This window comes from Cupressus sempervirens, chromosome 11 (genome assembly GCF_028749045.1).
Source record: "Cupressus sempervirens isolate cs-2001-9-10 chromosome 11, ASM2874904v1, whole genome shotgun sequence".
In the NCBI taxonomy this organism is placed as follows: domain Eukaryota; kingdom Viridiplantae; phylum Streptophyta; class Pinopsida; order Cupressales; family Cupressaceae; genus Cupressus; species Cupressus sempervirens.
The window spans coordinates 854,007,077-854,079,165 of record NC_143128.1 but is presented as its reverse complement, the minus strand read 5'-3'; the positions used below and the strand labels follow the sequence as shown (position 1 = coordinate 854,079,165).

The following is a 72,089-nucleotide window of genomic DNA, read 5'->3' as shown; positions in this document are numbered from 1 at the left end:
GGCAATGGCTTCAATTGGTGATTTTCACCTCCCACTTCATGTAGGATTTACCAACTTGTTTCAAATCTCAAATCTACACAATAACTGAGTTCCAAGAAATGGATTTCACTTCTCAATCCAAGCATCAATACTTTGTTTTTTAGAGGTCTACTTTTCTTGTAGCCCTATTTAAACACTTCATTTCATTTTTTTCACAAACTCTCCATTTAACCTACCCAAGAAATGGGTGTTCCAAGTACCCTTTTAGGAGTTAAAATGAATCCCCTAATTAGGTCATGTTAATGAAGATACTAATAAAAGGTTTGATCCTATGAAACTAATTATTGGACTAGATATGGAAAAAAATTACATTAGATCCTCTAAATCAGTCATGCTTAAAAGATATTTTTGTTTCTAGTTTTGTTTTCCTTAAAAATAGGGATGAAAATCCACTAGGGTTCGCTAAAAAAATTCAAAAATATCATGAGCACAAAAATAGGTTTTAGAATCCGTTAGAGGAACCTCCAAATTCCCAAACTCCAAGAAGTTGCAAGTTTTGGCCAGTGAGTAATGGATATATCTCAAATTTTCTAATAAAGCCTTAGTCATAGGGTAGTTTCAAATCACATTCTAGATGGTTTAACTTTTAGCACATGTATTGGCATATCAAGACCTCAAACTTGTTGTAAATTAGAGATAACTCAATCCTTTGTACATGCATGATGGTTCCAAGTGTTGTATAGTCCATACACATCCATACCAAGACTAGAAAGTAAAATATATATGTCGGTCCCAACTGGTGTTGAGAGGAGGATGAATCATTACTATTGTCTTCACAAAATCTATCGATTATCATGCCAAGCTTAGAAACACTCTTTGTTACCACCTCCTTAATTATTAAGGAAATAATAAATGCTAAACAATAGAACCATACAATATCCCACATGGAAGCATACATTAATGAAACATATATTTTTATGTGGAAACCCCCAATGTGAGGGTGAAAAATATTGTGGGAGTAATATATCCGCTAGTCTTTACTTACAAGGAAAAGGGTGCCTTGTTAAAGCCTTACATTTGTTCCTTCTAAGAATGCATCCTATTAGGAATGCCAATAACCTATTAGGATTACACCAACCTGTTAAGGCTACCTTGTTATAGGACTTATATCTATTTATGAGAGACACCTTGTTAGAGGATTTCAAAAAATTATTATCGGCCTCCCCTGTTAAATGTTCACAATAGATGATATGATAATAAATAAAACTAAAGTATTTATTTAAATGCATGACACACATTGCTTTGGATAGATCCTCTACTATTTTATTAGATCAAGATGTTTTGATCTTCCATTTTTGTTCTACCTTGGGTGATTGGTTCAAGGCACCTCCCTAATTTTTATTTTTGGTATGATTAGGAGGTAGTTAGGTGTTTGAGTGTGTTAAATAATCTCCAAGAGTCCTTGGAGTGTAACTAATCCAAATGTAAGAGCCAAGTTGCTCATTAGGTCTTAGTTGCTCGTTAGGAACTTAAGGTATTTTATTATATAATTAGGTCCTATTTATCCTATCTAGGGTCCTATAATAGTCCTATGTGGATTCATTTGGCCAAAAAACCTTATGAGCAAAAAGTTGCTCCAAAGTTACAAAATTGCTAAAAAGTTGCTTGAGCAACTTTTGCAATTTTTGTGAGAAATTGCATTTAGTAGTTTTTGAGATTGTAACTACCCATTATTTGGTATATGATAATGTTAGATCATATTTTGAATGGTTGGAAGAATTACCATTAGTTTTGCATGTCTGGAAGTACTGTATGAACATTTCTGTAGAGTTTTCCGTTGTTTTATGTTGTAGTACGATAGAGTATAGATTGGTATAGGAGATCAAGTTTATATTTTTCTTGGATTAGCTTATCTTGGTTCTTTTTCATATTCACATATGTCTTGGAGTTTTAGTATTTTCAAATTATAGATTTTTCTTTCTGACTAGCCTAAGGAACATTTGGCAGAATGTTGTTTGTGGAAAAATGGTTCTAACCTAGTCACCCATAATGGAAAATGCATGAAACCAGGTGAGGTGGTAGGTTGGAATGTTTATATACTATTTTTTCTTTTTTCTACATTTTATTGGTTAGTTTCCAAGCCTAGAAGTGATTCCCTAGGTTGACTACTAGGAGTATGTGGGCCTAGACAATTTTACAAAAGATGTTGCATAGACACCCATAATCATACAGGGCCTAAAAAATGGATTTTTTTGGAGTCCTAGGATGCTAGTTTTAATATTCAAGTGGAATGGAGGCTTGATGTGAGGTTTGAAGAGTTGGGGAGAATTTTGATTGCTGACTAGACTAGAGGCCTAAAACCAAGGCTATAAACTAGGACATAAAAGAAAATAGGGTTACAAATGTCTTGGAGCTCTAGAAATTGTTGTAAATATAGATGGAGTAACTGAGAGGGTTTTAAATTAGTTACCACAAAAATAAATCTACAAATCCCTTAGATGTCTTATAAATTAGTTATTGATATCACTTGGTAGCCACAAAAAAAATGTTTTCACTCGGTAGATGTACTATAAATTGACTTATTATTGATCTTTAAGCATTTACAAAGATTTAACATGCATTCATAAAAGAAATAACATGAACACAAGAGACACCAATTTTAATGTGGAAACCCAATATGGGTAAAACCTCAAAGTAACTAGCTACCAATTTTTACTCTTCTAAAGTGAGCCCTATTGGGAGCCAACCTTGTTAAAGGTTACAAAATACACTATGAGGTGTGACCTTGTTAAAGGATTTAATCACCCTGCTAGGAGTGGCCTTGCTAGAGGAATTTAGAACAATTCAATAGAACTATCCACCTTGTTAGAGGATTTACAAAATGGTTGTTAAACCAACTCCATTAAGAGATTTGGAAATCACTACTACAATTGTGAGAAAGTAACAATGAGTTGAGCTGAATGAGATGCAATTGAATTGTTGATACAGATCTCTATTCTGCTTCACTAGATCCTCACTGATCAAATAAATCTTTGCTAATCCTCAAGGATATCTGATCCTTCTTCAAAAATTTCTCACACTTTCCTCTTCACAATCAACACACTTGCATACTCGCTCATTCATTTTCCATACATTAGAATTCACAACTTGACCTTTTATTTATACCTTACAAATTGTCAAGTCAGTTCATTTACAAGTTATAATTACCAATAATCATTACGTCAATTGGCTACAAATATTACATGAAATAATTAAACTTTATTTCCCAAAACAATTAAATCCTTTATTGGCTGACCCTGCTTAGTAGACACTGCTCCATAAATTATTTCTAGTGTTAACCAACTAAAGCTCGGTGAACACTATGAACTTTGCAAAATCCTTTGGAGACTGAGTGAACTTGGTAAACACTAACTTTCCTTCATGAACTTTGTGAGCTTGGTAGAAACAAACTTCTACTATAGAAACCTTCAATGCTCGAGTGAGCTCGATAGAAACTATTTCCACAGAGTATTTTTTAGGAACACTCTGTAGACTCTAAAATTTGCTTTGGTGACCAAATGAGCTCGGTATACTCTGTTTGATGATTGATATTACATTTGTGTAACATCAAAGACAACACACAATTGAACAAATGTATCCAACAATCTCCCTCTTTGGCATTGATGGCAACACAACATGTCATACTAGATGAAATTTGAAAATAAGTCTTTTCTGATAGAACATTTCTCCCTCTTAGATTTTATGCCATAGTCTTCTCAAATATAGTAATCTCCCTCTGTGAAGGAATACATAGCTTCTCTTTCTAACAGAAAACTCTCCACAAACAAATTCAAATTCTAGAAAGATATGACAATATAGTCTCTCCCTCTTTGACAACACATGGCAAAGACAACACATACCAGATGATTAATAATGTACCTTAAGTACTGATTCATATGCTATGTTCCATGACTATTTTGCATTACTTGATAGATATTCAACTTAGTTTCTACTGATGCATCACTAAAACTTGATTTTAGTGAACTTCAGATAGGGGAATGACCCCTAACTTACCTCTTAGATACAAGAATGCATCCTTATGTAATGGCTTGGTGAATATGTTAGGAAGTTTTTCCTTTGTATGGACATATTCAAATTTGATCTCCTTCTCCTGCACCAATTCTCTGACAAAGTGATACTTTATTGCAATGTGCTTGGTTTTTTAATGCATCAATAAATTTTTAGATATGTTGATAGCACTTGTATTGTCACAAAACATAACAACTAGTTCCTTGATCTCAACCTTCATGCCTTCTAATAATTGTTTAAACCAAACAATGCTAGAACAATTCACTGTTGTTACAACATACTCTGCTTCTGTTGTAGATTAGGATGTACAATTTTTCTTTTTAATTGTCCAAGAAACCAACCTTTTTCCAAGAAAGAATGCTCCTCCACTTGTGTTTTTTTTTCATCAATGTTTCCTACCCAATCAACATTAGTCAACACTTTCAAGTCCAAATTACTTCCAAATTTATACCACAATCCATAATCTTCAATGCCTTTCAAATATCTCAAGACCCTCTTGATTGTCATCATGTGATTTTCTCTTGGTTTTGCTAAAAATCTTGCTACAATACCAAATAAAAGAGCAATATTTTGCCTTGTATGAACTACATACTGCAACTTTCCAATCATTGATCTATACAAGGTTTGATCTACCTTTTCTGATTCATCATCCTTGGTAAGCTTTAGTCCAATACACATGGGAGTCCCAACTAGTTTATAGTATTCCATGCCAAACTTTTTGAGTATCTCCTTGATGTATTTAGATTGAGTGATGTAGATACCATTCTTGATTTTCTAAATTTGAAGACTAACAAAGAATTTGATCTCACCAAACATTGACATTTCAAATTCCTTGTTCATTTTCTCTGAAAATTATTTGCATAGATCATCATTTCCTATAAACAAAGTATCATCCACAAATATTTTTTCCAAAAAAATCTTATTATCTAGTCCTTCCTTGATATACAAGCTACTATTATCATTAGTTCTCTAAAAATCAATCTGAATAAGATTGTTATGCAATCTTTCATACCATGCTCTAGGGGCTTGTTTCAGACCATACAATGCTTTGTGCAATTTTTAGACCATGTCCTTCTTGTCTAGATCAATGAAACTTTTAAGCAGCTCAATGTAGACTTCTTCATCAAGAATACCATTGAGAAATGTTGATTTGATATCCATCTGATATACCTTAAATCCTTTGCATGCAACATATGCAAGTGAGGTCTTGACACCTTCTAGTCTTGCAATAGGAGAAAAAGTCTCTCCATAGTCTATTCCTTCTTCTTGAGAGTAGCCTTTACATACCAATCTAGCTTTGTTTCTTGATACCTCACCATCTTCATTTAACTTATTTCTAAATACCCACCTTGTTCCAATCACATTTTTATCTTTGGGCCTAGGTACAAGAGTCCATGTTTTGCTCTTCTCTATTTGCTCTATCTCTTCATTCATAGCCTCAATCTAACTTTCATTTTCTAATGCATCTTTGACATTTCTAGATTCAAAATTAGGAAACAAATAAGTACCTTTTATCTTACTTCTTGTCATAGTACCTTCAGATTTCTCTCCAATAATCTAATTTGGTACATGATGTCTCCTGACATATTTGGCTAATACAAGTTCCTTACCTTTTGACTGAGCTCCATTATCTTCATTTTGAGTTTTAATTTCTGGCTCTGGCTGATTTGACTACTGCTTGGGTCCTTCAAACTCAGTAGGCATTGGCTTGGTAGCATTTGAATGTGACTCAGGTTCCTTCAACTTGGTTTGATTTTCTTGCAACTCAGTGACTAAAGACTTGGGAGTAGAAGTTTCCTAATTGACAGATGTATTTGGTGCTGTATCAAGTTCAACGAAAACAAATCTCCTATAATCTTTTGGTTCTTTTTTTCTTTCTTCTTTAGTCCTCTCTACAAACTCATCAACTTTCACATGTGCACTTTCTATGACTTTGTGAGTAGACAAATTCAAACATCTATATGCCTTACTCTTTCAAGAATATCCCAAAAATATGCCTTCATCACCCTTCACATCATATTTACCTTTTCTAGATTCTTTCAATATATAACATTTTTTTCCAAATACTTTTAGGTAACTTACATTGGGTTTATAGCCATACCATAACTCATAGGGGGTTTTGAATGAGTCCTTCTTCAACTATACTCGATTCAAGGTATGAACTGCAGTGTTGATAGCTTCCTTCCAGTATTTGATAGCAATGTTATTTTCAATCATTAGAGTTCTTGCACAATCCATGATGGATATGTTTCTTCTTTCAAGAATTCCATTCTACTTGGGAGTTCCAAGAGTTGATACCTATCTTTTGATTCCTCTTTCAATACAAAAGTTATTGAATTCATGGGAGATGAATTCACCACCTCTGTTTGATCTCAAGCATTTTAGTCTTTTTCGTATTTCATTTTCTACTCTAGCCAAATACCATTTGAACTTCTCAAATGCTTTTAATTTCTCTCTCAGATACATGACAGTCATAATTCTAAAGTAGTCATCAACAAAAAGAATGAAGAACTTTTCTCCAGTATAGCTCTCAATTTCAATAGGTCCACATAAATTAGTATGCACAATTTCCAAAAAAAAAATTAGACTAATAGTTTTTACTTTTAAAGCTAGTCTTTCCCATCTTACCAATCTAACAATTCTTGCATAGACCAACATTAGGTTTCTTTATACTAGGAATCCCTCTTACTTTCCTGAATTTTTTTTTTTTTACCAGTTGATCAAAGTTCACATGGCATAAACTTCTATGCCATAACCAACTTTCTTCAACTTGAGCAATAAAACATTAACATTCACCAAGTTCAATATAGAACAAGTTACCTTTTGTTTGTATGCCTGATCCAATCAACTTTCCTTTGTCATCCATTAGTCTTGTTTTTCCATGCATGAATTCCATTTTGAATCTAATATTGACCAGTTGTGCCACACTCAAAAAATTATGTTTCAGTCCTTCAACCTAATAGGCATTATCACATACAAACTCTTTGGTTAGTGAGATTCTTCCTTTTCTTTTAATACAACAAGGTTCATTATTACCAAACCTCACACTACCACCATCATAGTCTTCAAAATATTCAAACTTTGTTTTATCACCAGTCATATGATGAGAGCAACCACTGTTTATAATCCATGTGTCATCTTTGCTTACATGAGAGATAAGTGCCATCTTATCTTCCTCATCATTATCAGATTCATCTTTCTTAGCAATGTAAACAATTCCATCTTTACTATTGTCAAAATCCTTAGAATCCTTCACCATGAAACATGTTTTCTTACCTTTGTCCTTGAATTATTTGAAATTTTTCTTGCCATTGCACTTGTGACCTTTCTTCTCATCCTTTTTCTGCTTGTTTGGGCACCTAACAGCAATATGACCAATTTCCTCAGATGAAAAACAAATCAAAGGAACCTTACCTTTGTATTTTCTTTTGTCTCTAGAATATTTCCTTGCTAGTAGAGCTTTAACCACCTCAAGATCATTGTCAAAACTTTGTTCTGATTCTTCTTTACTTTCTAACTAAGAATCCTTTATCTTCTTTCCCTTTTCTTTGAGTGAAAGCTTGGCTTCAAATGTTAATTCAATGTTCTTGGAAGCTGGAACATAGTTGTCATAGTTATCTAGCTCAAATACGGTCAATCTTCCTACTATGGCCTCTAAATTTATCTTATGATTTGCTTCACATCTTATTTCTTGAATTGTAGAAACTCTAATTACATAAATGAGAAGTAATATTCTAATAACTTTACTTACAACTATTTCCTCTTTGATATCTCCTCTAGAAGCTTTGATTGCACTGATGCTTGCTTTGACTCTTTCAACATACTTGGCAATGTTCTCATCCTATCTCATCCTCATCTGATCAAACTATCCTCTTAGACTTTATGCTTTGCCTCTTCTCAAATTATCATCACCTCCATAGATATCTTTTACCTTGTTCCACATAGAAAAGGTAGTTTTGTAGTCCTTGATATCATCAAATTCTTTGTAGCTTAGGACTGATGCAATGTCTATCATCATGGTGTTATGAGTCTTCTTCTCAGCAATGTCATTGGCAGATAGTGTACAAGAAGGATTTACATATTCTTTATCAAGAAATTTCAATCCTATATTTCCAATAGAAGCCAAATGGAGTCTCATGAGACCTTGCCATGGTAAAATGTTATCCCTGTTAAGCCTTGGAATTTCCCTCTTGTAAGACATCCTAATCTTTAGCTTAAATCCTTGAAATCCTTCCTGCAAACACCAAAAGCTCTGATACCAATTTTTGGAAATATAGATGGACTAACTGAGAGGGGGAGTGAATCAATTACCACAAAAACAAATCCACAGATCCCTTAGATCTCTTATAAATTAGTTATTACTATCACTCCGTAGCCACACAAAAAAAATGTTGTAACTTGGTAGATGTACTATAAGTTGACTTATTTTTTATCTTTAAACATTCACAAAGATTTAACATGCATGCATAAAAGAAATAACATGAATACAAGAGACACCAGTTTTAACATGGAAACTCAAAATGAGAAAAACCACCAAGTAACTAGCTACCAATTTTCACTCTTTTGAAGTGAGCCCTATTAGGAGCCAACCCTGTCAAAGGTTACAAAATACACTGTGAGGTGTGACCTTGTTAAAGGATTTAATTACCCTGCTAGGAGTGGCCTTGCTAGAGGACTTTAGAATAATTCAATAGAACTATCCACCTTGTTAGAGGATTTATAAAATTGCTATTAAACCAACTCTATTAAGAAATTTGGAAATCACTACTACAATTTTGAGAAAGTAACAATGAGTTGACCTGAATGAGATGCAACTAAATTGCTGATACAGATCTCTATTTTGCTTCATTAGATTCTCACTGATTGAATAAATATTTGTTGCACTCCTCAAATATATATGATCGTTCTTTAAAATTCACTTACACTTTCCTCTTCACAATCAACACACTTTCATGCTTGCTCATTCATTTTCCATACATTAGAATTCACAACTTGACCTTTTATTTATACCTTACAAATTGTCAAGTCGGCTCATTTACAAGTTATAATTACCAATTATCATTACATCAGTCTGCTACAAATATTACATGAAATAATTAAACTTTATTTCCCAAAATAATGAAATCCTTCATTGGCTGACCCTACTCGGTAGACACTGCTCCAGAAATGATTTCCAGTGTTAACCAATTAAAGCTTTGTGAACACTGCGCACTCTACAAAATCCTTTGGAGACTGAGTGAACTTAGTAAATACTAACGTTCCTTTGTGAACCTTGTGAGTTTGATAGAAACTAACTTCTACCATAGAAACCTTCGATTCCTAAGTGAGCTCGATAGAAACTATTTCCACAGAGTATTTTTTAGGAACACTCGGTAGACTTTGGAATTTTTTTTCTGACCAACTGATCTTGGTAGTCTCTTTCTGATAACTAATATGACATTTGTGTAACATCAAAGACAATACACAATTGAATAATTGTATCCAATAGAAATTTGGAATCTTGGTGTGCTAGGAGATAGCTTATATATTCCTAAGTTTTTTCTAGGGAATTTTTAGAAGAATTTGGATAATGGGAGAAAAATAGGGCTATTAGACATAGTAGTCTTTAGGTCTAATTAGGCCTATATGAAGAAACATAGTTTTCTTTGAGTTTGGATATGACTAAAAGTTTGGAATGAGGTCAGGAAGGATATGGAGGGTATCTAGATCATTAGTAGACTCCGAGGTAGTGGAAGTACAAGATCCTAAGAGAGGTTTAGAGTTCTAGGGAAGAGAAGGAAAGGTGGGACTAGTGCCTAGAAGGGGAATTTATTTTATAATCAAACCAACTATACCTAGGAGGAAATTTGGGGAGGATTATTGCAAGATTGTATTGTTGGAAAGATAAGAAACAAGAATTATTGGATGATTCTAGGTTAAAGCCTTAATTAGGAGTGTGTGTTTGGATAGGACCCTAATCCCTCTGCATCAATGATCCTTTCTCTGTACTCCACCCTTCTTCCTCTCTTGTTCTCAACACTTTCCTACTAACCACTCTCTATTCACAACTATCCCTTTTGATAGATTATCTAGTTCACACAATTTCTATGATAACTAATTTCTTGGCACTTCCTCTAGATGATATATTTATCCCTTTCTTGTTTAGCTAATGTAGCTATTCATACACTAAATATGTGTTTAGTAATATTTTAGATTATCTATTTTGATTATAGATGAAAACCCTAAAGTTATCCCACTCAAACAATAATTTGAATTTTGAACTACATAGTGAGAATAGTCATAGGTCACTCATGACTACCTATCTATAGATGTCTATACTTATAGGCCATCTTGTCCATCTATAAGTCTACAATTAGACCTAGAAATTTACTTGTTTTAGCTACATTCTACCACTTTTCTTTGCTATACATCATTGTCATATTCAGAGCTCCTCTCATATTGTCACATCAATGTTGATTTGGATATGATCATTCTTCTTTCACTCTTTTCCTTCACTGTTATATCTACAAAAATAAGAATTTGACATCAATAACAACAATTTATTTCTCAACTTAATACATTAATAATCTTTCAATTGTCAAGAAACTCATACTAGAGCTCTTCATTGATTATATTATTGGTTATTGTTTGACCAACAGTTGAGGTTCTTATTTAAAGTTTGACATCATATAATGAGTTGAACTCAAACTTAAGACTTTCCATTTGTTATTAGAATACTCTAAAATCAATGCTATTGATCCCAATCCTCACATCAAAAATTGAAGCAGATATGTTTTTTTTATGACTAACAAGGAAAACATTCTTTCACCTTCCCTAAGAAGGTCTCATCATTCTCTACTCTTATAGGGCTTTTTTTTCTATTAGTCTCTTTCTTTTCATCTCTTTTAGTGAATATAAGGAAGTTAGTTTTTGAGAATAGAAGAAGTAAGTAATGAGGAACAAATGGATCAAGAAAGGTATTGAAAATGGGGAGGTTAACTAAGGATGCTATATAGAAGAAAGTAACATTGATGAAAGTAGTTTTTGTTGGTAATTTGTCTAAGGATAATAATTAGGGTTAACATTTATGGCAATATATTACTATATTTGAGATGAAAAAATTTAGAATGAAGTTTGGAGCAAGTGTAATTAGAATATTATCTAAGTATAAAATTAGTTTAAAATTAGTAGATAGACAATTTTGGTCCATGAGCTTCAACTATAGAATATGTGGTCAAAGCCACTAAATATTATGTTAAGTTTTGCACAAGTTTTGGAAGGATTTTTAGAGACATGCATAACATCGCAAAATAGGACAACTGGAAGAGTATTGAGTTCTTGGTTAAGGAATTATTTTGATTTGACAAAATAATTACTTAAAAAGGTAGGGATAGTATCCTAGATGTTAACCCTTAGGTGTAGAAATTTAATTTGAAGATTGGATAACATTCAAGGTAGCACAAGGTTGACATATCAAAGTTTTGGGTATAAAAGAAGATCTTTTTCTTAAGTGAAGAAATGATTTATATTGTAATAATGTAATTGCTATAGAAAAACTTTGTACGTACTATATAAATTTAAAAAGGATGATATCAGTAGATTAGAATAATTCTATTAATATTTTGTGAAGTGGAACTACATGAAAAATCAAATATTGAAGATATCAACACTATAAAGGTTTTATATCTGTTCTATAACTTCTAAAGTTATGTATGCATGTTGGGTAGTGGTCCTAGCTTATATTTGGCTTTGTAAAAATAATTCCTAACAAGATTGAGGCTTCTAACAAGGATATATAAATTATACAGATGTAATAGAATCCTAATAGCATTAATGTATTTCACAAGATACTTTTGATTAGTGGATCATTTTGTGGGTATAATCCCCACTAGGGTTTTCCCTTGGCTAAGGTTTACCTAGTTAACAACATATGGTGTTATAATTTTCTTTATATTTTGCATGGTCTTAATTTTTAGTTATATGCAAGTTTAAGATTTTTGAATGATATACATAGTTGGGTAGAAAGTTATTTAAAACATATAACTGATTCACCCCCCACCCCCCACTCTCAGTTATATTGGTAGACTTTAATTTTTAATGGTTTCTTTGTTGTCCCCAAATAGAAGTGATATTTCATACAATGTCTCTAGTTTTTCTTGTAGTGTAATTATTATGCTCATCTACTTTGGATCCTAGGTTTGAGTAGAAGAGATTGGATGCATTGTTGATGAGATATCTTATTTTAAATTAAATTTTTGTGACACTCAACCTAGCTACCTAGGGGGTGCACAAAATGAATTTATATTTTTAGGAAGATTGGACAATCTTCCTTCCTACTTTTGTACCTTGAGAGCTCTTTTGGATACATGTTACTCTAAAGATCTATCCAATGAGTCATGCATAAGGATGGTTACACTATTTGATGCTAAAGAGGTATTGGATAAAATCTCAAGTTTTGCATTATTAATAATTAAATTGTAAATTTTTTGAAATGTTGAGATTTTTTTTTTGGTCCATAATGGTATTATAATCTAGTGTTCCTTCGATGTTGTTTGATGGATTGATCTTGTGCATTGTAGTTCAAATTTTAAGTAGAACCTTGGAAATATTAACTTAAAGGTGAAGATTAATTATTTAAGGTGAAATAGGTTGTCATATTAATTTGTTTGATAAAAAATTTACACTTGGAAATTTTTGGTTAGATTATTTATCTTTCATATAAATCTAGGAAAAAGGTCGAGCTTCATTTTTCACTTTATAAGTCAATCCTCCCTTGCTTGATCTTCATTGTCCACATAGAATTCATTCTAGCATTAATATTTTAAATACAATACTAGTTAAGAGAAATAAGACATCTATAATCTAGAAGATGATGCCTTTTCTTTTGGATTTAATTGATGTATAAAAAATCACACAATCAAATCTAGAACAAAAAGCATCAACATGCTTGTTATTGACTATTGTATCATAATCACATAACTATAGAAAAATATCTTAGTTATTGGATACATTGAGTTTTGGATGTGGCCCACCATCCCTCACTAGATTCATGACATGCTTGTTAAGTTCCTCTATCAAATCTAGAAGTGCCTTAGATAAATCTCAGTGCCCTTCTATTTAATAGAAGCATATTTTCTAGAAGAGGTATGCATATTGTGGACTTGATTAAGGTCACTGTGTAAATTTAATCATTATGAATCCTGATTTTATCTATTTACTAGGTCAATATCTTGGTTTCAAAAAATGAAGGAGGTGACCCTAGTTCAATAAAAAAAATCAATAGTAGTATTGGTTAGGTTATTTTTCTTCCACTATCACACACACACACACACACACATACAAATGGTTTTTTTAAGGAAGAAATTCAAGAACAATTGAAACCTCAATCAATAAGCATGGATGACATGAAAAAGTGAGAAACATAAGTTATAAGATATCTTTTCATGTCTCTTAGAGATGTCTATAGGTTTTTTAAGTATTAGACTACGACAAATGTCAAAATTATGACTCCTATAGGTAAGGGTAATTCCCTCAACAAGAAATAAATTTAATATAGCTAAAATACCAAAAGAAATCTAATCAAAATAGCTAAGAACTCCTCTATTCAAAACCCACCAAGGAGTTCTAACCACCAATAATTTTATGAATATCTTTATCATATACAAACTTCACCTATATATAAGAGTTGATCAGAGAAGGTATATGCATGGGTGGAAAGCACACAAAATTTGTCAAAACATTTTTGGGAGATGACACAACCATAAATGTACTAGTGATAGATCCAAATTTTACAAAATCAGCACTAGTACACTTAAGGTTGGGTCAAGCTCCCAGCATTGCTTCAAAATATCTATGAGTTCATCACCTGTGCATATACCTTCTCTAAGAAACTCTTATATGTAGAGGTAAAGTTTTTATATGTTGAGGATATTCAAAATATTATTATTGGTTCATACTCCTTGGTGGTTTTTGACTAAGGGTGTTCATAGTTGTTTTGATTAGTAGTCTTCTAGTATATTACTTGTTTTTTTTTGCTATCTTGTTGGGGAAATTCCCTTGCCTATAAGAGTTCTAATTCTAATATTTGCAATGGTCTATAACTAAAACACCTATCCACCTCTAACATAAATGAAAATGTATGTTGGAAATTGTGGTTTTTCAGCTTTGCATACATTGTCCATGCATATGGATTATGGTTTTATTTCCCCTAGCTTGCTTCTTCAAAAATACCATCCAAAGGTCATCATAATTCTAACACCTTGAGAAGAATTTTGAACACTACTTCTAATGAGGGTGCCATACTTGTGATGACACTATTATCGGGGGTGAATGTTGTGCTATCAAATGTTGATGGGTAGTTGCTAGTGCATCCAATGTCGATTCCATACTTGCAATGGATTCTTCATCTGAAATTATCATCATTTTTCTGATGCCCATCCATAGGCACATGTTCAATAAATATTTTATTTTCCTTATTTTATTTTGATAGAGTTGACATTGGTATTTCAACATCTATGCATTTCTAATCACTAGTTTAGAGAGTCAAAAGTCTGACAATTGAGATTCTCATTGAGAAGTTCAATGATCCTTTAGAGATTGTAACATTAGTCGATATTCTGATAGTCAACCATCAATCAATGTGATAGACAACCATCAAAAATTGGTTCCAAATGTAGTAGTGCTCATGTGTCCTATAAGTCTAGCGGTTGTATCAAGCATTAACAAGTTGATATTTTGGTGAAACAACTCTATCTTTTAATAATTACATCTTGAAAATCCATCCATAAAGGATAATAATGCATGACCCCCTTGTAGAATCCATAATCATATCAATGTTAGGAAGGGGGAAACCATTCTTTTAAGAAGCCTTATTTAAGTGTTAAAGAACCATGTACACCCTTATCTTATTTTGACCCTTTGCGTTAGCCCTAATATTAGAAATCTAAGGGGAATAATCTATAAGACATATAAAACTAAGATCAAAGAGTTTCTCTATTTCAAACTTGATAAGAAGAGCAATAGTAGGATTCATTTAATGAATCCTTTGTTTGGTTGGCTTAGTGTTAGGCAAAAGAACAATGTTATGGGTGACAATCTTGGGATCAATGCTTGCATATTTCAATACACCCAAGAAAAGATATTTAAGAATTCAAGAAGATCGGTGAGCTGTTTAAGTTCATTCTCATCTAGACATTTTCTAGTCTTGATAATGTTTTTGAGGTCACTAGAATCAACTTGAACATCTACTATATTAGTAACTAAAAGATTTATTTTCTTAGTGTCTTTGATAGGTGGAAGAGGATCAAGATAATTATCAAATTTCCTCTCTTCCCCATAATATCCATTAGCATTCAAGAAAAATGGTTTTGTCTTATTATGATGAAAATGAGGCAAATCCTCATGTTCCCCTAAGAATTTTTCTATAGAACCATCAAAAGAAAATATGTCCAAAGATGACTTTTGATCAAATGAAATCCTATATCATAGGTATGTTCACAACCATATTTTTTTAAAGGAACATGTATTCCTATTGGTAATATGGCTAAGTAAAATGAGTTGGCATATTATTGGTGTTGTCATTTATGGCAACATATATCTTATGTAAAGAAGGCACTATGTCCTGATGAAAATTCCACAGCTACACATGGAAAATTGTCTAAGTATCATAAAATTATCTAGTAGAACATGGAAATTTTGATATGTATGGATGACACAATGATTATTGGTGCATGCATAGGTAATGACATAAACTATAGTATGTCTGGATGACATATATAAGTACATATTTCCCAATTTTTAGTTCATCCCATTTTTTCTTTAGGTTGAAGTCAAGTCAACATTTCATTTTCTTAAGTCTGAGTCTAGAGTACTCCTAGGAGATCTCTCTTCTCATCATCCCTTTTGAGATAACCTAGTGTAGGGAATCATGCAAGAAATGCTTAGGTAAAAAGGCTAGGTGAATAGGTGTTGGAGGGTTTGTTTACATGTTCCTCTAATGAGAATAAGGTCTGAATACTTTATTGATCCATCATTCCCTATTCTTAATCATGTTGAAGAAAAACATTCACATTGTGTTATAGTTCCATAGGAGATATCACAGATGATTGAGCTTAGAATTGTAGAGAAACCAATTTGCATCAGTAGTTATGTGGATGAGTAGAAAAGTCAAATTTAAAAAAAAAATGAAAACCATTGGTCAATTGAAAAGTCAATTTCTCTTAGAGATGGATCTTTGACTGTAACATGAAGATTAGATCAAAGGTCATTGCAACATCGTAGGTGGAAAAATAATTGAATATCTTCAAGTTGTGAAGTGATGAAGGTGTATAAATCACATCATTGCCCCATGTTAATATTGAACCTCAAATATGGTTGCAAAGCTGCGAGAGACAACATCAATTAAGTCAAACAATTATCACATATTTGCAGGTAGTTAAAGTTAACCATGAGTTAAGCTAGCAAAGCAGCAAAAACTAGAGATCACATTGTTGCATGTGGTTAAAGATAACTTGAGGTCAAGGTTGTGAAATAGTGAAATCTCCTTGTCACAGCTTCATAGGGTAAAGATCTATGAAGTCTTAGACCATAATGAAGATGCAAGATAGTCTATTCATGGGAGATCACATGATCATGGCTTAATTCTGGATTGAAGGTTTCTAAGTTGTGATGGTGCATAGAGCATAAAATGATAGTCAAAACTAATGATCACAACCTCACAAGTGTTTAGGTTGACTTTCAAATTTGAGTTGCAAAGACACAAATGGTAATCTAGGTGATTAAGTATGTAGTGATCATAACATCACATAAAGCAATATAGTTAAGAGATTTTAAGTGTTGAAGCTACAAATAGTAACCCAGATCATAAACACATCTTGAAAATTAGATCAACACCTCTTGCTTTTCCTCTTTTCAAAGTTGCATGAAGAATAACTAATGCAAGAATATGAGCATTCAACACATGGAAATGGAAGGACCCATGAAAGAATTCATTCATACTTTACTATAGTTAATAGGATGGAGACATGTTAAGTTGCATAGAGGCAATAAGGAATTTAGTCATTGAAAGAGTTAAGTGATTGAAAGAAGTGGCATCTAGTTTTTTGATAAAATGATAACCCTAGTAGTTAGGACCTAAGTTTTTGCATCATCATAGGCAGTTAAAAGATTATTCAATTTGTAATTGATGGTTGTGAAGTCATGACATGGTTAATTGTTTGAGCCATCACTATTTTATGGTTAGAAGGAATGTTAAATCTTGAACTATAGCAAAGATGTGACATGGAAAGAGGAGATATCTGTCAGCCATCAGATTTTAAAGGATCAATAAATCTCACTTTCCCACCTTTCGAAGATGGATGAAGAGAAACCAATGCAAGAATATGAGCATTCAACATGTGGAAATTGAGTGACCTACAAAGGAAGTCATCACTACTTCACTGTGGTTAATAGGATGGAGACATGTTAAGTTACGAAGAGGTGATAAGGAATTCAGTCATTGAATAAGTTAAGTGATTGAAAGAAGAGGCATCTAGTTTTTAAATAAAGCAATAACCCTAGCAGTTAGGACCTAATTTTTTGCATCATTGCGGGCAGTTAAAAGATGAGTCAATCTTTATTTTTTGGTTGCAAAGCCATGACACAATTAATTGTTTGAGCCATCATTGTTTTGTAGTTAGAAGGAATGTTAAATCTTGAAGTTCAGCAAAGATGTGACATGGAAAGAGGAGATATCTTTCAACCATTAGATTTTAAATGATCAATGACTCTCACTTTCCTAGCTTTTGAATATGCATGAAGTATAACAAACGCGAGAAAGTGAGCATTAGACACATACACACAAAGGGGCTCATAGAAGAAGTCATAAAAAAAAATAAGATCATGATCGTCAATTCAAGATTGAAAAAAAAAATGTAAACTTACTATAACCATTGAAATACAAATTATATGGATTGGGTGAAAACAATAGAATATGAAAGAAATGAAGATTTTCAAAGGATTTCTAAAGCCACATGAAGAAAAATGGTTGCCAGGTATTCTTAGAAGTTCCATAGGATTAAGATCATCATGAGTAAAGATATCTTGTATCCATACCATGTCACATATTAGATATTTTCATGTTTTATTCATAATTTCTTTCTATCATGTGATGGTTACACTACCAAAACTGAGGAATAAAAAAAAACTATAAATGTAATTTCTGATGATAAAAAAAAGGTTAGAAAACTTGATATTGAATTGGCTCTATAATTCGGCTTACCCTATTTTCTATTAAGGTTTTGTTGTTCCAACTTAGTTTAAAGTAGTTTCTACATAAAGAGTTGAAAGACAATTGTGTGTGATTTTGTTAATGTCCCTTTGAATTCCATTTCATGATGGCATTAGCAGTATAAGTAATTCCATTTAGTATCCATATATTTTTATTTTCTTCTCTCCCTCTTTTTGTTTTTCTTTGTTAGAGTTAACAATCAAGATTGCATAAATAGATATTGATTGTAGTTCAAAGCTAGATAGAACTCCTGCAAGATAATTCATGACAAACATTCCATTGGGGATTATGAGTTATTCAAATCCATTTTTCTTGAATTTCTTGTGTCTACAAGCAATTTGGTTAGCCTTTGCTACTCTCAAGTTCAGATCTTATTCTATCATAAACATCTTATCCAAGAAAGACATGTTCATTGCACATCATTACAAGTCTTAAGGGAGTTGTACCTTGTAATTTAGAGGGTAGTGATAAAACATATATACTGACCCATTTTTTGGTGACATCCATTTGTTTCTCCAAAGTCTTGGGTATCAAAAGAGTCAAGTTGTAAACCACAATAGGAGAACAAACTGTTAACCACAAATGTGCAAGTTTGTATGGACAATATGAAAGGAGTTATGGAATAAACACTAGTAAAAGTAGTGAATAGAGAATAACAATAAATGGTTGATTACAGGTTAGGGAATTATTTTTTGTATGAAATAATTACTTAGCTAATTAGGGACAACATCCTAGATGTTAATCCTATGAGAGAAAGAATTTTTTTTGTATTTTTCCAAGCATGTGAAAGCTTGAAGGATGACTGGGCAATTTCGTAAAAAGTAAAGGTATTAAGGAAATTTAGTAATATGCAAAGTAAAAGGTGGTATGAGTGAGTTTGATATGTTATGTGAACTAATACACAAACTATATTAATGTGAAATATGATGTATGATCAGAGGCATGCAAAGAACAACAAAGGAAAGATCATATATTGATGATATCAATTATAAAGAGGTTTTTGTATCCATCTCTTTTGTATCAAGGAACTATATTGTATAATTGCATGTTTGAGCAATGGGATCATCTTGCATACATTTTGTAATTATATATAACAACTCCTAATAGAGTTGAACCTTTTTAATAGGGACTAGTCCTTTAACAAGGATCAAGACACTATATGTACTTTATAGACTCCTAATAGGGTCAACATCCTTAACATGATACTTTTGTTTAGTGAATCATTTTGTGGGTACCATCCCCATCAGGTTTTTTTTCCTTGCTTAGGGTTTCCCTAGTTAATAAAATATGGTGTTATGAGTTATCTTTACATATGGTTATTATTACTATTCAACATTTTTAGTTTAGTTTCATTTACATGTTATAAAGTAATTAAAAATATTCAATTTTGGGCAAAAAATTTTAGACTACTGATTCACCCTCCCCTCCTCTCAGTATTCCATATTTATAAAAATTGGTATTAGAGCATAGTTACTCTAAAAAGGCTTAATAGCTTGAGCAAGATCCCTATGAATATGGAATAGTTGGAGAGGAATCTTGAAGAAGCCGTTGAGTAGATTGACTTCTTACTAAAGAAAGAGATAATCTAAAAGAAAGATATGAAGATGCAAAAGACTACATTGGAGAATTGAAAGATAAGAATGATCATCTCTATTGGTGTAAATAAGTATTTACTATTTACATTTACTTAATTTTACTTAGGTTAATGCATATTTTTATTATTTATTTATTAGCCACCTGGGAGTAAGCATACTCTTGTGAGTTTTCATATTGACAACATAGGAGTTTGCACCTCTTTTATGCACAGGTGTCTACAACATAGGAGTTAGCACATTAATTAAGCACATGCTGTCTACAACCTTCTAATCTTATCCACTCATCTAGAATGTAGGATAAGGTGTGTGCTTAGTTGTCATGATGTTTATCTTATCTCCTGGCTCTGTCTAAGATATTCTAGGTGCTTCTTGAGAGGCCTTTACATACAAACATTCCTAGTGTGTTTTCACATCATATACTGAAAAGAGCAATGTATGAGGACATACTTTGATTAATTGATCATATCCATTTTTGGTCTACAATTGTGCTTGTGTTTGAGTTCTTAGTTCTTGGGTGAATTTTTCCCTTAGAAAAATTCTTACATGGTATCAGAGCTATACCAAATTCTTACATGGTATTAGAGCTCTTGGAGATTTTCTCATCACATAGCTATTCGAGACTATTTGTTGCTTCAACACCTCAGCCCGAATCTAGAGTATTGCAGAAATTGGGAGTATCTAGAGCTAGATCTAACCTCACCATTGCATCCAGAAGGTTGATTTGGTGAAATTCAGCTATAAAGTTGTTTACCCTAGGCCAAAGTTGATTGTGAGGCAATTTTTTTTTGTAAATTGGCACCCAAAGGACTGATTTGTATAATTGATATGATCATTTCAGATCTGTACATTTAATTTTCAGATCTACTTTTTTTCATTTGCATATCTACTATTTTTTTTGGATATGCATTATTTTTTGGAAATTTTTTTGGCTATAGGTCCATAGGAGAGATTTTTTTTAGGTGAAAATTGAAGCTTGCTGGTGTAAATTAGATATTTCCATCACATTCAAAAGGTCCAAAAACCCCTAGATCAGATTTTCTTTCATCCAAATTAGACATCTAAAGCAAAATCTAGAGCCATTTGATTTTTTGAGGCTTGATGATGATTCAAAAAAAATAACAGTAGCAACGATTTTCGAACAATGATATCTCCCTCATTTAGACTCCTTTTTGTGAGCAATTTTTTTTTTTTTTTTTGGATAAAATTTCATGATCTACACATTGGTGTATGAAGTTTGACATCTCTATTTCTAAATTTTTTACAACTCTCAAATCTTGAATTTTGCCACTTAAAATGCTTAGTAATGGCTCATCTAGACTCCAAATTAGGTTCCATTTTTTTTTAAAGTGCATATTTTTTTGTCTACTTTCCAAATCTATATGGGTTTTGTAGATAGAAATACTACTTTCAGAAGTAGGCCCTAAATTGGCAAGTGGCTATCAAGTGCCTAAATCTTATATTAGGTGGGGTTCTTTTATTCTTTAGGGGTTCATTGATTGATCTCATGGAGTCTTGTCAGATTTGTCAGTCTGCACCAAAATTGACAACAAGGAACTATCACAAATGGAGTACTTTGATAGTTGATCATCTAAGAGAACATCCAGAATTGCTTCCTTATCTCTATACATTGCCACCACATTTTAATTGGACATATGTTGTCAAGCTTCATCACTTTCTATCTAAAAGTATGAGTAAGGAATTTTTTGCTCCTCTTAGATTGGCACATTTTCCTTATGATATTTGGATGTCTATATGGGAAGCATATTTGTGTTTCTCCATCTCCAAAGGAAATTCTCCATCTAATCACTTCAGCTATGGTTTCTTCAACTTCATATGAGATTACACCTCCAACTTCGACTACTCCTATTTTAGCCATAGATGCTTCAAATTCAATGCAACCAGACCATTTATGTCTTCCTACATTACCTTCATGTGAAGACTTCCTTCCCACCCTTGTAGGCCTATTCATGGAGTCTCACATTGAAGATGTGGGAGAAATTCTTGATGACATTCACCTTCTTTTTGAGGTGGATACTTCCTCTTTTGTCGTAGTGACAAATTCATATACTTTAACACTGTAGGGTACACATGGTCTTCTAGGTGATGATTTCTTTCCAAACATTTCAGCTCTACTCTTGGAGTCACACATAGAAAATATGGGAGACTTTTATGATGATTTCTCACTTCTCTTTGTTGAGATTGATTCTTCTACAGTTATTGCACATTCTCTACGTGATCAATCTTTCCAAGTTGGTGTGATTATGGATACTTATGTACAGCATTTGCAGGAGGTCTCTTTCACATTTGAGAAGATAGTTGGTTTCTTGAAGTAGGTTCTACATCTCTTCTTGTTTGATCTACACTTCTCTTCAACAATTTTGGAGGAATCCATCATCAGTATCGACACATAGAGACTTGAACAGGTTTCAGAGACACCATTCATCATCGAGATTCCTTCTCCATACAGGGAATTCATCTCACAAGTACCCTTGCCATTGTTTCTTCCAAAGGGGAGAAACATCATTCAGTAGTCATGGATTAGCTTCTACATTGGACCATTTCTCAATAATCAGCACACTACCTTTAGGGGGGAGGGGGGGACTACCCTGTCTCCTTCTTCTCTTTTTTGGGAGGGATTTTTTCCTCTTAGGGGGTTTTGTCCTTCTCCCATTTCTCTCTTGTATATATTGGATGTATGTCATAATGGGAGGGTCTTGATTACTCCATCCATCCATGCATCCTCTTTCATCTCTCCTTTGGGGGAGGTTTTTTCCCATGAGATTTTCCCTCTTTCCCCACTTTATGAGAGATTTACATCTTCATTTTGTACATGGGTACCTAACATGGCCTAGTAGCTGGGACCCATCATGCATTTCATCCTAGTTTTCATAAGCTTAAGGGAATTCCTCTAAGTTTCACTTAAGGGGGGGTGTTGGTGTAAATAAGTATTTACTATTTACACTTACTTAAGCTTACTTAGGTTAATGCATATTTTTATTATTTATTTATTAGCCACCTAGGAGTATGCGTACTCTTGTGAGTTGTCATGTTGGCAACATAGGAGTCCGCACCTCTTTTATGCACATTGTGTCTACAACCTTCTAATCTTATCCACTTATCAAGAATGTAGGACAAGGTGTGTGCTTAGTTGTCATGATGCTTATCTTATCTCCTGGCTCTTTCTAGAGGCATTCTAGGTGCTTCCTAAGAGACCTTTATATACAGGTACTCCTAGTGTGTTTGCACATCATATACTGAATAGAGCAATGTATTAGGACATACTCTGATTAATTGATCATATCTATTTTTGGTCTACAATTGTGCTTGTGTTTGAGTTCTTAGTTCTTGGGTGAATTTTTCCCTTAGGAAAATTCTTGCATGGTATCAAAGCTATACCAAATTCTTACAATCTCAAATACATAAAGGAACCTATAGAGAAGACAAAATGATGTAGTGCAAGGTAGGAGAATCCTCAAAGGAGATATCCAAGCCCCCAATAAATAACCACATAGCAGAAACAAAACAACAAGAAATAATAATACAAGATCTAATACCAAACCACAACTCTTTATTCATAAGATAACTGATTACATGCAATATGCCCAGCTATAAGGCCTTCCGAGTTAGGACCAAACACAAACAACAATTATAAAATTAGTTCTGCAAGCCCATAAGATCTAATTTACAATTCCAATCCCAACTAGTCTAGATCCACAACTAGATAATAACACCAAGAAGAATCCACACTTGTACCCTCAGGTCCACTAATTAATCTTTTAGTTCTCAAGATGCAACTAGTAGCTCTTCAAAATTTGCATCCTCTTCTCCAAGATGGATACCCCTAATCCTTCTTAAAGACTCTATAAGACCCCCTACTTATACCCAACTAGGCCACTAGTCGGCCCAATTCATTACAAACTATATTAAATCCCATACATTAAATATATGTTGAGCCACAAGTCTACTACAACACAAACTAAATATCGATACACAAATTAAATGCCAAAAGTTGACTTATAAAGAACTTCACACCAACAAGAACCAAGACCAAGCCCAAGTTTCAAAGAAAACCAAGCTAGGAATCAACAAATTCTCAAGAATTTTCTAGCTCCCAGAGAATGTCGAGCTCATAGACTATGCCAAGGTCCAAGACCATGGCAAGCAACAAAATGTGTTGAGTCCTCCAGAAGCAACTGACTAAGCTCCTTCATCGACTAAGTTGAATCGAGAAACACTACAATTGAGTGCCTCAAGATTTTACAAATGCGTTCATTAATTGAGTTACACTTCCTTCTTTGATTGACTCTCCAAATCCAAGCCAAAATCCCTCCGATCATGTAGGATTGCCAGGATGCTCCTGCATCACAAAAAATAGTGATGAGGTATCAACATTAAAGAAAGAAAATGAGATTCTAAAAAATGAGTTGAAGATTATCAAACTAAGTCTAAGCTTGAAGAAAGATGATAGCAAGCTTGAGTCAAATTTGCAATCTAAAAATGTGGATCTAAGATCCCACCTCACTAAAGTGATATATAAACTTGAATCAATCAAGTTAGAGCATGCAAAAATTGAGATCTTCAATACTATTGTGAAAAGAGATTTAACCTAGGCTAAGCAACAATTAAAAAGGTTATGTTCTATTAGTGACAAAATTGATGAGTGACTATATTTTTAGAGACCTTCCTCTAATAAGACTGGTCTTGGATATTTCATTGGAGAAAAATAGTGACAAAATCTAAAGCAAGAAAGGAATCAAATCTAGTTGTTGAAACCCCTGAACAAAAGAAGAATTATTAGAATGAGATTCAACCAAGTCAATCTAAAGATGTACCAAAAGAAGTTGAGCAAGAAAGTCAACTTGAGAAAAATGATGAACATGGGAAAATAGAGCATGTTGAATCACCTAAAGAGGTAAGGTAGATTCTTTCTATGTAATGAAGTTGGTCATATAAAGATATATTGTACTAGTAAGTATTTTTATTGGTATAATTGTCACGGTTTTGGTCATAGAGAAGTTGATTATAATAAACCTAAGTTTGATAGTAATAATAGCAATAGTAGAATGTTTAGAGCTACTAACCCTGTAGGTAATGAGAGAAGATGACCCTCTAGGAGATCTAATGAAGGAGAAAGATCTAATGGAACAATGTGTTACAAGTGTAACAACTTTGGACACATTGCTAGAAATTGCAAAGCACCAGTTAATCAAAATGGACCTAATCAAAGAAAAAGTACACAAATATGTTACCTATGCAATACATTTGGTCATATATAAAGATTTTGCAGAATGGACATGAGGAACATCAATAGGAATTAGAATTTTAGAAGGAACAATAATAGGAAAACTAGAAGAAATGATATTAGCAACAATTAGACAGATGAATTGAAAGAACATGTGGAAGAATTCAAAGAGGTATTTGTCAAAGCAAAAGATCCATCAAGTTCACATGTAGTATTAAAAGAGCAATTTTTTGATGCACCTGATGAAAGATTAAGGTCAACTATTATATGTGATTCATCTTATTTGAATTAAGTATCTTTTATTGAAGATCGAGTATCAGAAGAAACAAAAAACTGCGGTTAGAGATTGAGTTAAGAGTTGTGAAGTTGATATATGGGGTAGGAGATGATGTGTAGAAGCTACAGTTAAGAGTGCATGTCATTTGGAGATCGTATGAAGTTATACAAATAAAAACAAGTCAACTAATATATAGAAATATCTTTTCACAAATAGAGCAATTGCACAATTAATGTGAAGTTTAGTTTGACAATATATAAGTCATGCAAGCAATATTGTGTGTATCATTCAACTATGTGAAGAGTTAAGGAGCAATCAAGATCGATTTGATGGTGAATTGAAGGATAATTGAAGTTATTTTGATTGTGAATTTAAAGAATCCCTAGTTTCACAAAATTCAAGTATTTTTCAAATTTACAGTTGAGTTTCAAAGTTTTTGAATTAGTAAAATGGAGAACCCTATAGTTTGTGATGTAAATGAAAGTCCAAGTTATAAGTTCAAGAAGAATTCTTATGTGTCAATGCAAGATGATCCCTTAAGAGCATTTTCACAAGTCCCACACAATGTATGTTAGCATGAATGTTGATGATACTATATTTGGGGAGTATCCTAAACATTGGAGAATATTGACATGTTGCATTCATGACTATGTTTTTCATTGATGTCAACATAGCATAGTTTCTATAAAGACTGGCTGAGTAGTAGACATAGATATTGATTGTCTACTAATGTGTAGTTATGGATATGTTCGACATAGTGCCTTGATGATGTGGTTGAGTGCATAGAGTTTGAGTCAAAGACGTACAAAATTTGTACCTAATTTATAGAGAGCAGCTCAAAGAAAAAGTATTGGGAAAGTAGCTCCTGATGTTTGTTGTCTATCTTACATGTGAGATGTAATGAAGAGATGCACAGTCAAGTTGTCATAGAGGATAGTTAGCTAATGATGTCAAGGATTGCACAAGCACTAGTATCACATTTTTGAATTTTTTATATATTGTGAGCCGAAAGTGCTATTGTAATTGGAATTAATTATCTTATTTTAATTAATTGGGAAAGCCTTAAGGAGACTCAATAAATTATTATGAAGAAATGGTATAAAGGTAAGATGTTTTCCTTGATTAGAAGGTGTATCCATTGTTGTAGGAAGTGTGCAGTTCAAAAATTAGTAGAGTTCTTGAGGAATGTGAGTAAGCAATCCAAGGGATTATTGGATGCAAGAATTGTGATCTAATTACAAAATTAGTAGAAGCAAAGGTCTAGTTGAGAGCATAGAGAAAGAGGAAGGAATGGTATAGCACCATTCTATTATTCTACAAGAAATACTACAAAGATCATTTGGATAGTGGGTTCATTAGTCTTTCCCTTGAAGTTGTTTTGGCAATGGGTCTAGCTATCTTCCACAACTCCTAACAAGGTTGGCACAACTCCTAATAGGGCTAGAATCTTGTAACAAGGATTCAAAGTCTCCTATCAGGGAATCATATGTACAAAATGTTGTAATGGACTCCTAACAGGGTCTAAGATTTATGTTAGTACATCATCTTGTGGGTGCCATCCCCATTGAGGTTTTCCCTCTGATCAAAGGTTTCCCTAGCTAACATAACTAGTGTTATTATGTATGAGTTTCTTGTTGTGGTTTCAATTTATATTACTCATATGGTTCAATTTGTTTAAGGTTGATAATTATGATATTAGTTGGATAATTGATTCACCACCCCCCCCCCCCCCCCCCCCCACATCTCATTTATATCATCAGACTATATATTCTAACAATTGGTATTAGAGCATCAAGTCCTTGAAGGATAAGGTTAGAAAATTTAGGAGATCGATAGAAAATCTTTTCAAAAAGGATAGTCCTAGATTTGATGGGTCCAACTATGATAGTTGGAAGGAAATGATGAAGACACATCTATTGTGCATGGGTCTGTGATATTGGATCTTGACAAAGAGAGAGAAGGAAATTGTTGAAGAAGCAAAGCTAGAAGGTTGCAGTGAAGAAGAGAGAGATTTATTCATGTGTAACATGAGAGAAAGAGAAGATCTACTAACAAATCTTCTAGAGAGAGAGTACAATCATGTAAAGTCACTTGAAACATCTTATGAAATTTGGAAAGCATTGGAATCTAATTTTGAAAGTGATGATCATGCAAAGAGAATGAAACTACAAAATTCGATATGTGTATTTCAAGATGCTAAAATGATGGAAGATGAATTTGTAAGAATTTATATTGGTAGAATATCAAAAAAAATTGTAGGAATTCGGTCCCATGGTGGAACCAAGGAAGATGATGAAGTTATATGGAAGATCTTGAAAAGTTTGACACCACTATTCAAGCCATAGCTTAGATGATTCAGCTAGTAATATTAGAATTCTTTAGAATAACTAAGAGGGGGGTGAATCAGTTATTCAAGGTCCAATAATGTCCAATCCAAATATTTTAAAAATAAGAGTGAATCAGAAGTATTATCCTTTTTATTTTCTTATCATGCATGCAATTAAACATTAAACAATCATGAAAAGTAAACATGCATCACACCATAACACAAAGGATTTTGGTGACCAAGAAACCCTCCAGGAATAAGAAGGTAAAACTATGGCGGGGATGACATCCACAAAATAGCTGCGCAATTGATTTCAACCACTTCTGATGGTTTCCCTGTTAAAGGCTTTACACACTATTAAATGTGACCCTATTAAAGGATTTCTACATCTTTTTAGGAGTGTTCCCTACTAGAGGACTTAAGAACATTCAACTTAGAATGCCATCTTGTTAAGGGATTTACATAGAGTTGTTAGGCTCACCCAAGTCCATGGGATTTATAGTCACCTTCTCAAAAGAATCATCTATCCGACTCTAAGGATCTCCTATCCTTCTCCTAAGGATCCCTTATCCTTCTCCTGGGGATCTTCTATCTTTTTCCTAATGCTTATCCACCTAGCTGTTAAGCTAACCTAGCAATGTAGGATTTCAATGTCTAATACAATGGTAAGAGAGTATTAGAAAGGTTTTGACCTGATAAAGATTGTAACTTTAACCTTGCAAATTTTAGATCACTCTTCAGTTCTTTTCTTTGCTTGGCTTTTCTCCCTTGCAGTGCTGACAACTTGTTCACCCTTCAAGATTTGTCTCCTTGAGTTCTTCCACTCATTATACCAATGCACTCTATGGTCACTTGATCAACTCAGAGTCTTGGTGCTCTGTGCTTACTCCTCACTGTGTCCTCTTCTTGACACTTCCCACTAGCCTTCTCTTGGGTTCTTCACATGACTACTCTTATGACCAACTCCCTCTCACACATGCGCACTTGATCTCTGACCTATAACTCTTTGTAAAGAAGTTATGTTCTTCATTTGCCGCTCAAATCTTCTCACTTATCAATTTGATTTAATCTTGAGAAAAGGATATTGTTTTCCCTCCAAATTATTTCTTTCAAAAACTTCATGATAAATCCATCAACAATTGCCTTGAATTGGCTTGCATGGTTTATATAAAATTCTATGACATCTACTCATCATCCTTATCATCCAACTAATTCACAAAATTCAATGTAACATACTTATCCTTACTGATCTGGAAAATCTTTCATCTTAACAAATAATGTAACAACTCGGCATCATTGGTTTACTAATGATCGAAACCTAAAGTCTTTTCCTGAGTTACTCGGCTCCTAAAAAATTTTCTTGGCACACATTAAAGTTGAACTTGCTCAGCTTCAACTATGAATTTTCTCGGCTCTAACTAGCTTGCTTGGCTCTCTCTAATGAACTTATTTAGGCTTTACAAATGCCTTAGTTAAACCTTACATCTTTGATGTGTCTCAATGTGTCCATCCTCTTAAAATATGTTCTCAATACACTATTTCATCAATGGCTTAGCTGATCCTTATACTTCATTACAACATCATAACTTCAACCTTTCTTTAGGTGCTCTAGTTACATCTTATTGATTTCCTCCTCCTTGTCAATCAACCAATTGACAGTATTTGGATCATTTAAGCAATTGGCATCCTTGCAAGTAGCAAGTTTGACATCAATGACAATACAATGATTGAAAACATTCTTTACCAGTTCCATTATTCTTCATTCATGATCTTTTCAATCATTTCCAACAATATCCCTCTTTGGCATTGATGGCAAACCAAACTGATCAATTGATTGAGATGATCAACTTAGTTACCACCAAAATTATATACCAAATAGAAAACTTCTTGTCATTACATATCTTCCCTTTTGTATCATGTCTCCCTATTTTGCTGATACAAACTGAATCCTTTGTTCTACTTCTCCCTCTTGACTACTACATCTTTACTCTGTATTCCTGATCCTTCCTTCATAGCTGCTTGCTGATTAGTTTTTTATCTCTTTTGAATCTCCCTCTTTCATCTTTCTTTTCATACATTCTCATACATCTCCATATCTTTACCTTTCATTGATCAGTTTCTCATAAATCTCCCTCTTTGACATTAATGCCAAAGATGTAGCATCTTCAACATGCTAAACATAAGTTTTGCATTTCATGTTTTCTCTCTCTGTCACCATGCTTGTGACTAATCTAGAATTTATGTTCCTATTGTCATCCTCTACATCATTCTTCTAATATTGCAAGGACCTACTCTTGTTGATGCAAGGAAGCTTCTTGGTTACTTTAGACTACTTGAGTTAGGGGCATTACCTCCAACTTTCCTCTAAGATATTTATAAGCATCCTTGGGCAATGGTTTGGTGAAGATATCTGCAATTTTTTCCTTTTTGTGAATGTACTCCATCTTTACTTGTTTATCTTCCACCAATTCTCTAACATAGTGATACTTGATTGCAATATGCTTGGTTTTTGTATGCATTATTGGATTCTTGAATATGTTTATAGCACTTGTATTATCACAATATAGTATCACAAGTTTGGTTACCTCTTCTTTCATTCTTTTGAATAGATGTTTGAGCCACTCAATGTTTTTGCAATTGACTACTGTTGTCACATATTTTGCTTTTGTAGTGGACTGAGATGTGCAAGTTCGTTTCTTGCTAGTCCAAGTAACTAGCCTTTTACCTAAGAATAATGCTCCTCCACTTGTGCTTTTCTTGTCATCATGTTGCCTCCCCAATCTACATCTGTATATGCATTGAGCTCAAACTTCTCATTCTTTTTGTAATATAGGCCAAAATCATCAGTTCCTTTGAGATACCTCATTATCCTTTTTACTGCCATGAGATGATTTTCTCTAGGATTAGCAGACAATCTAGCCACTATTCCAATTGCTAATACTATGTTTGGTCTGCTATCTACAACATATTGTAGTTTTCCAATCATGGATCTGTACATTGTTTGATTGACTTCAATTGATTCATCATTTTTGGATAGCTTATGACCTGTTGCCATTGGTGTGCTGACAGGTTTGGAGTCTTCCAATCTAAATTTCTTTGATGTACTTTGATGGTGTCATGAATATACCATGTTTTAGTTGATGTACTTGCAATCCAACAAAGAACTTGATTTCTCCAAACATAGACATCTCAAACTCATGTTTCATTTTGTTAGCAAAACTTTTGCAAAGTGCTTCCTTTCCTCCAAAAACTATATCATCCACAAAGATTTCAGATACAAGGATATCCTTACCTTCTTCTAATTTGATGTACATGTTGTTTTTGTTATCATCAGTTCTTTCAAATCCTATTTGCACTAGATACTTGTGAAGTCTCTCATACCAAGCTCTAGGGGCTTGCTTTAATCCATATAGAGCCTTATGCAATTTACATACCTTGTTTTTGTTATTTTCATCAACAAATCCTTTTGGTTTCTCTATGCAGACTTCTTCTTCAAGTATACCATTCAAAAATACAGACTTAACATCCATTTGATAGACTTTAAATCCTTTGAAGGTTGCATATGCTATTAAGGTCCTTACTCCTTCCATTCTGGCAACTGGAGAAAAAATTTCTCCATAGTCTAGTCCTTCTTCTTGTGTATACCCTTTATAGACTAGTCTTGCCTTGTTCTTTGTGATTTCACCATTCTTATCTAGCTTGTTTCTAAACACCCACTTGGTTCCAATTACATTCTTATTAGCTAGTCTTGAGACTAAGGTCCATGTCTTGTTCTTTTTAACTTGTTTTATTTCTTCTTTCATAGCATTGTACCAGTCATCATCTTTTATGGCTTCACTTACTATTTTTGGTTCCATTTTACTGAGCAGACATGTCTCAATTCTGAGTCTATTCCTTATCATTGGTCCTACCTCTTTGTTTCCAATAATTTGATCTATAGGATGATGTCTTTTCACATATTTTGCCAATACTGGTTCTCTCCTTGTTTGTATGTTGTCTCTTTCAGAATCTGAATCTTCATGTGTATTTTCATTGGATATTTCTTCATTTCCCTCATGTTGACAATTTTCAGAATCTGAATGAACATTCTCTGTAGTCTGTAACTCAGCTTTTGAATGTGTCGATTGCTTGGCATTCACTGTCTGTGACTCGACAGATACTGGATTTTGTTGCTGATTGTCATTTTGAGTTGCAACTTCACCATTATTAGGTATACCTTCATAAAAGTATACAAAGGTCTTGTATTCTTCTGCTTTCTTAGTGTTCTCAACACTTTGAACTTCTGCAACCTCATCAAATTTCACATTTGTGCTTTCTACTACTTTTTTAGTGTTAACATTCAAGAACTTATAAGCTTTGCTTCTAGTATAATAACCAAGAAATGTGCCTTCCTCACTCTTTGCATCAAACTTTCCATTTCTAGACTCTTTATATATATATATATATATATATCATTTGCATCCAAATATTTTGAAATGTTTTACATTAGGAGAATGCCCATACCATAATTCAAAAGGTGTTGCAATTGTACTTTTCTTGACTTGAACTCTGTTGAGTGAGTAGACTGCAGCACTTACAGCTTCTCTCCAGTACTTGAATGCAACATTTTTCTCCATCATTAAGGTCCTGGCACAGTCAATAACTGGTCTATTCCTTCTTTCTGCTATACTATTTTGAGGTGGAGTCCTAGGTGTTGATGTCTGCCTTTTGATTCCTCTTTCATTGCAGAATTCTTCAAATTCTCTTGATGTGAATTCACCTCCTCTATCATATCTAAGACATTTTAGGCGCTTCCTAGTCTCTTTCTCAACTCTGGCCAAGTACCATTTGAATATTTGGAATGCATCTAATTTTTGTTTCAGGAACATGACTGTAATCATCCTTGAATATTCATCTACAAATAGCATTATGTATATGTCACCTTTGTAGCTTTTCACTTCAATAGGACCACACAAGTCACTATGAACTAGCTCTAATACTTCATTAAAAGTATAAGTCTTGCTTTTGAAAGTTGACTTGGTCATCTTCCCTAGTTGGCACTGTTTGTGCATGGTGTTATCAGGCTTCTTCAACTTTGGTAGACCTCTGACTTTCTTCATTTTGTTGATGCTTATCAGATTGTCAAAATTTACATGACATAGCCTCTTGTGCCATAACCATACATCATCAATTTGAACAATGAGACAAGAAGCATCTTCCATGTTTAGGTAAAACAAATTACTCCTAGTCTGATCACCTTTTCCTATTAGACTTCCTTGAGAATCATAAATCTTAGAAACTCCTTTTTCAAATTCAATCTTGCATCCTATGTTGCCTAACTATGAGACACTTAACAAGTTATAATTTGGGCCTTCAACAGAGTATGCATTATCACATGACATCTTTTCAGTAAGCTTGATAATACCTTTCCCTTTGATCTAACATGGTGCATTGTTACCAAATCTAACACTATTTCCTTCATATTGAGTAAAGGAAATGAACTTACTTTTATCTCTAGTCATGTGATGTGAGCATCTATTGTCTATGATCCATTTGTTATTCTTGTTCATGCAGGTTACCAGGGCAGTTGCTTCATCTTCATCTGATTCATCTTTCATAGCCACATAGACTATTTCATCATCATTCTTGTCAAAGTCTTCTTCAACAATGTAGCATCTTTTGCCTTTACCTTTGTAGTCCTTGTTGTCCTCTTTCTTGTTCTTGAAGTTTCCTCCATCCTTGTAATTTTTCTTTTGTGTGCATCTGGCTGCAATGTGACCAACTTCATTACAATTGAAACAAATGATTGGCAGCTTACCTTTGAATTTGCCTCTTCCTCTTAAAAATCTTCTTGCTAGTAATGCCTCCAATTGGTCTACATCATCTTCATCAGTGTTGTTGTCACTAGATACATACTTTCCTTTTCCACTCCTTTTCTTTGTTTGCACCTCCTCATTGTCTTTTATTGTCATCTTGTCGTTGAATGCAGATTCAAAGTTTTCTAGCTTGTAGTTGTCAAATTTGGATAGCTCAAAGGCAGTGAGTCTTCCAATTATTCCTTCAAATGATAATGTGTTTCTTGGTACACATCTCAGCTCTTGGATGGCTGATACTCTTATAGCATAGATAGGAAGCAAAGTTCTCAAGTATTTGCTACATACTATTTCTTTGGATAACTGTCCTCCTAGGCTTCTTATGGCACTTACCACTTCTTTCATTCTTGCACCGTATTGAGCAGCATTCTCTCCTTCCATTTTCATATCATCAAACATTCCTCTTAGGCTTTCTCTTTTGGCTCTCTTGACATTATCATCTCCTCCATAGATTTTTGATAATGTTTCCCACATCTGATGTGCAGTACCACATTCTTTGATGCCATCATACTCGACATAGCTTAGTGCTGAAGCAATATCTAACATCGCTTGATTGTGCTCTTTCTTCTTGCTCATGTCATCTACAGTGAGGGGTCCTATAGGGTTTACATGATCAACTGTGATTGAGGTTTGTGCATAGTCGCCTATTGATCTAAGGTGCATCTTCATCAGACTTTTCCATGCAACAAAGTTGTCTTTGTTTAGCTTGGGAACTTCTCTCTTGGACATCTTGATCTTCCTGCTGCTAGTACCTTGAAACAAATCAGCAGTGTGCTTTGATACCAATTATTAAAATTCTTTAGAATAATTGAGAGGGGGTGAATCAGTTATTCAAGGTCCAATAATGTCCAATCCAAATATTTTAAAAATAAGAGTGAATCAAAAGTACTATCCTTTTTACTTTCTTATCACACATGCAATTAAACATTAAACAATCATGAAAAGTAAACATGCATCACACCATAACACAAAGGATTTTGGTGACTCAGAAACCCTCCAGGAATAAGAAGGTAGAACTAGGGTGGGGATGACACCCACAAAATAATTGCGCAATTGATTTCAATCACTTCTGATGGTTTGCCCTGTTAAAGGCCTTCCCTATTAAAGGCTTTACACATTGCTAACTGTGACCCTGTTAAAGGATTTCTACACCCTGTTAGGAGTGTGCCCTGTTAGATTACTTAAGAACATTCAACTTAGAATGCCACCCTGTTAAGGGATTTACACAAATTTGTTAGGCTCAGCCAAGTCCATGGGATTTACAGTCACCTTCTCAAAAGAGTCTTCTATCCCACTCTAAGGATCTCATATCCTTCTCCTAAGAATCTCTTACCCTTCTCTTAGGGATCTTCTATCCTTTTCCTGAGGCTTATCCACCTATCTATTAAGCTAACCTAGCAATGTGAGATTTCAATGTCTAATACAATGGTAAGAGAGTATTAGAAAGGTTTTGACCTAATAAAGATTGCAACTTTAACCTCGCAGATTTCATATCACTCTTCAGTTCTTTTCTTTGCTTGGATTTTCTCCCTTACAGTGCTGATGGCTTGTTCACCCTTCAAGATCTGTCTCCTTGAGTTCTTCCACTCATTATACCAATGCACTCTATGGTCACTTGATCAACTCAGAGTCTTGATGCTATATGCTTACTCCTTACTGTGTCCTCTTCTTGACACTTCCCACTAGCCTTCTCTTGGCTTCTTCACACAACCACTCTTATGACCAACACTCTCTCAAACATGCGCACTTGATCTCTGACCTGTAACTCCTTATAAAGAAGTCATGTTATTCATTTCCTGCTCAAATCTTCCTGCTTATCAATTTGATTTAATCTTGAAAAAAGGATATTGTTTTTCCTCCAAATTATTTCTTCCAAAAACTTCATGATAAATCCATCAACATTTTCCTTTAATAGGTTTGCATGATTTATATAAAATTCTATGACATCTACTCATCATCCTTATCATCCAACTAATTCACAAAATTCAATCTAACAAACTTATTGTTACTGATCTGGCAAATCTTTTGTCTTAATAAATAATGCAACAACTCGACATCATTTGTTTACTGATGCTCAGCACCTAAAGTCTTTTCTTGAGTTACTCGGCACTTGAACAATTACTCAGCTCCTGAACAATTTTCTTGACATCTGAACAATTTTCTCGGCACACACTAAAGTTGAACTTACTTGGCTTCAACTACGAATTCACTCGGCTCTAACTAGCTTGCTCAACTCTCTCTAATGAACTTAGTTAGGCTTTATAAATGACTTAGTTAAACTTTACATCTTTGATGTGTCTCAATGTTTCCATCCTCTTAAAGTATGTTATCAATACACTATTTCATTAATGGCTTAGCTGATCCTTATACTTCATTACAATATCATAACTTCAACCTTTCTCTAGGTGCTCTAGTTACATCTTATTGATTGTCTCCTCCTTGTCAATCAACCAATTGATAGTATTTGGATCATTTAAGAAATTGTCATCCCTGCAAGTAGCAAGTTTAACATCAATGACAAAAGAATGATTGAAAACATTCTTTACTAGTTCCATTATTCTTCATTCATGATCTTTTCAATCATTTTCAACAAGTAATACACTACATTAAGGATTTCACAAAGGAAACATTGCTCGGAAGATTAGAATCAGTAGAAGCAGATCTAAGATAGTCTGGAGATTTAGTAAGAGTCAAAACAAATTTCATTTCCTTGAACATTCATCCTAATTTGACAATGGGTCCAAGCATTCATCGACATTTTGAGGGTAGCAGTAGATCTGATGAAGACAAGAAGATTAAGGAAGGAATAGCCCTTCTGGTGAGAAGAGAAAAATATGGTAGGAAAATTATTAAATGTTGGACTTGTAATGAATTTGGTCATTATACATCTAAATTTCCTAAAAGAGAGAAAAAGTATAAAGGTAATTTTAATGTTAGAAGAGACAAAGATAGAAACTTTTTGTATACAAGTAAAGTTGAAGAATCTGATAAAAGAGGTTACACTGAAAGTGATGAAGAATTGGGGTTTGTGGCTATCAAGGAAGATAATCTTGATAGAGAAATTAGAGAAGAAAGAGCTCTAGTTACCCAAGTGGAAAACAATTCTGATTGGATAATTGGAAGTGGTTGTTCACATCACATGACTAGTGATATGAAAAAGCTTCTTAAGTTCAAGATTCATGATGGACGTATTGTTAGAGTTGGTGACAATGTAGCCCATCATATAATAGGAATTGGATCCATTATTGTTGATGGTAAAACTAACACTAACAATGTTTATTTTATTAATGGATTGAAGCATAGCTTGTTGAGTGTTGGACAGTTGGTGGATAAGGGTTATCTATTTCAGTTCATTGAAAAGACATCCATTATCAAAGGCAGAAATGGTATGATGATTGGAATGGGCACTAGATCCAAAGGTAATGTATTTTAGTTGAATCCTACTGAGATGAAATTTTTGGTAGCTAAAGTGGATAATAGATGGTTGAGGCATAGAAGATTCTATCACATAAACTTTGATAATATTGTGAAGGTTAGTAGCACTTTTGCAGTTAGACACTTTCCTAAGATTACAAAGTGTACTAATGTTGTGTGTGAGGAATTTATTTTGGCTAAGAAGAAGAAAGTATCATTTCCTAGCAAGAAGTTTACTACCATAGAGAAGCTAGATATTTTTCAGATAGATCTAAGTGGTCCTTCCAGAACAAGATAATTCTATGGTGAATGGTATTTTATGGTTTTTGTTGATGATTTCACTAGAATAATGTGTGTAGCATTTCTTAAAGAGAAATCTGAAGCTTTTGAGAAGTTTAAGATATTTAAGAATAGAGTTGAGAATGAATCTGGTGTTAAGATAAAGTGTTTGAGATCTGATAGGGGAGGAGAATTCACCTCTAGATAATTTAACATATTTTTTGAAGAGAATGGAATCAAAAGGCAGCTAGCTACACCTAGAACACTTGAGAAAAATGGGATTTTTGAAAGAAGAAATAAGTCAATAGAAGAAGAAACAAGAGCAACGTTGTTTGAGAATCATGTTTCTAAGACATTTTGGAGAGAAGCAGCCAATACAATAGTATATACTCTGAACAAAGTATAGATCAGGAAAGTTATGGACAAGACACCTTATGAACTATGGTTTGGTCATTCACCATCAGTTAAGTATTTCAGAATATTTGGTAGCAAATGTTATATTAAGAGAGATGATGACACTGGTAAGTTTGATCCAAAAAGTGATGAAGGTATGTTTCTTGTCTATTCATTGAAAAGTAAGGCTTGTAGATGTTTCAACTACAAAGCTAAGACAATAGTTGAATGTGCAAATGTAAGGATTAATGAAAAGTTTGGAACTAAGGAAAATATGATAGATTATAATTTAGATGAAGAAGAATATAATTCTGGAATTGTTAGATAGAATACTGAAGTTTTCTTTGAGACTAACAATGATTCACAAAATGATGTGCTAACTATTGAGCAATGAGAAAAATAGAGACTTGAACCTAGAGAAGAGATAAGAGTTGAGATGTCAACTCCTAACATGAATTTGACAAAGAATCACCCTTTTGAGTAGATAATTGGAAGCAAAGAAAAGGGTGTGATGAAAAGGAACTGAGTAAATAAGAAGATATGTTTGATATCTCAAGTTGAACCTAAGAGCACAGATGAAGCAATCAAAGATGATCATTGGATTGAAGCAATGAAGGAAGAATTGGATCAAATAGTAAAGAATGATACATGGGAGTTAGTTCCTAGACCTAAAGAAAAGAATGTGATAGGAACTAAGTGGGTATTCAGGAATACGATGAATGGACAAGGGGAAGTTGTGAGGAACACGACTAGACTTGAGCGCAAGGGATATTCATGGAAAGAAGGCATAGACTACGAGGAGACATATGCACCTGTAGCTAGAATGGAATTAGTAAGGATGTTCCTAGCTTATGCAATGAATAAGGAGTTCACAATTTATTAAATGGATGTTAAATCAGTCTTTCTGAATGGAGAATTTGAAGAAGAGGTATATATAGAGAAGCATGAAGGTTTTACTTTTTCAGAAGATAAAGACATGGTATGTAGATTGAAGAAAGCTTTAGATGGTTTGAAGCAAGCTCCTAGAACCTAGTCTGCAAGGTTGGACAGTTATTTGGAAAAGCTTGGATTTGCAAAAGGTACGATAGACAGTAACTTGTATTTGAAAGGATTTGAAAATGGTTGGCTGATTATTGTAATATTTTTTGATGACATCATTTTTGGAGGTAATGATGAAGGAAGTGATAGATTTGTTGAAGATATGAAGAATGAATTTTAAATGAGCATGATAGGAGAAATGAAGTTTTTCCTAGAATTGCAGATTGTACATAACAGTGATGGTATTTTCATTTCACAAGCTAAGTACTTGAAAGATTTTTTGAAAAGATTTGGTTTGGGTGTAAACCTATTGGTACACCTATGATAACTGATCACAAGTTATCTAGCAAAGAAGGATAGGGACACTATATGTACTTTATAGACCCCTAATAGGGTCAAAATCCTTAACATGATACTTTTTTATAGTGGATAATTTTGTGTGTACCATCCCCACCAGGGTTTTCCCTTGGCCATAGTTTCTCTAGTTAAAAAAATATGGTGTTATGAGTTCTCTTTGTGTATGGTTATTAATATTGTTCACCATTGTTAGTTTACTTTTTATATGCATGTTATAGAGTAATTATCCATATTCAATTTTGGGAAAAAGTTTGTAGAATACTGATTCATACCCCCCTCTCAGTATTCACTATTTCTAACAATTCCTTGTTCAAATTTTTTGTAACCTTGCCCATTAAAACCATATATAGCAAGTAAAAAATAACCATGACCATAATAAGAAGCAATATCAAAATGTGTTAAAGGGTCTTTATAGGTCACTATGTCATAGAGGTTAGGTTTGATAGTTTTAATAGCCTTGTTAGATAAAGCAACAAAAAAGTTACTAATCAACTCTCTCAAAAGAGGAGTGGAATTTTTTTTTTAGTTCTAGGTTATTCTTGCAATTTCATGAAAGAAAGATTAGAAACACAATATTCTCCAACAAAGGTAAGAGTAAAATCTAAAGTACCCCAATCATCCCTAGATAGAGAGGAAGATGAAGGTTCTTCATTTGATTCATTGCCAGTTCTAACTTCTCTTTACTAGGTTTTGAGGCCTTATCCAAGTCAATGTTTAAACAACTATTATGTTTATCATCTACATGAAAAGTGTACATCACACTATTAATATTGAATTTGAATTTGCGATGAAGTGTGGAGGGGATAGCATGCATATTATGAAACCATGGTCTTCCCAAAAAGAGATTGTAATTGAGAGGTCCATGCATCACATGAATCAAAGTATCTAGGATAACTAAACCTACTTTAATAACTAGTGTTATGATTCCCAAAGTCTTCTTGGTAATATTATCAAAGTCGTGAATATGAGTGTTATCAAGTTTAATAGGGGACATATTAACCTGAATAGATTTCAACATGTCTAAAATACACACATTCAAATCCAATCCATTATGAATTAAAATCCTACAAATGATATTTCTATCAATGAGAACAACCACCATAAGAGCATCATGTTAGTTTTGCACTTCCTTAGGAGGAAAAACATCTTGAGTGAAAATAGCTTGAGGAGGATTACATGCAACATGTATACAATTCATTTAAATAATTGATGTTATCTTGATTAGGTGGTAGGATAGAAATGGTAAACAAAGCCTTTCATAAAGATTCATGATAGGTGGGAGAAGTCCTAAAAAAGTTCCCACAAGGAGATCTTAGTTGGACATACATGTAACTGCTCATCAAGATTATACTCCTTTTCTAAGGAACTAGGAAAATGAGTTTCTTGTGGAAGCACCCACTGAGAAGTGGGTAAATGGGTAGGAATAACCAAAATGATAGGTTGAGGATTATTCTGAGTTTGATAGGTATGCACAAATGAGGTGTAATCAGGTTTTTCTTTAAGAACTATAAGAGACACATTGTTTTGAGGACAACCCTTAAGAGTGATGTTAGGTTGGTGAAGAGAAAATCCTTTGAGAGTTATAAGAGGCTTTGGAAAAAAAAACTAATTTAACTAGTTCAATATTACAAATAGTCCCACACAAAGGAAGCAACAATAAAAACCAATTATAGAGGTTGGATTGAATAGATGTAGAGGAAGATGATGGAGTAATGGATTCACTTAAGATCTCGTTCGTTCCACCCAAAACTTCACTAGACACCCTAGGGGTCTCACTAAAAAATGTCATCAAAATATTCATGAAAGAAATCATACATCTTGAAAAAGTAAGACAAATCACAATGAAATACAATTATTATTATTTTGCATTTTTCTTTAAGGAAAGGTGAAATGCAAATCTAACAAAGAAAGATTTTTTTTTTACTTTAATTGAGTGAATGTAGATGAAGACGTCATTTTGAAATGAAAGAATTAGATTCAAACCCTTAGCATCCACCTTGCAATTTATTTATGTTAGATTGGGGTCTCCATGTGTTCTCATACCTTGCTTCCATCACGTGCAAATGAGAGATTTGATGCCCTTTTATTATGAATTTCTAAAATTACCCCTATGATAGCCAAGTATAATTGATGGGAAAGTAATTAAATTTTGAATAAGACTGGGCCCAAAACTACTAGACTTCTAGCGAAAGGGAATAGGTTGACCTAGGTGTCGAACTACTCTTGAATAGGTCAATTTGGTCGATAAATTCCTTTGGTGGCTGGCATCTTTGGTTTTTAACCCCATCCTTTAGGGCTGTAGCGGGTCTAAGGGTATTGTCCATCGAGGATTGATATGTTGAGGTTAGATTCAAGAAATGAGGCCCAAAAGAGGAGGATGCATAGAAATTAGATCCTACCTCAACCCATTAGTGAGAGAAAAAGGAAATTAATGAGAAAGCATTAGGCCCTAGCTCAATTTTTCCTAGGAGAGAGAGACCTCCAAGTGCAAATGTGTAATACAAACACACTAAAGAGGATTTAAAGGTCATATTTTAAAGTGAGTCCAATTTAAGATGGTACAAGTTATAAGAAGCAAGGTAAGTTTATCACTATACAAATGAACATTCACTCATATTTAGGTAAGGAAATGAAATACACTACAATTTTTTTACGTCATGAACATTGAAATACACCTCCATTTTCTTTATCAGTCAATCTAATACAATTGCATTTTATCGGCCCTAAAGGTTTTCATTTCTAGTTTTATTTCTACATTGGATTAAATATTTTAAATCGAGTACCTATTTCAAAACATTATTGTCATCTCTAAAAATTTCCCTCTCATCACTATCTCAAACACCAAATTTTATGACTAAAGGTCACATAAAAATATTCATAAATAATAATTATTGAGTTGTTTTGGATTTTTTTTAACTATGTATTCCAGTTATTGAATCATCTATTCTTGGTGATCCATTAGTTGTTGTTTAAATAGATCTAAGCTAAAATCATAAACATGTTTAGATTTGAATTAAAAATGTAAAAATGAATGCAATGGGAATTGATTGAAATAATTTTAAAAAATATAATTAATTATATCAAACAAAATATAAATAATAATTCAATCACTCCTTGGATTTGTGACTAGCTCTTCCCAATCCCAAATAGTTTTTAAATTGGGTCAATTGGGTTATTTTTAATATATGTTGATGTGAGTAAATTTGCTTCCTAGTTTGCATATTTAGGCTAGTTTTCTCTATAATGCCATAATGAATTCTTGAACAATTTTTTGATTAACCTTATCTAAAGTACAACTACTTTATCTTTTTAATTTTTATCATTTCTAATTGAATCTTCATAGAAAATATTTTAAAACATACATATATACATGACAATTTTCATTTTCTTCTCATAAGAAGCAAGGTAAGTTTATCACCATACAAGAGAACATCCGCTCATATTTAGATAAGAAAAGGAAATATCCTACACCTTTGTTACTTTGTGAACATTGAAATACACCTCCATTTCTTTGTCTATAAATCTAATATCATTGTATTTTATTGGTCTAAAAAGCTTATATTTTAATTTCTACAATGGATGAAATATTTTAAATTCAAATGCATGTTTGAGAACATCGTTTACCAACTCAAACACCAACTCTCATGACTAAAAGTCACACAAAAATATTCTTAGATAATTATTCTTGATTTGTTTGGATTTGTTGAGACCATAGAATCCTATTACCGAATCATCTATAATTGTTGTTCCACTGTTTGTTGTTTAAATAGATCTAAGACAATATCATAAATATACTTAGATTCGAGTCAAAACTATAAAACTGAATGCAAAATATATTGATTGAAACAATTTAAAAATATATATTAAAAAAAAAAAAATGAAAAGATGATTAATTTACAATAAAACTAAAATAAACACACACACTTTCCTCCTCTACAACATTTAAATTCATTTTAATACATGTTCTACCCGTTCCTAACAATCTACTTCATTCATTATAGTTTGGTGGTAATGAAAGTTTATGCAGTTTAGTTGAAAGGCGACTTTAGTGGAGAAGGCAGAACAGTCGTGGAAGGTTTGTACGCCACTCGTTTCTGTTTCATTGATTTTTTCCCAACTTCTACTTAAAATCTAAAATCAGATTAAAAAAACAGACCTGCGAAATATGCCAAAAATGCTGGTGCAGCAGCAGAGGCAGATCATAAAGTGCGCCTTCACGAGATCCAACACCGAACGAATGTAACAACACTTGGCATGTTCCTTCCTCGAAATGCTACACGCAATTACCAATACACATTAATTAATCTAATACAACACTTAAGCATGAATTTCTCTATTCTACAACCCAACAGGAAAGCGAATCTTTTCCTCTTCATCATTGCCAAGCATTCAAGACTTGAAATACTATTTTACAGACGAGGGCATTCAATTTCTCGGATCAGGTGGGATTGCCTGAAAATAGAAATTTGAATTTTACTCAAGTTTTAGAAGCCAATCGTACTCATCGTCATGAGTGGAAGGAATCGTGGATCCCTGTGTTTTCTGGAAATCCGCTGCAGGATTTCCTTAATTAAATTTCAGGCTAATGGCTTAAAAAAAAAAAGTAAACATGTCGAATTTTTAAAGATTAATGGATTCCACCGCAACAAAGGGCTTTGAATGTGAGATGACAATGTATATATAACACACGCCAATGGCAAAATGAAGGTAGTTAAATAAATGTCAGGGCACTGCAGACCTGGATTTATAGATAAATAATGAAAAGATTCTCGAAAAAAAATTAGTAAAAATTTGCCTGCACAGACAGATTGACAGTGCAATACAGCTGGAAATTTGACGAGAGTGATGATGAGATTACAGGAGATGATGTTGCAGGGGTGCAGAGATATTGATCAGGGTCCACACTCTCTTCCCCGCTTTTACATCGATCGAATACCGACCTTTCCGCCTGATGTCATTATTAATGAAAAAATGTAAATATAATTTACCTAAGAACAAATAATAGTTATTAAATGCATAAGTTATCAGTCTGTGCACTGTGCATCAATAGAAATGCAAATTGCTTTGCCATGGCGTTGGCCAGTACGGTTCGAACCTTGATTTCTGCTAATGGTACATATGGTACACCGGTTCAATTTGAGCGGAGCGGCGGGGGTTTTTATTGAGTTGAAACTTGAAATCTTAGCGAAAGATTTAGGCTTTCGAGGTTTTGAACTCGGGTTGATCGGATGTTGCAGAAAGCCTGTGAACCATGGCCATGAATGAATTGGCGGGCGCAGACGCGGCCGTTCGGGCATCTTGAACAAAGTGAGCGAACGGCACATGGTTGTTGTGAGCAGTGCTTGTACCGGTAGTCGTGACATTTTGATGTTGGGGATCGTGCTCGTTATTGTTGTCGCTGTCGTCTGCCTCGATCTTATCATCGTCGTAGTCCTCTACAATGGACTGCTGTTCTCTCTGCTGCTGCTGCTGCTGCTGATGTCCAGATTGCATGTTGTCGTCCTCGTCATCTTCATCGTCATCGTCCATGTCCATCACGTCCATCACAAGGCCTTCTCCTGGCTTCAAATACAGCGCCATATTTCAGATTCCTTACAACGAACTAACCAAAATATTTTCAATTCACTGAATCAGATCTGGGGGATTGGGATAGGGAATTCTCTTTTACCTTCTTCAGAGGTCGACGATGGTCGGCACCGGTTCGAGTCTCGGGGCTCGAGTAAAAGGCGGTTCCGTTGGTTGTTGCAATGGCTGCACCTGGAGCTGTAGAGGTACCGTTGTTTTTGGCGTCGGAAGAAGGTCCGGGAGGCGGCATTATGGCCAGGATGTGGCCGCCTTCTTTGTCAGCCGCTTCAATCATCTGTTGATCCTCTTTGATTGCGATGGAACTTGTGTTGCCGAGGATTCTTTTCCGGTACAATTGATCGAGCTGGTGGAAATAAGGGCAGGTCTTTGCATCCTCCGGGCGCTTCTTGTTGCTCTCTTTAACCTTCTTGAAGTACTTGTTGATGTTCTCCCATTTCTCTTTGCACCGCTTTGCGCTGCGATTGTACCCTAGCCGAGCCATTCCGGCGGAGATTTCTTCCCAGAGAGGTCCTTTCGGGCCTGCGTCTTGGTACCGCGGCTCCATTCCGCTTCGAAGCCTGATCAAAGCGTGAACTTCTGGCTTCGGCCATCGGCTGCTGCTCGGATCGAAAGTTACGTCCATTTGCTCTGCACTCATGGCTCCAATGCCGCCGGCACCAGCGGCGTTCTCTTGACTGTTGTTGTTCTGGCTATTGTTGTTGCTGTTGTTGTTGTTGTTGTCTCGATGATGTTGCTGTTCATAAGATTCGTATGTTACAGGCACCGGATTTATTGTAGTCGTCGACTGCGCAAGAGGCGCCATTGTAGGAATTCCTTGAAATGACTGGCCTGTAATTTTCTGAAGAAATGAGATGAAGGCTGCATCTCTTGAAGAGGAAAGGGCTCGTTCCTGCGCCATTATTTCGTGCTCTCTGTTAAGGCGAGCCATCTCTTGCCTCTTCCACGCCTCTTCCCGAACCATTCTGTCTTGCTCGCGTTTCTCTATTGTTTCTAGAAACTTCTGCTGCATCATTTCCTGCCTTTCCATGACTTGCTTCATCAACTGCTCGAAGAAAAGCATCATGTTCTTTGTAGAAGCACTTGGACCGGAACTGGCCGCGCCGCGTTTCCTCTTTCGGCTATCCGTCTGCTCGTCGTAGTCATCATCTTCCTCGGAAGAATCGGAAGAGAAACTCAAATTTCCACCACTGAAATCTGAGCTTTGCCTAACATGAGCCACAGGATTAGTGGTAGTATTTGTAGCCGCGGCGGCAGAAATAATGTTTCTGTTCATTTCGGCAGCAGTAATATTTGTACTTAGCATGACAGGCGCCGAACAAGGCTGCGGAATGAGCCGATTTGATGCAGGAACGGAGCTCATTGCCAGAGTGTTATTATGGCTGTTTCTTGCATCATTCGCGTTACTGGTAGGGCTGCCATGGTTATTATTACTATTGCTGCCTTGGAGAGCCTCCAGCTGGCTAAAGAATCTGTAGCTTTTCCCATCCTGACGTCCGGCTCGCCCGTCTTTGGTCCGCTTATAGTACTTGTGAACATTTTCGAACTTTTCTTTGCATTTCTTGGCGCTCCGATTGTATCCTAGCTCTGCAAGCCTCCTGCCAGATGCAGTGGTTCAATGGTCAGCATGTATTTCCAGAAAATGAAAATGTTACACAAAATCTACTTATTTCTAAATTATATGCTTAGCTTCAGCTCAATTTAATATTTTTCATCGGGATCTCCTTAAATAACATAATGCATTGAGTGATGAATTAGATCGGGATAAGGAAATTGTTGCACAGAATGTAAATTAAATAGGAATGCTAGATAAAAATGTTTTTTTAAAAATGGATTTCAATCCAGTCTGATCTCTCCAATAAACACTGAGATAAATATGGAACTTTGAGATGAACACAATATAAGATGAGAATATTAATCTTATTATCGACTAGCTGCAACGGATATCTCTGCAGGCTAAAGAACATAAGATATTAATCGACATATTTAAATTTAACTTAAAAATACCAAAAAAATTGAAGAAAAGGTTGAAGTGGCGTTTTACACCTGGCCATATAACAGTAATTGTATTCAAAGCTTTCAATTTTAGCTATAATAATTCGCATAATCTGCTCTAATAGAAATTCCAGCTGTTTAGGTTACAGTTATATTAAACCCTAAGCTGCGATGAAATTCTCCGGTCCCTAGATTGAGTATGAAACATTTCAACTCGAAGCGCAAGAAATTAAGAACTTTGCGGGAGGTGTACATAGATGCAATGATTTTCTCCATCGCCTAGATTAATGCGACATAAATTTAAAATTCAATCACGACAAACGCAACAATCTGGCGAGCGTTGTGGACAGGTTGGGATGAATTTTTCCGTCGCCTAGATTAATGCTCATATTTTCCAATTAATTGAACGGCCACAACAAATTAAATTATCTGCGATGAAATTGGCAAGCAGTGTGCACAGGCTGCGATGAAATTATCTGCCGCCAATTAGAGTAAAACGATTCAAGGTAACTCCAATCAAAACCTAAACACGCAAGAATTCCACGAACAATGTTTCAAAAGTTATTATGCAATTTTCCCGCTGATTAGATTCATAAGTTAGTCAAACGTACAAAAAATAAATTCACATTGGCGTAACTCCCTCATAATGTACGACTCAATTATTGTTGAAATTCAGATTCATCAGGAAACCACTAAATCTCGAGATCGACAAAGAACGAAAATAAACAAAACTTGAGCTCCAGCTACTGTTAATTTAAACCGTCGGCGTTTACAAATTTACTTTCCGACAGGTTGAGTCTGCAAGAATTTCTAAGGCCAACCTAATTTTGTCGTGCAATTACAAGTATTCGTCCAATTCTTTACAGTCGATTCAAACTTTACGACAGGGAGTCTGTTTCTGGATCTGCTTACTGTTGAAACCCTAACGAGTGATCCAAATTTCGATCTCGAAGACAAGGAATTGAAACAAGAGAATTGACAATGAACAGATACGTACCGTGAAACATCCTCCCAGAGAGGGCCCTTGAGGCTGGCGTCGCGGAAAGTAGCGTCCATTTCTGATCGGATTTTAAGAAGAGCGAGGGTCTCCTGCCTTGGCCAGCGGTTCCCCACGGGACCCCCTCTCTCACCATCATCACCATGAAGCCCCTCCTCTTCTCCAAAGCCGCCCCCGCCACCGCCGCCGCCCGACATAAACTGGTCGAAGCTCCCAGCGCTCCGCTGCGCCGCTGGAGGGGCCGCTGCCGTCTGCGAGATCTCGTTCAAAGACTCCGCCTTGTGCGATGATTGCTGCAAAAGGTGCTGCTGCTGCTGCAAGTGCTGGGCCGTCTGGTCATGTGAGGAGATCCCGAGCATGTGACCGTGGGGCGGGCGACCACTCCCACCACCAAATTGAGCGACATCTGAAGGCACGGGCACGGGCACTGGATACTGCTGCCCGCTTCCTCCTCCTCCTGCAGCCCCTTGCTGCATTCTGTATCCAAAAAGTCCCGATTTCAATCTCTAATTCTCGTTATCTTTTCAAAGTAATCTTCTCCGACACTCTTCCACATGGGAATCTACCCACTTCACAAGTTGCGCATCAGAAAACGTACAATTGGGGAAGGGAAAAATTAAAAGCGAGCGAGCCGCACGGAAAAGAAAAAGAAGAGCTCAAACCTCTCCTTGTCCTCCTCCTCCTCTTCGAGGGAGAGACAGAAAATGAGTAGAAGCAAGAGTCAACAGTCAGTAGAAGGAACAGGAGATGATGTATACATAGATAAGGGAGGGAGGGAAAGGGTATGTGCTGTGTAGATGAGGTGGGCGTGAGACGCCGCGCTGTCAGCCGGAGTACTTTGAAGCGAATAATAGTTAACAACAATGAAAACGATGCCGACCGGAGAGCGAAATTAATCATACAGAGACGGGCATAATATAAAAGGAAGGCCGGGCAGAGCAAAGAGAACGAGTGGAACAGAACCGGAGGAGGTTCGGGCAGGGGCAGAGGGAGGGGACCGCGCGGAACAGAACCGTAGGAGGTTCGGGCAGGGGCAGGGAGAGTGGAGCTTGCGGAACTGAACTGAAGGACGTTCGGGCAGGGGCAGCGAGACGGGAGCGTGTTGAACAGAACTGGAGGAGACTGGGGCAGGGGCAGATACCACCGTTAAAACCCGAGCGAGCGAGTGAGCTGTGAAGTGGGGCCGAGTGGCAGGCGCTTGAACGTGCCGGGCGATTATCGCGGATCCCACAGTGAGCATCACACCGCGAAACCTGTCGGAACTTGGAAGGCGGAAGAAGTGGGAAGGAAGTTGTGTTGTTTCGATGATTGATGGGCGGCATTAAAAAACCCCACGATACAACTCGAATCATGTGCAAGGAGGAGAGCATTCTATCGCTTTCCACAAGTCTGCGGAAGCCCGAATATTTTATTTTAATCCGGGCAAGGTGGCCTCCTTTCTACTCCGGCCGGCGCCCGGGAAATAAGGCCCAAAAGACTGCCACGTTGAGGGTCTACAGGTTATCGTTACGTCAGCGAGACTTTTTTTAATGCTTCGATGCCGGCCTGTTTCCGGGTTGGCCGGCCCCACCGCGTGAGTTGAAAGCATTCCTTTATCGCTATTTACACCTCCAAATTATTCATACTTTTAACTGTTAACTAGTTTCCCATTGGATTTTCTCTCACAAACAAGTGGCTCTTGAGCCCCACCACAACGTGGTTTTCAGAGAAATTGTCTTGTGCTTTGTCGTTGTTTAATTTAATTTTTGCCTTTTTCTCTCTCTCACTTCCATTTCCACCCAACTGCATTCCCCATATTATCATGAACATGAATGAAAACTAGGCAAAAGCTATCCCGAATTATTCCCTCTTGGTGTAAAGCCCTTTTCTCATGATAACCATCTTTAACCAATCCAATTCCTGGTCAAGAGATGACACAACGGGAAGAAGTGAAAGCTCATCAAAAGCTTCACTTGTATATCCAAAACATTGCACAACTTTAATAATCGTCTGGCTATATTGATTGGTCACACTTTTGACGTTGAGAACGTTGTGAGAGACTTCGTTATAAGAAAAGACCGGCATTAATAATAGCCAACTCAAGTGAACGATTCCACCTCATTACACTATGGAATGAGCATCTTTTTAGTTTTCAAAATGAAATATACTGAAATAAAATAATCTGTAACAAGTGCTCACCATTTGATTATCATTATTTTTTACTTGTATTATTGTGGTTGAGAAATAGTAGCTTTATTAATAATGTTGTTTAATTAGATATATTTTTCATACCATAATTTAAAGAAAAGAAAATGTCTTTTAGTATTTTAAATAAATATTTAAAAGTCTACACCTTATTATATTATAAACAATGTCAACTCACCTTAGTTCTAGAGGATTTGAACTTGTGAACTCTCTTTGAAGAGCACAAATTTTCTCCCATTAGGTCAACTAAAGTCATAAATTACAAGATAAAAGAAACATCAAAAGAAACATGACCCAACATCTTACTAAGAATAGTAACAAATAATGTTAGTAAAGTGAGAAATGAAAGTTCAAAGTTTCAACCACCACCAAAGATGCTAGAAACATATTCGTAATCACAAAAAATGTACCAAAATACCAAGTATATTTATGAACCATTTCAAGATCAATATTCATATGTCAATAGTAAAATATATTTAGTGATAAGCTAAGTTCTATATTTTATGTCATGATGGGTAAGGAAAAGACTAGTAAGGACATTAACTTATACCAAAGATTTTATGATGAACAAATGAACAAGCACTTGTAGCTTGATGATTATTTCATCTTGTGTCAGTCTCATCATAGTCAACGATTGAGTAGAGCATATTGTGCTCAACTATTTTCCCAAGAAAAATAGCAATGTTTGAATTGATGTTTACTAGGAATCACTCATAATAGAAAGCATTGCAATTATTTGAAGACAAAAAAAAATTCTCCAAATCTTACATCATGTCGACTTACTTCCTCATAATTGAGAAAAATTAATGTAGTGACTCCAAAATCAAACGACCCACAACATCCTTAGTGGGATGTATTAACTTATTTACAAAAGGGGAATAAAAAAATAATTGATTAAAACCCCAAACCATAAAGAAATCCTTGGTCATAAATATTAAAAATAAGCCTCACACACCACCAAGAGAAAATTAAGGTTTGTTAATGGTGTGAATCTTGGTCATTAGTTAGAAAAGCATTGGACCCATTCCACAAAGGTTATTATAAAAATAGGAATCTTTGTATTTTCCAAAGTGTAACTTGCATTAAAGTTAGTAAGAGTCTTAGTAGGACAATCTATTTAATTATAAAAATGAGTAAAAGAAATATATTTAATTACTACACGAGGGAATGAATTTTGTAAACCAATTCTTATACTTTAAGCTAATGTATGTTTACATTTATTTACTACATTAATGATCAAGAAGGAGTCCTTGTAGGAAAGCTGATTGAAAAGATCATTAACAAAGATGGAGATTGTTGAGAAGAAGGAAGATTATTGATAAAGAATGTCTTCAATCATTGTTTTTTCATTGATATCAAACTTGCTATTTGTTGGAATGACAATTGCTTATAAGATCCAAGTATCATCACTTAGTTGATTAATGAAGAGGATTTAATCAACAAGATGTAACAAAAGTACCTAAGGGAAAGGTTGAGTTATGGTTTTGTAATGAAGTATGAAGATCAGTTAAGACAATGGTGAAATAATGTATTAATAATACACTTGAAGATACAAAGGTTGGCTACACTTAGAAACTCTAGAAGAATGAGTTGTAACAAGCTATCTGGAAAGCTTGACTAAATTTATTAGTGGGTGTTGAGCAAGCTAGTTCATGTCAAGCAATTTTTTAGTAAGTGCCAAGCAAATGAAAAATATAGTGTGTGCAAAGTGAAACAAAAGGAGTCAAGCAAGTTCAGGTGTCAAGCAAGTAATAAGTGTCAAGAATTAAAAAAAATAGTAGGTGCCGAGTAACATAGTATGTGCCGAGCATCAAGAATTCAATAGTGCTGAGTTGCTACATTATTTGAAAAGTCAAAGATTTGCCAAATCTGAGCTGACAAGTTTGTTACCTTGAATTTTGTAAACCAAATGGAAGATAAGGATGATGAGCTGGTGGCACAAAATTTTAGGTAAGCCATTTTTCAATAAATTCAGGAGGATTCTTCATGATGTTTCTAGAAGAAACAAGATAAGGGGTAGATTCATTGAATCCTACCTAATCCATTCAAACTAAAAGAAAGAGCGAAAAGATTCGAGAGGGAAAAGTATTCTAGACTTTTGTTTAAGGAGTTATAGTTCAAGAAGCAAGAGTTTTTGACTTGCTAAGTGGTTAAGTGGTTGGTTGAAGATAGTATGTGGTGTTAAGGAGAAGACATCAAGAAGGAAGAACAAAGTACAAAGACTCTGTTTCGATAGGTGACCACAGAGGTGATTGCACTGGTACAATGAGTATGGAGACTCAAGGAGATGAAGCTTGAAAGGAGGACAAGCTGTCAGACTGAAAGCCAAGAAAATTTGAGAGTTGAACTAAGATCTAAAATTTGCAAGTTATGTTGTGAGTTGTATAAGGTCAAAAGCCCTTATTGTTACTCTCTAGCAATTGTATCAGTTAGCATAAAATCCTATGGACTTAGGTTGGTTTAACAACCATTTGTAAATCTTTTAATAGGGTGGCATTCTAAGTGAATGTTCTAAAGTCCTCTAACTAGGCCTACTTCTAACAAGGTGGTTGAAATCCTTTAACTAGGTCACATTTAATAATGTGTTGTATACTTTAATAAGGCAGAACTTTCATAGGACATAACTTCAGAAGAGTGAGAATTGAGCAGCACGTTACTGGTGGTTTTTTCCAAATTGGGTTTCCATGGAAATCATTGTGTTATGTATTGATCTTTCATGTCTTATTCTTGTATATTGATTTTACAGTAACTTGCTAAGATAAATGTTTAGCTTGGATGCATGGTTAGTTTGAATGTGCTTACTATTATTAGTGAAAAATGTTTTATGAGGACATTTGAACCTTGAATAATTGATTCACCCCCCTTTCAGTTATTCTAAAGCATTTCTAATAGTCCCCAACTGCCCCAAGGTTATCAATGTTAAGATTAATATTTACTTTGATGTCCTATATGAAGGGCCATAATTCTAGGTCATAAATTATTTTTAAAAATTAGGGATGCTAATAGTATAACCCAAGTAATGAAGTTGCCAAGAAGATCCTTAATGACCCTCCTAGCTCCATAAGGGACCAATATTAATATCTAAAAAGGAGGAGGTTTTCTACTCTTAAGACAATGAGATCTCAATGAGAGAATGACAATTGACTGCCTCAATTGACCATGACTTGAGTTAACTAGAAATAAAGTGTTATTTGACTAAAAAATCAAACTACGCATAATATTTTTTTTATTAAAGTACAAAGGTGTGTCACCTTTTAGGCTAACTTAAATCAGAATGACTTAATTTGAGTATTTCTATCTAAAAGTCATTTTTTTCAAACATATGATCTAGATAAATTCATTCTAGCTATGTTATATATGTTCTCACACTTTTCCAATTGGAAATGTTTATTAAATGCATGTTTTATAATAGTTTGTGTCCAATTGTTAAAGAAATATTTTTGTTTTTGAAAACTAACATTTCCATAACTCTTAGTCTTTTTAATGATATGTTTTTAATAGCATATAAACGTCATTTTATAGAGCTCAAAGTTAACAATATTCTCATATAGAGTTTATAGTGTTTCACTTAGATATAGTCTATCGCAATTAAAAAATATTACAAGTATGTATTTTAACACTCGAGAAGATTTTGATTTTGAGAAAGAAAAAAATGCTAAATTTTTTATCAAAAAAAAAATTAAAAAATAATATGGCGTTCTAGAGGAGAGAATCATCTTCCAAAATGTATAATTTTCCTTTTGGTTAGGATAGAATTTTTTTGAAAAATGTGGTGGGAGATGAAAATTATTGATTTCAGGTGATTTGAAATTTAAATTGTTATAAAAGAGAAAATATAGATCAAAAGATGATTTTTATATTTGATTCATCTAGGTATATATGTCATCTATAGCATAATCTAAGATCAAAGAAGAACATATTTATTTCCATATAGTTTTGTGGTGGAAACTAGACCTCTAATTTTCAACATTTTTCAACATCTAAAAAACCATCCTTAGAAATTAGGAAAATATATCAATTCTTATTACAAATAATCATTAAAAATAATAATCCTGAACTTTATCTATGGGTGAACCCACAATAATGGGTTCCACTCTTGTGGGATGATGGAAATTAAAAAAAAAATGGTAAAATCTGCATATCGGATTTACCATATGTTCACGCGAACATTCAAGTTATGTTCGTGCGAACACAATTATAATATATGTTTGTGCGAACACATTTTCTATATGTAGGGCATGTTCGCGCAAACATACCCCACTAATATGTACACCATTTTCTCCATTTTATTGTTTGTTTGCATGATAAACTTAGCCCCACATGTTCGTGCAAACACAGTGTTTGTGCGAACATGTGATTTTAGAAAATTTTCACCCTCTTTTTTGAATTCTTTTTTTGTCTCTTTTGATGTCAAAAATTGAAAATGAATGATCTCCTACTGTAAAATAAAAAATACCAATTTGTGCTGCTTGGAGCAAGCTTTCCAATGACTATAATTGTAATACATATTATATTCATTAAGACTTTCAAATATGAGTTTAACTCATTATAGGTTCATTACCGATTGAACATCAATTGACTTTGACACTTCGGGAAAATTAGTAAATTAGGTGAAATTTTTTTTCAAAAATATCTAGGAAAAGGGCAATTGAGATAACTTTCTATTCAAAAAAAATAAATTAGATTTATGATAAATTGAGTTCAATTTATCTGTGTCAAAAGGAACATATGTCTGAATTACGATTGGTGTCACTTCAAAACTTCATAATCTATACAATATTCAACCAAATTGAATCAAACTAAATGCATCCTCTAGATATTGATGTTAGAAATCCAATGCCGAAAGAATTACCTCATTATCTTTTCTAGAAAAAAAGTTATGTGTGTCAAATGAACTGTCACTCTTTGAAAATATTGAATTTTAATATGTACCACTTTTCGTAGGAGAAGAAAACATTGACTTAAATATTTTTTAAAAATAAAATAAAAAATATGGTTAGAAAGTAGGAATAGATTACTAGAAATCACTAGTTTACATCACCTTGAAATTATTCATAGTTTTAGAGATATAGTCACTCAAATCTAAGGTTTGTTTCAAAAATATTGATTTCAGTGTCAAAATTGGTCAAAAAGTGGAACCCATTATAGTGGGATCACCCCCTGGATTTCTACACATTTCATTAGTTTACTTCATTTTCAAATTCTAAATAATAATACCAGTTTAATGTCATTGAAGTTGAATAGTTATACTCTTGTTAGCATTTTCCTTTATAAAAGGGTGATGCAGGTTTGTGCCTAAGTGAAAATGGTTGATAACTTGGAAAAAATTACTTGAATTTTTTTTAAATCCCTAGAATAAGAAAGAAAAAATAACATAGAATATGGTATCAAATGAATGAAAGCCTTGGCCTTGGATGTCAATGCATCATAAGGTTGTTTCCACATAGTTGGATTGTCCTACTATTAAGCAAAGACTAAAGACTATCATAATTAAGTCATTTTCCCTTGAAACTTGTTCATCACAAATAACATATTGGGGAAAAATAAAATGTGATGAAAGAAATCCTATGTGTGGGATTTTATTTTATCATAAATAATTTGAAACACTAATTAATCATGATTTCAAGAAAAACAAGGAGAAACCCCTCCATAGACACAAGAAAATCCCCACCTCAATAGAGGATATCCTATGTTGGCATTAAGTTATTATTGTCATTAGTGACAACACCTATCTATATCAGTGCTTACCAAGTGATGAAAGTACGGTGCCTACTGAGTGATGAAAGCACAGTGCCTACCAAGTGATGCAAGTGTAGTGTTTATCGAGTGAAAGCAAGGTAAACGAAGGATTCAATTTTTACCGAGTGATACTACATCTACCAAGTCTCCAATGGTTATCGAGTTTAGAACTATGTCAGGTGATTAGTATGGACCAAGCCTTCACTACTACCAAGTGCATGACGATGCCGAGTAATGCAGTGGATGCCAAGTATCAGAAGGTCACCGAGTCAGTTTAGTGAACCCAAGTTATTTATTGTTTGGCCGACTCAGTAATATTTTGTTCACCTATGTTTTAGCCGACCTTGCAATTGTAATTATTGAAATGGTATATATGTGATGTATTATATCATTTGCAATGTATGTGATGTGAAGAGTATCAAGAGAGATATGTAATGTTTTGAGAAGAATGAAAGCAAATCAGCAGAAGAGCAGAGTATTCAACAAGGTCTACAAGGAGCAGTAAAGACGTATCAATCACAAGAGGTGATATACTTCAAGGATCTAATTAGAAAATCAAGTTTGTAAGTAGATACACTGTTTCATCCTAACAGATGAATCAGTTTTGTAAATCCTTTAACAGGGTAGACTGAATAGTCTTTGTATAAATCTCCTAACAGAGTGCATACTTAAGTGTATGTTTGTAAATCCTCTAACAAGGTGGACCTAGTAGTCCTTTATGCTCCTAACAGGGCAGATCACCAAAAGTGGTCAATGTAAGCCTTAACAGGCCAACTTCATACTGCAATAATGATTTTTTTTGGGTATCATCCCCACCCCAGTTTTACTTTCTATTTGGAAGGTTTCTAGGTCACCAAATCACTATGTACATGTGTTATGGATGTTTGATTTCTCATATATGCAGTGGATTAGATGAATGAATGACGAATGGTTAAACTGCTAAATTGTTTAAAGTTTTGAAGTTACTGATTCACCACTCCCCTCTCAGTAACCTATCATATCTTGAATATTTCCAACAATTGGTATCAGAGCTTTGTGGTTCTCAGGATAAAGTTTGATAGCTTGAGAAAAGATCAAGGACAATGGAGATATTTAGACTTGACAAAACTATTGAAAATGAAAAGCTAGATCTGGAATTGGCCATGGCTCAACTCAAAGAAGATAAGGAGCATCTTTCTCAATCCTTGAAGAGAAGAAAAGAACTTTCAAGACAAATGAATGATCATCAGTATGTTGAAGAAAAGATTGAAGACCTTTTACCATCAAGCAGTTCAAATGAAGCTAATGCAACAATTAAGGAACTCCTAGCAAAGAATGGTTCTCTATAGGAAGAAGTAAGAAAGCTTAAAAGAGAACAAGAAATTCAATCAATCGAGCTATGTGAAGTTTTGGAATAGAGATACAAGGCAAATGAAGACTTAGAGGTAAGAAATAGTCAATCCCTTCAGCATGAAGATCTTGTAAATCAACTATCTAATGCAAATGAAGAAATCATAAATCTAAGATCTGAAAATGAAAATTTGAGGAATGACTTGATCACTGAAAGACAAATCAATGAAAGCTTAAAAAGTGACTTGAGATCTGAAAGACAAATCAATGAAAGTTTGGAAAATGACTTGATCACTGAAAAGAAAATCAATGAGAGAATGATGAAATCTTAAGCAGACATGACTCAATTAAATCAGCAAAGTGAGAAAAATCTTCATAGACAAAAAGGTAAAGGTGGACTTGGTTACAAAGAAGAAGGTGAAACCTCTAAACAAGGTCCCCAAAGGAATCAAAGACCTACTTGTAATCACTATGGTAAGATAGGTCACACATCAAATAAGTGTTGGAGCAATGGAAAAGGTAAATTCAATGGTAAATTCTACAATTGCAGTCAGCATGGTCATAAAGCTAATGAATGCAAGGAGAAACCAAAATTTGAAGGCAATTGTCACAAGTGCAAGAAGCATGGTCACAAGGCATTCCAATGCAGATCCAAATCATTCAATTTAGCTAAACAACTTGTCAAGGCAATCTTTGGATGGGATTACAATACCTGGTGTAGATGTCATTATTGTGGATAATATGGACGAATTGGTAAAGACTACTCAAGGTATCACTTGAGGAAAAGAGACACAACAGTAAGATGTTATACATGCACTGAACTCGGTCATATAGCTAAAAATTGCATGAATATAGGAAGAGTTGAAGATAAAAAGAAAGCTAAAGCTAAAAACATTTGGAAGCAAATGAGGCAACAGTGGATTCCAAAATCTATCGAGCAAGATAGTTCAAGTGATGACAATGTCACTTAAGAAGTGGGTGACTCCATCATTTCTAGTTAAATTCATAAAGGATCTAGAACAATATCATCAAGCCATATCTAGAGCAGTTCCAAATGCAAGAAAATTAAATGATCAAATCAGTATTCCAGATACATGAAGATCAAAGAAAACATATCTTTTGCTGAGTTGCATGTACTGAGGGAAGTTAGTTGAAGACCTTACCAAGCTAGGTTGGTAACAACTAAAAGTTTTTGTTTGATCACTGAGTTGCAAGCTTCTACCGTGCAAGTAAATGACAGCCTATCAAACACTATGTCATCTCAGCTATCTTCGTACCAAGCATTTATGGAAAAAATTTTGTCAAAAAGGGTAGAATTCAATTTCATTCTTCATCGTGATTTCAAAGCTAAGAAATTTCAAGCGAATTCCAAGCAACTCCAAGTGATTTCAAGCAATTTTAAAGTGGAAAATTTGTTCAAAATTTTCTTACACTTACCGAGTAGCAATGGCATCTAGAAGTAGTGGCAGCACCAAGGCGAAAAGAGGTTCAAAAATGTTGGTAAAGGGTACAGAATGGAAAGTGCCCAACTTCAAAATTGTTCTAGCCGTTGTAGAATCACTCGACCTGAATGGAGCTCAATCATAAATTCCATCTAAGGTACTTCTTATCAATGATATTCGCACTCATTTCAAATGTTTTGGTCAAGAAACTGGAAACCTAGAGATGGACAATGCCCTAGGAGAAATGTGTGTAGATGGCTTTCTGAAACCCAAATTCACGCATCTTGAAACCAAAGGCTTGACTCATATCTCGCATATGCCTAGAAGCTTCCAAACCAAATGGATTAGGTATATTTTGAGTCGGGTGCACAATGGGAAACTGTGGTTAGAACAGCCAGTGTTAATCACAAAGAAGATGATTCACAAAATTGCGGGTCTCCCTATGCTCAACAAGGCAAAAACTACCAAAACCTTAGGTCAGGAGGAGTTATAGAAGAAAACCCTAGTGGAGTGGGATGGTAGAGGTTTAAAGGTCACCACTGTATCAGATGTCGAACTAAGATTTGGCATTCATTTCATTGCCCACAAAATCTATAGCTCTAGTCAATTGAATAGTGTACCTTGTGAAGCTATGGATTTGGCCTTTAAAATTGTCAAGAAGAATCTTGAATTTGATCTATCAAAATTACTATTGAGACAACTAAAAAAAAATATGGATAGTATAAGGACCTCAAAGAATAATCCTTGTAAATTCGGCTCTCTATTGATATGTTTATTTTTCTATGTTCAAAAATTCTTTCCATTAAAAGGAACAATTGTGTGGAAAAAAGACATTCTCATTCTTTATCAGATTAATAAGTTTATAGCTGAAATGGGTGAAAATTTTGATAGCATCATGGATAATCATTTTGAGGATTTCAAGGAGAGAATGAATAACAGGTTTCAGATTCCACCAAAACTAGTTGAAGACTACAAAGATGATGTATGTTTTATGGTTGACTGTGATAAGGTATATATTCAAGTAGTTAGACCCTGAGTTGTATGGGTAAAGCCTCTTCCTTATGAGGTAAATATTGATGAGACTAGGGATATCATTGAAGCACTGGTCAATGAGCCAGTAAACCCAAGGCAACCAAACTTCGAAACTTATGATGAGACAAAGGCTATAATTGAGCTTGAAATCAAGCTAGCCCAGGCCATAAGAAAAGGTAAGAGGAAGATAGCCAAATTGAAAACTACATCAGGTCCTCTTATGCTTATCGAGGTAAAAGGTGAAGATGAAGAAGATGATGAAGAAGAAGAAGGAGAAGAAGAAAAAGAAGAACAAGAATCTGAAGAGGAACAACCAAAGAGGAAAGGTAAGGTAACTATTACCAAACCTAAGAAAAAGACCATTGTAGTATTCACCAGAAGAACTAGAAAAGGAAAGCAGGAACCTATACTAGTCAAGCCTCCACCCACATTCGAGGAAATGCTTAAACAATTGGAAGAAGGAGCTGGCATCACAAATTTCAAGGCATTGAAATTTGAAACTAGAACTAATGCTGAGAAAATGCAAATTGAGGAATTGGTACTCAATAAGATGGGTAAATGGAAATACTCTATGGACTAGCTTGCCTCTCAAATCTCTAAAGAACTATTGGAGAGATTGCAACCGAGATGGGAGTCAGCCACCCAAATTATTAAAGACATATATGAGCAATCTCTAAAGAATCTTCTACTGAATCTCATTGGAGCAGAAATAAAGGCAGCAATGAAAAACCATGAAGGTAAAATGATGATAAGATTCCACACATGTTTGATCTTAATTAAAGACATTGAGCATGTTGTAAATGATGCAACAAACATGTGGAAAAATATCTATCATCTGCAAAAGCCCAGTGAAGATCCAGTGGAGATTAAGGATGATGATGATTTTAAGAGCACTCCATCCATCGTAGTTACTCCAAGAGAGTTGAATGCACTTATGGAAGAAAAAGGGGAAGAAGAAAAGGAGGAAGAAGCAAATGAGGAAGAAGAAGATCTAGTTAAAATTGTAGCAAAAGCGATTGCATCCCTTCCTCGCTCTCCACCAAAGACCGTTGCATCCACTATGGAGACAGCTTCTACAAGTGAGATTGTGAGCACAATAGCCACATCAATTTCTCAATCTTCACTGGCCACCTCCCAGCTCTAGGTATCTAAAATAGAGGTGCCAAGCACTTCATCTACCGAGCTATATGTCACTTCTTCAGCTATCGAGCCAGCCTCCTCAACTCCTCCATCAACAACAAGTGCACCTATAAGTTCCACAATTTTATTTTCATTAGTTCTAGCTAGTTCTATAGTTTTGTCAGCATTATCTGCATCTAATTCAAATCCAATTAGTTAAGATACTGTTATACCGAGTGTATCATCATTTTTGGGAAGTATTCTAGTTTTTGATCTAGTTAATACTTCTATTGGCATCCAATCCTCAAGTCCTATCCTAGTTTTTACTACTAGCCCTTCCATCTCCACTATTGTGTCTATTTGTAAAGTCAAACCAGTCATCACAGAAGTAAAACAAAAGCATCTATTAATGCTTCTGATCACTGGAAAGGAAATTCCAAAAGATATTGACTTAGACATAGAGATAGTAATTCCAAAGATTGACTATGAAAATGCTACCATTGAAGAGATGAGGTTTACTAGTCAATTAATACAGATGAAAGCTACGTAGAAGTAGTTAAGGTTTGAAAGGGATAAGGAATACAAAATAATTGAGAATGCCAAGAATATAATTATAGATGCTATAGGTGTTGAATTAGATTCTACTCAACACATTTTGATTCAGTTAGAAGAGGTTGTACAGAAATTCAATGAGGATTCCTCTGGACAAGAAAAACTTATTGAAAAAGCTAAAAAGAAATTTGATAATAAGGTGCTAGAGTACATTGCTCAAAAGATAGCAATAAAGAAAGTTGAATTGTCAACATTTTTGGAAAATTTTGAAAATTCTTTTAATAATGTAGCATCACTTTTTGCTAAACTTTGTGATGTTTCTGGCTTCACCAAAGAAATAAAGGATAAGTTAAACAAGATTGACATTGATATGCAAACAAGTGCATCAAAGTTGAAGGTGGACTCCTCCTCCACAACCTCCCACCACACCAAGATCAGATATTTGGCAGATGTATAGGAAAAATTATTAAGAGAGGAAGCAAGGATCCGGTCTACACTCATAGACATCTAGAACATGATCCTTCCTATCATGGACACAATGCAAAAACATCTTGTACATTGCAAAACATTGGTCCAAGATCAGAACTTCTCAGTGGCTGATCACTTGATCCAATTATCAGCAGAAGTTCAAACTGCCCTCTCCACCTGTCAAATCCTGTAGTAGACATGGGATAGTACTTTTGCAACTATTCTTAAGGTACATCAATAATTTCTATCTCATTTTGGTGTAGCCATATAAATTGTACCTATGCAGTCCTTTGGCATTATTGTCAAAAAGGGGGAGAGATTCAGAGATTCAGCATAATAAATGAAGAGAGTCATCATTATAAGTGACAGGGGGAGTTAGCACTCATTTGAGTTAGCATGTGTACATAAGTATCTTTGTATATAAAAATGTATATGTAACCAAAATTCATTCAGTCAGGTTATGTACACATATATTTTGGCTTATTATAAGTGTTTTGTCACTAATGCCAAAGGGGGAGATTGTTGGCATTAAGTTATTATTGCCACTAGTGACAAGACTTATCTGTATCTGTGCCTACCGAGTGATGAAAGCATAATGCCTACCAAGTGATGAAAGCACAATGTCTACCAAGTGATGAAAGAAAGGTGTCTACTGAGTGATGCAAGTGCAGTGTTTATCGAGTGAAAGCAAGGTAAACAAAGGATTCAATTTTTACTGAGTGATGCTACATCTACCGAGTCTCCAATGGTTACCGAGATTAGAACTACGTTAAGTGATTAGTATGGACTGAGCCTTCACTACCACCGAGTAACGATACTGATTAATGTAGTGGATGCCGAGTATCAGAAGGTCACTGAGTCAGTTCAATGAACTTGAGTTATTTATTGTTTGGCTGACTCAGTAATATTTTGTTCACTTGTGTTTTAGCCAACCTTGCAATTATAATTATTGAAATGGTATAAATGTGATGTAGTATATCATTTTCAATGTATGTGATGTGAAGAGTATCAAGAGAGACATGTAATGTTTTGATAAGAATGAAAGTGAATTAGCAGAAGAGCATAGTATTCAGCAAGGTCTACAAGGAGCAGTAAAGACTTATCAGTCACAAGAGGTGATATACTTCAAGGATCTAATCAGAAAATCAAGTTTGTAAGTAGATCCACTGTTTCATTCTAATAGGTGAATCAGTTTTGTAAATCCTTTAACAGGGTAGACTTAACAGTCTTTGTATAAATCTCCTAACAGAGTGCATACTTAAGTGTATGTTTGTAAATCCTCTAACAAGGTGGACCTAGCAGTCCTTTATGCTCCTAATAGGAAAAATCACTAGAAGTGGTCAATGTAAGCCTTAATAGGCCAACTTCATACTGTAGTAACAAAGTTTTGTGGGTATCATCCTCACCCTAGTTTTACTTTCTATTTGGAAGGTTTCTAGGTCACCAAACCACTGTGTACATGTGTTATGGATGTTTGATTTCTCATATATGTAGTAGATTAGATGAATGAATGATGAATGGTTAAAGTGGTGAATTGTTTAAAGTTTTGAAGTTATTGATTCACCCCTCCCCTCTCAGTAACCTATCATATCTTGAATATCTCCAACAATCTTAACCTTTGTAGGAGGTTGGAAGGAAAGAAAACAATGAAGAATAGTGGGATTCCAAAAATAAAGTAGAACAAAAAGCATTAGGATACATAGAGAAAAGAACAACCCCAAATATAGAGAAAAACCTTAAATAAAGACAAAATTAGCTCAAAAAGGGCCCTTGAAAACTATAAACATTCATTTAACCACTACAAAGAGTGTTAAGATCACCAACACATGTAAACCCGACAATGTCAATGGGGAGCTAGAAAATAATAGTCCCTATGACAAAAATTGGCAAAGCCAAGGCAAAAGAAAACCAACAAACAATAAGCCTACTCAAGAGAGACATAGGACACTACAAGAGATCTACTCAGACCATAACCACAAGCTATTTTAAATTCCAAACACAATAGGAATCAACATTGTAATCCTCATGAACACTACAACTAATTTCCTTAAGAATGAGGAGAGAGGAGCAAGCCCATGGTACTTGGGATAGATTTGTTAAGCCAACTATATATCCCTATCAAGATACAAAAGAGAACGAAAAATATCTTAATTGTATCTCAAAAATGCATTAACTAGAGATAAAAGAATACTAGAATGAAATCAAAAAAATCACAACTACCAAAGGATAGGAACCACCATGTAAAAAATGAGTATCAAAGAATATAGTAGAAACATTTCCCATCACCAAGAGGTAAAAATTAAATCCAAATATAAAACCTACCACATAGATGAGGAAAAACTCTAGAAAAAATTTGGACAACCACAACCACCAAAAATAGCTAAGTTCCTCACCAAGAAGGAAGTCATCTTTTGATACCAAACCTAGAACCCCAAGTAAATAGCTTATTGGTTTATTCATCGTCATCCTTTTGTAAATCTTAAAGTTTTAGCCACAAGATCTCTACCCCTACTCCCATACATTATCTTTGCTAAAATTCCCTTTTAAATTTACATAAGGTCACTATTAAAAGCATGTCTATATTTGATATATTTTTTCAAAACTTTCTTGTAAGCTTTATATGGCCTAGATAAGAATTCCAGTCAATGTTATTGCAATATCATGATTATATTTGAAGATATTACAATTTCCATTTTTTAGTTGTCAAAAAAAAAATTGAAGTGAAATTTAAAGGCCTTAGAGGTTCTTGAATAGCCCAAAAGTATATATGAATAGTTTAAATACTTTTACCTTGATAAAACATGTTATGATGTTTCATATGATTGAACCAAATTTTCAATTGAACACTTGGTGCAAAATTTGCGGCCTTCAAAAATTGGGTCTCACAAAATTTAAAAACATAAAACTATGGTGGATACATAATTGAGATGTAAAAGGGAGTTACATGTGTTAATGTGTGTTTTTACACATAGTAGGGAAGCTTAGATTGGAGATAAAATGGGAACCACTTTTAAAGTGGTTTTAAGCCCATAGTTCTATAGCACCATTTAATGGCATCATATAATGTGTCTCTTGTACATTATGTGCATGAGACATAATTTTTGTGTAAGATTATATTAGTTGTTGAGTTACCTTTGGATCTCTATTTATTGATACTCATATGAGAAGTTTCCTTTGCAAGTATATTAGGATCTATTGTTGATTTTGGAATAATATACTAGGCATCTTTTAGAGTTTTTCTTCCAAAAATGTTTTCCTCAAATAAATCGTTGTATCATGGTATGCATGTTATTTATGTTTATTTATACTATTTTTCATAACTAATGTAATGATATTTTAAATGTATTAAATATCCCCCCTCTCAAGTGTAGTGTAGGAAGGTGTTCCACTATCTTAATTTCTTTACAAGTGGTATAAGAGCTTGATTAGCTTTCATTTTAGTTGTGGGTTGTTGGTTTCTTGAACTAATGTAAGTTTGAGTGAGAACTTGTGTAGAAGATACTATGTGATGTTGTTGTAGGAATTTTAAGATAGTAAGTTCATTAGGAAGAATATTGCTTGAGAAATTTTATACAAATAAGTTTAAATGTGGAAGATGAAAATGGAGGGTATATTAATAGATTTGTATTTATAGGATGATTTGTATTTATAGGATGACATTAATGAGAACATGTTGATACCTAGATGTCCAAATGAAGTTTATAAATGATTATGGACTCTAAATTTCCAATTTCCTAATAAAATTATACTTACAAAACTTTGTTATGGTTAATGTCTAGTAAGAAACCTCTACAAGTAAACTATGAAAGAAGCTTGGTGAGTTGTATCAAATAAAATGTTTATAAAATAAAATTCTCTTGAGGAATAAATTATAAAGCACTTGTAAGTATTCAATGTGTTGATGACTCAATTGGGATAAATTGGTGTCAAGATGGATGAGGAGGACAAGTGTCAGATATTTCATTTTTTATTTTCCTCATTCTTGAGAATTTCTTGTTACGATCATCAATAGCACTTTTTGTGTTTTAAGATTGAAGATGCAATGGTTTATTTTCTATATGAAGAGATGAGGAGGAAGATATCCATCAATGATAAGAGGGACCTAGTTGTTCATGGAAGACCCAAGTAAAATTTCAAGATGAATGAAAAGAATAATAAATCCAAGTCTTGAATAGAAACTCCAAAGTTATTTGTTGCAATAGTGGCAAGCCTAGACATGACTATAAGGACTGGATGAATAAAATTAAAATTAAATGAAGAAATTTTATTCTTATTATGTGTCCAAGAAGGAAGATGATTATACATTTATTATATCTTTTCTAGCTCATAGAATGGAATGATTAATAAATAATTTATTCATGTGCATCTTTTCATGTGAATTTTAATAAAGATTGGTTTATGTAATTGTTGAAATTAAAAATGGGAAACATATACTTCCATGGGGAGGGGGGGTGGGGGGTGGATTAGAAGTTCAAACTTCAGCTATTAAAACTTTCACCATTCATGAGATGCATGTAATATATGAACTGAAAATAACATGTAAACCACATACATCTAAATCATGTAGCATATAATCAAACACATACACTTAACACCAAATATGACTACCCAAAAACCTTGTGAATAAGAAGGTAAAATTGGGGTGAGGATGACACCCACAAATCTTGAATACTGCAGCAATAAAGTGTAGCCAATTAATGTTACAATGGTTTGACCATGAAACATGATCTACCCTGTGAAATGCCTACCCTGTTAAAGGCTTATAGGGACTGTTAAGTCCCACCTTGTTAGAGGATTTCAACACCCTATTAGAAGTGTGCTTTGCTAAAGGACTTTAGAATATCCACTTGGAATGTCACCTTGTTAAAGGATTTACAATAGCCTGTTAGGACTACTCCACCTAGGAGATTTAACTAAAATCACCTGCTAGGATGTTTTAGCATAGATTTAGTGATCAGTTCTGGTTGCCTGATTAAAGATCAAATCTATACAGTGTCCTTCTTGATCCTCTTTGATTTGATATATAGTTGTTGTATCCTTTTGTTCTTTGTTTTCCTTCAACTAATTCTACAATTCTCTCTCACTACTAAGTCATTTTGAATTCTCTATGAATAAATTCAATTATTCACCCCTTGTTACCTCCTGTAACATGATCTCTTTCACTCTCTCAATTCCTTTTAATTTTTGGGGCTTCGTCTTCCTTATAAAGACTTTGGTGGCTTAGGGTTAGGTATGAATCTATGACTGAGATTTATTCTTTTTGCCACTTACTCATTCCTATTTTCTAATTGGCTACATGCAAATACATAGGGATTCTACAAATAGATTTAGCCTTATCTTTAAAGAATCAAAATCTAACCTTAAGTCGGTTTGAAAATGGTTTACGTAGTTGTTTGTGCAGTTACAAACAAGTATGTCAAATCTTTGTTACTTGGCACTTGAAATTATTGATGTTCGGCACATACTATAGTTCTATTTCTAACTCAGCACCTGAACTACTTGACATCTACTATTTACTTCGCACTTGAGTGACTTGGCACATGAGTGACTCAACACTCATTGCAACTTAGCATAGTCTTCTATTTACATATTATACGCGGCATGCATTACTAGTTTGGCATAAACTAAGTAAATATCTTAAGTGTGTTGACACTTAATTGTCAAAACCAATCTGAGATCAATAATCTCCCCCTTTGACATGAGTGTCAAAAATACTTAATTATACATAATCAATCTAATCTTCTTGAGTATAACATATTCAGAACTTGGCTTATATAGAAAACTTCAAAATTTTCAAAAATTTTCAATAACCTATATACCTCAAAATTTATAACTCCCTCTATGTATCAAACATCTATTCTCCATCCTGGGTGGTTTTATCTCTGCTGACTAATACTCTTTACCTTCAATGTATTTGCAACTAATGCTCTGTCATTTGATATGTGCTTTTTCTGTGTCTTATTTTGTATTGTATTCCTCAAAATGTATATCACTGGGGTCAAAAATTGATTTATCTCCCCCTTTCATTATTCTCTTCTATCTTTATTTGCTCATTTCCCTATTTTCTCCCCCTTTGGTTTATATCCCCCTTACTCTTTACTTTCTCTTCCCTTTTTATTCTTTTATCTCCCCCTTTTTGACACTTATGTCAAAGGATCTATATGCTTACAGTATATTTGTCCATAAAGGATTTGTGGACTTCCATAGTTATCTTCAAAGCTACATCCTAGCTGTCACATGTAACATATAGTACTTTGAGTTGGATTGCCAGCTCGGCTACTAGGTGAACTAGTCTATCTAATGTAGAAAGATGAGGATCTTTTTTTAACAAAGTTTTTGCATATCCTAGCTCTTTATGGAGTATTTCCATATGTGGGGTGAGGGAAGCTTGAATTTGTGTCAACTTAGCTCTGATATTAGCCTCTTCTACTATTAACATAGCTAGTTGACTCTGTGATTGAAGCAATGTGTGAAAATGCTTCTCACTCTCTAGATTTTGAGGTAGTTGCATACCTGATACATTGAGATTTCTCTCCAAACTTAGAATTCTATGACTTGTTTCTTGAGTGAAGAGTGTTGGGTCACATAGTTTAGTGTACAATGAGAAAATATTCTCTAGTACCTTCTTCACATCTTCAACCTTTGTGGTTAGTGCAACTTGAGTAAGTGCAATCTCACCAGATATTTTCTCGTTCACTTTACTCCAAAATTTCTTCTTTGACCACTCAAGAATTTTTGTACTTGTGTCAATATCTTCATTATTTACCTTTCCAACAATTTATGACAATTTTCCCATTAGAGGCTTTGATTCTTTAGGTGTAGGCTTCCTAAATGCATCTAAGAAGATTTCCTTGATGTCTTGCAATGGTTGCTTTTGCCTAAATTCCTGACTAAGCACTTCTTGGTGCTTCTTCTTTTCTAAAGCTTGTTGCAACATGTTTATTTGTTCTAGTGTCATTGTTGCATAATCAAATTGAGGTATCACTATTTCTTTATCTAAAGTTACATCACCATAGTGATTTACCTTGTCAACTTTTGTAGAGATTGAGCCTGGTGCTGAAACTTGCAGTGGCACTGCCTCTATGCTTAGCTTCTAAAGGATTTCTGTAGGAGTGCCTAACATTGGTAATATTACCAATGCTTGAATAGCTTCTTGCTCCTTTTCCTTTGGTGTATCCTTTCTCTCTTCATATCTACTCTAGTCAATCACAATGATTGGACTTGCACCTTGCGGTTGTGTTGTAGGTACAAATGTATCTATTTTCCCTATTTTCTCTATTGTTGTCTCCTTTTCTTCTTCTTTGGTAGTCTACCCCTACTCAACTGTGTCTTCTTTGACACTTGTGTCAACCTTGATAGATGTATCTTCAATTGTTTGAATTAAGGGTTGATCACTAGTAGCTGAAGGGATGGTAGAAGGTGGTTCTTATGTATTCATCTTATCCCTTGTGGTGTCAGCTACTACCTTCTAAAGCTCATCTACACTAATGAATACTGGATTTTCACATAATCTTTCTTGTAGTGTGGATTGGTCAATAATCTTCTTTAGATCTTTTGTAGTTAAAGATTTAATGTTCTAAGTTGAACTATCAGGAATATCCTTAACAATTATGGTTTCTATAGGTATACTAGTGTTATGAGGAGGGCTCATAGTTGGCATTTGTGTGTCTTGTACACTTTTTCCTTGCTACTGCTCTTCAGCTATAACCATGTCTTCATCTTTCTTTTGTGTCTCCTCCTCAATATTATCCTTTTTCTTTATCTTCCTCATTGTCATTCTCCTTATCATTATTATCATCACCATTATCTCTTCCCTCAAAGGGATCTTCTTCTTGTTGTTTGAAAATTGTTAATCCATAAATCAATTTCCACATTTCAGTGGATTTCTTCACAAAATCTTCAATATTTTTTTTGAAGAATGTTGAATGCCCTTTAGTCAATTATGGCATTAGCTAGGTTAATGTTTATTTTTAAATTTGTTTCTCTAGGTTTAAACAATAATGTCATTTATTTTCAACAATAGTATATAGTTCTTTTTGGATGGTATTATCTAATTCAAGTGGGGCGTTCTTGAATTTTGACATCATTTCATATATTGATTCTTCAATCAAGTTCTTCTCTTCCGTACTAAGTTTTTCAAAATTAATACTTTTCAAACCAGTCAAATCTTCATTATTTCTAACATTTTTACAGATATTCTGAAGATCAGATTTTGGTGGATGAGTTACCACTCTAAATTGGCTTATATCCTCTGATTATGTTCTCTCATCATCAGTCTCTAATTGTGCAATGTATTTCCTTCTTTGTTTCTTTTGTTTCTAACCTCCTTGTTCTATAGCTTTGGCCTTTTCTTTGGATTTTTCTTTGGCCTTTTGTGTGGTGCCCCATGTGCTTGCCCTAGTTGTTGGTGTTGTTATCTTTTTTGGGCTTGGCTTAGCAATCTTCTTTGTCTTTGTCTTTGCCCCAGGCTGTGCTTTGGCCTTTCTCTTCTTAGGTTCTGCTTTCTAAGTGCTTCCTCTACTTCCTTGACACCTTCTACCTCTTCTTCATCCTTATCTTTTCCCAATCCTTAGGTTATTGCAAGAGGTTCTTGAACTTGTTCTTGTTCTTCCTCTTCATCCTCTTCTCCTTATTCACCTATACTTTCACCAAAATTTGCCTTTAATTTCTTCACCAATTTTTCTTTCTTCTTTAATGTGGAGATTATCTTCTACTCCATCTCAACTTTGGACTTCATAGCATCATAGTCCAAAAATTTTAGCTGATTTATCAACTTCTTTAGCAAGAAGTGCAGTGATGGTAGATGAGGCTTCATCAACATTAATCTTGTAGCTTAAGGGTCTTAGTCATCTTAACATAGGTACGACAACCTATACATATGTATAGTCAATATCAACAAGAAAGAATATGTCATTGTAATATTGTTCAACCAAGGAAACTGGTATTCTCATCATCTGTTTCATAGATTTCTTGAAGTCTTCAAAATAGTTGGTCATGATAGTCTCAAAGTTATCTCCCATTTTCTCAATATACTCATTAACTTCAACTGTAATTGATCTGTTTGTCTTCCAACTCACCTCACCAAAAGATGGTAATGTGTTTTGAACATAGAAAGATATGCAAATTATGATTGCTCCAAAGTTACACTATGTACTCTTGGTTTTTCTAATGGTACCTAGGTTCTCCATTATTTGTTGCAATTTTAGTTCAACTAGATCATAGGTATGATCCTTTTTAATAATTTTATAGCCCACATCAACTATAATGCAAGGTACATTGTTTAACTTGCTTGATTGATAAAACTTATGAGAAATTACCCTTATGGAAAAGTCAAGTAGTGGGTCTGTGATGGTATCAATTCTCATTCCACATTTGTTCCATTTGGTTCCTATGTTTTTCTCAATTACCTCCTTTGAGTCACTTTGTAGAGTCTTCAGCCAATCTAGGGTTGGAAAACAAGTCACCCTATGAACTATTCTCTTTGAAATTTTGATGGGACCATCTTCTAGCCATAAGCATCCATCATGTATTCTACTCAACACTATCTTGATCCATTCTATTTTGAACATCATAGGGAAATCTACGACACAAGTCAAACCCTTCCTTTCAAGAATCTTAAATTCTTCTTTCAAAATGTCATTTTCATAAAATTTGTCATAGGCTTGTCTTATTTCCATGTCACCTATTCCTCATATCTTTTAGTTATAGCATTTTATGATGTCTTGGACCATATGACTTTTAGGGGAATCATGGAAAGTGTGCATGACAAGTCTTGTTTATAGGAAACATCTGGAATTGCTCTAAAATCTAGTTACTTCACTTCATTGCTAACTAATTAAACATTTAAAACTTCTTGGCCCTTTGCATTCCTTGAACTGGATGCCATTTGACAAGCTAGGGTTTATATAAACTTCAAATTGCATGACTCAACTTATGAAGAATACCTTGGAAATTTGATGAACTAATGTTGGATCATCACTAGAATCTGTGCAAATGTTTCAAACTTGGTTTTTGAATTTCCTTTCTCACTCTGCATGCTCTCATTTGAATTTGTAAGGACAAAAAATGAGTGAAAATTGACCTTATACCCTTCAAAACTCTACATTTAATGCTTAATGCTTGTACAGTTATAAACTCAACATCACCACAATTTCTATTGTACTCAGCATCTATTGACATGACCATCACTCGATAGCTACTACAGGCTTGGCATCAACTAGCTAGTTTGGTAGCTCAGTACTAACTCATATTTCACTTGGCATACATAGAGAACTTTTCATGCTTGACAACAACATGAAAACTTGAAGATTTAACCTTGAACTTTCTACAACTTCTTGCATCTTTATTCACGATTATCCATACTTTTTAGTGCTATTTTCTTTTTAAACTAATGTATAATATAATCCTTTAAGTATCAATCCCACATACCTCTTGTTTTCTTAGTTTAATGAAGTGTGACCACTTGACCCATTCGATGAAGTGATCCCTTCTCCATTTGATGTACTACAACTATCTTTCTTTTTCCATGTCTTATTCATCTCATTCTTGATGTGTTCAACATTTGCCTTGCCTTTTCCTTTATCA

General features: G+C 34.3%; 1 protein-coding gene across 2 annotated transcripts; it reads right to left on the bottom strand.

Moving 5' to 3' along the window:
* Nucleotides 1–43,776: 43,776 nt before the first annotated feature.
* LOC149532217 (trihelix transcription factor GTL1-like) lies at nucleotides 43,777–48,554 on the bottom strand. Of its 2 annotated transcripts, none has more exons than XM_089808550.1 (3): nucleotides 47,641–48,554; nucleotides 44,734–46,246; nucleotides 43,777–44,627 (listed from the first exon to the last, which is right to left on the bottom strand). In XM_089808550.1, the coding sequence occupies exons 1-3, from the start codon at nucleotides 48,114–48,116 to the stop codon at nucleotides 44,259–44,261; spliced, it is 2,358 nt and encodes a 785-aa protein (XP_089664676.1). In that variant the 5' UTR covers nucleotides 48,117–48,554; the 3' UTR covers nucleotides 43,777–44,258. The 2 variants fall into 2 exon arrangements, with proteins under 2 accessions (XP_089664676.1, XP_089664677.1); XM_089808551.1 differs by having other exon boundaries at nucleotides 43,777–44,623; nucleotides 47,641–48,298.
* Nucleotides 48,555–72,089: the final 23,535 nt, after the last annotated feature.

What these genes read in the sequence shown, in the direction of transcription:
- LOC149532217 (XM_089808550.1), bottom strand. Translation starts at nt 48,116, where the DNA reads ATGCAGCAAGGGGCTGCAGGAGGAGGAGGAAGCGGGCAGCAGTATCCA. An exon ending in CTCTGGGAGGATGTTTCACG is followed by an intron (nt 46,247 to 47,640) that starts GTACGTATCTGT and finishes TGCATCTGGCAG; the next exon opens with GAGGCTTGCAGAGCTAGGAT. An exon ending in ATCGTCGACCTCTGAAGAAG is followed by an intron (nt 44,628 to 44,733) that starts GTAAAAGAGAAT and finishes CTGTATTTGAAG; the next exon opens with CCAGGAGAAGGCCTTGTGAT.